The sequence below is a fragment of the Equus przewalskii genome, chromosome 9 (assembly GCF_037783145.1).
Source record: "Equus przewalskii isolate Varuska chromosome 9, EquPr2, whole genome shotgun sequence".
Lineage (NCBI taxonomy): Eukaryota > Metazoa > Chordata > Mammalia > Perissodactyla > Equidae > Equus > Equus przewalskii.
This window is the reverse complement of record NC_091839.1, coordinates 17,278,857-17,350,945: the sequence shown is the minus strand read 5'-3', so window position 1 is coordinate 17,350,945 and position 72,089 is coordinate 17,278,857. Positions and strand designations below refer to the sequence as shown.

At 43.8% G+C, this 72,089-nt stretch overlaps 2 protein-coding genes across 2 annotated transcripts; both read right to left on the bottom strand.

The window, feature by feature from the left end:
• Positions 1-18,330: 18,330 nt before the first annotated feature.
• Positions 18,331-35,928, bottom strand: LOC103567536 (sulfotransferase 2A1-like). The gene is made up of 6 exons (XM_008544222.2): positions 35,642-35,928; positions 34,236-34,444; positions 32,516-32,642; positions 25,313-25,407; positions 23,679-23,853; positions 18,331-18,754 (listed from the first exon to the last, which is right to left on the bottom strand). Exons 1-6 carry the CDS (start codon positions 35,775-35,777, stop codon positions 18,642-18,644), a joined length of 855 nt encoding a protein of 284 aa, XP_008542444.1. The 5' UTR covers positions 35,778-35,928; the 3' UTR covers positions 18,331-18,641.
• A 24,757-nt stretch (positions 35,929-60,685) lies between these two features.
• SELENOW (selenoprotein W) lies at positions 60,686-68,277 on the bottom strand. The gene is made up of 6 exons (XM_008544221.2): positions 65,511-68,277; positions 63,991-64,015; positions 63,844-63,897; positions 63,593-63,667; positions 63,387-63,485; positions 60,686-61,081 (listed from the first exon to the last, which is right to left on the bottom strand). The coding sequence occupies exons 1-5, from the start codon at positions 65,729-65,731 to the stop codon at positions 63,405-63,407; spliced, it is 456 nt and encodes a 151-aa protein (XP_008542443.2). The 5' UTR covers positions 65,732-68,277; the 3' UTR covers positions 60,686-61,081; positions 63,387-63,404.
• Positions 68,278-72,089: the final 3,812 nt, after the last annotated feature.

Below are 72,089 nucleotides of genomic sequence, written 5' to 3'. Positions count from 1 at the left end.
TGTCCTGGTCCCATTTAGCAAATCCTCTTAGGCAGGCCAGCCTCAGCAGAGCAGAGACAGAATTAGATCGGATTTGGGAGGGGGTCACTTAAGTGACAGGCTGTGGAGGGGAGTGCTGGGGGAGGGAGGACACAGACAGCCGGGATATAATGAAAGCCCCTCCTGCGTATCTGGTAGGGATGGACACACACACAAAACACGGGAACACCACTGCAGTAAAACAGTGACACTGTGGGGAGGGCAGAGGGGAGTCTGATTTTCCCTCCATCCCAGGAGAGGGAGCTGAGGTGGAGGAGTCCCTCTGGGCATCCTGGGGACATCCTCGAGGTAAGAGTCAGGGTCAGATCCTGGTCAGGGGGAGGGGGGAACCTGGGGACCTCCAGGCACCAAAGGGCCACCAGTGAACGGAAACAGATTAATTTGCTAACTGAATGGAGACAGGGTTTGCATTTGCCTGACTGTCTGAATAGAAAGGGATCTGTTAAGTAGCACAGGATTCCTCCCTCCTCATCTCCTCAATTCCATCTCACCTCTTACCCAGGCAGTGCCAGCACCCCCACCTCCTACTGAATCAGGAATCTTTACCATCGCCTAGGAAGCCCTGCCCCACCTCTGCCCACAATCCCAGGCTGTGTCCTGAGCATCCCCAGTGGCAGCATCTGGACTTCTGCTCAGCTCAGGAAGGAGGGAGGTGGTGACACGCCGAGGGGCAGGTCTTGGAACTTCCCCATGTCTGTGTCCCCCAGGGTAGCGCCAGAGCGAGACTTTCTCTTTATTTTGCCTGTAACAAAACAAACGAAAACTGTTGCACCATCAATCATATAGCTACAGTCAGCACTGGTGATCTCTTCGGCCCCATGGTGATCCGTCTTTGGTGGTTTCCACAGTGATCCCTGTGGGTCCATTGGTACCCATGGCATCACAGTAAAGATAAGAATCCACTATGTGTTTTGCTCTGGAGAAGGTGAAGCTCTTAGACTCAGACACAGCACATGCAGGAAAAGGACTCAGGGTGTATGTGAAGAGAGTTCACTGTTTTACCTTCAACAAATGGGTAAAGCTCAGGCTTAATTCTGTCCTGGGTGCTCTGGGACGCAGATGGAGGTGGTGAGGGTGGAAGTGTCTTTGCCTTGTGAGGATTGGAGAGAGGGGAGAAGGAAGACCAACAGAAGTCTGGGGAGACCTGGACTGAGGGGCCATTTGCCAGAAGAAACAGATGGGGTCCCTGAATCAACAGGTCAAGAGGAAACCCATTCTGAGATATCCAGGGAACAGAATGGGATATATTTGGGCTCAGAGGCAGGATGTTTCCTTGTCCGAGAGGAAAAAAGTATATAACAAAAGGCACAAAGAAAGCAACCGTTGTCCAGGGGTCTGGAGGAATAGGCAGGGGGGTGGTCAGTTTCTAGTGTTAGTTTCTATGCAGCTCCATTTCTAGGATGAAAACACAAGTATTGGAGAAAATAGAAGAGATAACCCATGTTTGCAGCAGTGAGAAACTGAGTCTCTGAGTGGCGCAGAGGATGGAGCACGGTTTGAGTCAGAATCATCGCCTGAGACCCAGGTGTGCTGGCTCCCCCATCAGGCTGGAGGGAAGGCGGGCATGTGACACCTCACCTGTCTTAACATGAAGTCTGTTCACAAGACACCTCCATCCAACCAGACAAGTTGCCTCGTTCCCCCAAACTCCAAATCTGCCAGGACCTGTCAGGTGCCTGCAGGGTGCTCACCCCAGGGAGGCCTCTGGGTTTCCACACCCTGCTTCATCCCAGATCCCCGGTTTGTGATTCAGCACATCTGAGTGGGGGCTGAAACTTTGCATTTCTCAGTTTCTAAGTGATGCTGATGCTTCTGGTCTGGGAACCACACTTTGAGAACCACAGCTCTAAATCACGGTTCTCAAACTTTGCCGCCCATTACAGCCCCTGGCAGTTTTAACATCCCTACTCACCAGACCAGTTAAGCAGCATCTGTAGGCATGGGACCCAGCCACCAGTATGTCCTAAAGCTCCAAGGAGATTCCAAAGTGCAAACCCTGAGAACTGCTCTATGTCACATCTCTGCTGAGAGGTAGAAGGACTCAGAGAGGCAACAGATACTGTCATTATTAAGAGCATACCAAGCTTTTATTTCACTAAAAGAAAATTCAAAATTGCTCTATCTGATTGTCCCTTTTGCAGAAATCTGTCTAAATAAAGTGAAATAAAAATGCTTTTCATGGTCACTGTTGTTTTTGTTTCCTTTTGTGTGTGTGTGTGAAGAAGACTGGCCCTGAGCTCACATCCGTGCCCATCTTCCTCCACTTTATATGTGGGACGCCTACCACAGCATGGCGTGCCAAGCCATGCGTAGGTCCATACCTGGGATCCGAACCTGCGAACCCTGAGCTGCCAAAGCGGAACATGCAAACTTAACCTCTGCGCCACCGGGCAAGCCCATCATTATTGTTTCTATACTAATTGAATACAGTATCTGCCAGCAATTTTGCTTGTAAAAAAAAAAATTATTTTTTTAGTTGACTCTTTACCTGAAATTCCTCTAAATAAAATGCCTAACACGAAATAACTCTTAAAAGTGCAGTTTTTCAATTGTTGCTACAGCAAACAGCGTGCTTGGAGACACAGTTGGGTCAGATCAAAGGTGTGGTTCATTTCGGGGGCACCTGTGAGCCTGGGAGAGACAGGGCTCCACATACCTGTTGTGACGCATCTCGGCCACCAGGGGGCACCAACACAGCTCCGCTCCAGAGCTGCGGCCCCTGGGTGGGTGGGAGAGATGCTCCAGCTTCAGAGGGAGAAAAGCTGGAAAAGGACACAGGAAACATTATATTTGTTTGCATTAGTATAATTTAAGGCTAAAAGCAAACAGCTACAAAATGCTGATTTTGCCAGGATTTGGAACCATGGCTGGTGGGAATTTAAGTAGAAACAACCCCTTTGGAAAACAGTTGGCAGAAGCTACTAAATCCTAAGAGACACACATCTTACGCTCCGGCAATTCCAGTCCTGGGTGTTTACACAACAGAAATGTTCCCCAAGAGACACACAGAAAGACACACTCACTGCATCTAGGATTATAAGCCCAGGCTAGAAACTTCCCAAACGCCCGTCAACAACATCATGGATAAAGTAAGTTTTGGCGCATTTGCCCAATGAAATGCTGAACGTGAGTACAGAGCTCATGAGCATAATGATGAGTAAAGGACTCCAGACTCGAAAATGTCGCTGCGACTTGATTTATAAGGAGGACAGAACTTTGTAAGAAAGGGCCTGTTTTCCAGAGTGATTGACCATTTTGCGTTTCAACCAGCGCTGTGGTCTGAATGTTTGTGTTTCTCCAAAATCCTACACTGAAACCTAAAGCCCGAGGGGACGGCATTAGGAGGGGGGGCCTTTGGGAGGTGAGTAGGTCCTGAGAGCGAGGTGAAGCCCTCATGGATGGGATTAGTGCCCTGATATGAGACACCCCAGAGAGCTAGCACCCACCTCCCACCCTGTTCAGATACAAGCAGACGTCTGCCGCCCAGAAGAGGGACCTCACTCAACCACAGGACCCAACCACGGGACCTGATCTCAGACTTCCCGCTTCTAGAATGGTGAGAAATAAGTTTCTGTGGTTTATAAGCCGCCCTGTCTATGGTGTTTTCTTATAGCAGCCGGGACAGACTGAGACACCTGCAGTGCGTAAGAGATTCACCTGTTTCCATCCCTGCCAGCACTAGGTCACGTGAGTATTTTTTCTTTAAGCCATTCTGATAGGTATGTACTGGTGTCTTATTGTGGCTTTAACTTTTTGTTTCTTTAGGAGCTAATGATGCTAAACATCTTCTCATGTGCTTATTGGCTATCTTTATATTCTCTTTGATGGAGTGTTGGTTCAAATATTTTGCTGATTAAAAAAAAATTGGTTGATGACCCAGCTGTCCCACTACTGAATATTTATCCAGAGAACTTGAAATCAACAATTCAAAGAGACTTACACACCCCTTTGTTCATTGCAGCATTATTCACACTAGCCAAGACATAAGCAAACCAAGTGTCCATCGACTGATAACTGGATAAAGATGTGGTATATATATACAATGGAATACTACTCAGCCATTAAAAAGATAGAATCATACCATTCACAATAATATGGATGGACCTTAAGGATATGATCTTAAGGGAAATTAGCCAGACAGAGAAAGACAAACACCATATGATTTCACTCATATGTGGAAGATAAATAAACACACCAATAAAGAGAATAGTGTAGTGGTTACCACGCGGAAGGGGTTTGAGGGCTGGGCACAAAGGGTGAAAGAGTGCACTTATACAGTGACTGACAAATGATAATATACAACTGAAATTTCACAATATTGTAAACTATCATAACCTCAATTGAAAAAAGGCATCAGAAAAGAAAATTGGTTTTTTGGGGGGCTTGCCTAGTGGCACAGTGGTTAAGTTTGTGCACTCCACTTTGGCAGCCCGGGGTTCATGGGATCAGATCCCAGGCACAAACCTGTATACTGCTCATCAAGCCACGCTGTGGCAGCGTCCCACATACAAAATAGAAGAAGATGAGCACAGATGTTAGCTCAGGGCCAATCTTCTTCACCAAAAAAAAAAAAAAAAGATTGTTTCTTTACTGCTGAGTTTTGAGAGTTCTTTATATATTCTGATATCTACTGGAACAAGGCCTTGTCAGATATGTTATTTACAAATCTTTTCCCCCGTCTGTAGTCTATCTTTTCATTCTCTTAATGGGATTTTGCAGAGCAAAACTTTAAATGTATTTTATGGGTCATGCTGTTGATGTCATGTCTAAGAACTCGTAGCCTGACCCCAGGTCATGAAGATTTTCTTTTATGTTTTTTTTCTCAGAGTTTTATAGTTTTCTGTTTTATATTTAGATTTGTGATCCATTTTGAATTAATGTTTGTATAAGGTGTGAGGTTGAGTTCCAAGTTCATTTGTAACATCCCCATTTATTGACAGGAATATCCTTTCACCATTTAATTGGTTTTGCACCTTTGCTCAGAATCAATTGATCATATGTGTGTGGGTTTATTTCTGGGTTCTCTAGGCTCTTCTATCATCTTTGTGCCACATTGTATTGATTTCCGTAGCTTCGTAGGAAGTCTTTAATGCAGAGAATATAATTCCTCCCATTCATTCTTCTTTTTCAAAATTGTCTGAGCTATTTTAGCTCCTTTGCTGTTCCATACAAATTTTACTGTCAGAATGTCCACCTCCACAAGAAGTAATCTTGGGACTTTGATTGTGGTTGGGTGGACTCTTCAGCTGAATTTGGGGAGAACTGACATCTTTACTACGCTGAGTCTTCCAAACCACAAATATAGTAGTTTTTTCATACGTTTTGACCTTCTTCGTCTTCTTTTGCCAGCATGTCGTGGTTATCAGCATACACATCCTGACCATATTTTCTTTATGCCTAAGTTTTTTTTATGAGGTCCTATAATAAATGACATTCTGAAATTTCGGTCTCCGATTGTACTTTGCTAATACCATGAAATACAGTTAATATTTATGTATCGATCTTATATCCCGCAATCTTGTTAAATTCACTTGCTGGCTCTGGGAGTTCAGGTTATTGTTTTGGTTTTGGTTTTGGTTTTGTTGTAGATCCTATGATGTCTGGAAATAGAGACAGTCGTAGTTCTACTTTTCAACTGTGTGACTTTTCTGTCCTCGTCCTGCCTTACTGCATTGACTCCGACTGACAGGATGTGGGTGAACAGGGGTGGGGATGGTGAGCGTCCTCGCCTGGATTCCAGTCCTGGGGAGGGTGCATTCAGCCTGTCACTGTGAAGGAGGATGTTAGTCGTAGGTGTTTCTAGATGCCCTTGTTAGGGACAGGAAGTTCCCTCTATTCTTAGTTTGCTGAAAGTTTTTATCAAGAATGTACGTTACATTTTGTTCAATGATTTTTGTGCATCAGTTGATATGTTTATGTGATTTTTTCTACTTTAGTTTTTTATTTTTTTCTTTTTTTAATTTTTTTAATTTCTATAGCAGTAACATTGGATTATAACATTATATAACTTTCAGATCTACATCATAATATATTTCGAATTCTGCATAGATTACATCATGTTCACCACCCAAAGACTAATCATAATCCATCACCACACATGTGAGCCTAATCATCCCTTTCGCCCTCCCCCCGCATGGTAACCACCAATCCAATCTCTGTCTTTCTGTGTTTGTTTGTCATTGTTTTTATCTTCTGCTTATGAGTGAGATCATATGGTATTTGACTTTATCCCTCTGGCTTATTTCACTCAGCATAATACCCTCAAGGTCCATCCAAGTTGTCACAAATGGCCAGATTTCATTTCTTATGGCTGAGTAGTATTCCATTGTGTACAAATACCACATCTTCTTTATCCATTCGTCCCTTGATGGGCACCCAGGTTGCTTCCAAGTCTTGGCTACTGCGAATAATGCTGCGATGAACATAGGGGTGCATGTATCTTTATGCATTTGTGTTTTCAAGTTCTTGACTTCTCTACCTTAGTCTGCTGGTATGGTGGATTACACTGATTGTTGAACCAGGCTTGCATTCTTGGGAGAAATCCCGATTAGTTATGACTTACTATTCTTGTATATATTGCTGGATCCAGTTTTCTAATATTTTGTTGAGAATTTCTGCATTTGTGTTTATAAAGAATATTGGTCTCTAGTTTTGTTTTTCTGTAGTGTCTTCTGTTATTAGTGTCAGGATAATGCTGGTCTCAGAAAATGAGCTGAGAGGTGTTTACTCCTCTTCTCTGTTTCTGGAACAAAATGTGTGGAATTGGTCTTATTTTTCCTTAAGGACTTGGTGGAATTCACTGATAAAATCATCCAGACCTGGAGATTTCTTTTTCAAAAGGTATTAAACTATGAATCCAGTGTCTTTATTAGTTACAGGACTATTCAGATTATCTCTCTCATCCTGGGTGACTTTTGGTAGTCTGCGTTTTTCAAGGAATTCATCCGTTTAATATAAGTTGTTGAATTTACGTGCATAGTTGTTCGTTGCACTCCTTCATTATATTTTAAATGTTTATGGAATCTAGTCTTCTCTCCTCTTACATTCCTAATGTTGATAATTGTGTCTTTTCTCTCTCTCTCAATAAATCTTGATAGAGTTTTATCAAGTTTATTTTTTTTCAAAGTACCAGCTTTTGTTTCATTGATTTCTCTGTTTCTTTCTGTTTTCTGTTTTATCGACTTCTGCTCTTATCTTTATTATTTCTTTCCTTCTCCTTGCTTTGGGTTTGCTTTGCCCTTCTTTTTCTGCCTTTTTTTTTTTTTTTAAAGATTGGCACCTGAGCTAACAGCTGTTGCCAATCTTCTTTTTTTTTTTTTTTTTTTTGCTTTTTCTCCCCAAATTCCCCCAGTACATAGTTGTATATTTTTCTTTTAGTTGTGGGTCCTTCTAGTTGTGACATCTGGGACGCCGCCTCAGCATGGCTTGATGAGCGGTGCCATGTCTGCACCCAGGATCCGAACCGGCGAAACCCTGGGTCACTGAAGCAGAAGGCACGAACTTAACCACTCGGCCACCTCTACCTTCTTGAGGTAGAAGTTCAGATCACTGATATGAGATTTTTCTCTCTTTTCTGAAAAAACAGGAAATCTCTACTTATTTTTAATTACTTAATTAATTTTCTTTTGCGGTAAGAACACTTAACATGAGATCTACGCTCTTAAGTTTTTAAATGCACGGTACAGTATTGTTAACTATCATAGGCACCATATTGTACAGCAAATCTCTAGAACTTAGTTATCTGTTATAACCTAAACTTTGTACCCGTTGAACAGCAACTCCCCATTTCCCGCTCCCCCTGCTACCTGGCAACCGCCATTCTACTCTATCAGTTTGACTATTTTAGATGCCTTGTGTAAGTGGAATCAGTATTCGTCCTCTGTGGCTGGCATATTTCACTTAGCGTGGTTTCCTCCAGGTGCATCCATGTTGTTGCAAATGGCATAATATCCACCTTCTTTAAGGCTCAGTAATATTCCATTGTTTGTTTAGACCACAATTTCTTTATCCACTCATTTTGGATAGACATTTCAGTTGTTTCCATGTCTTGGCTATTGAGAATAATGCCACATTGAACACAGGAGCACAGACATCTCTCTGAGATCCTGATTTCACTTCTTTTGGGTAAATACCCAGGAGTGGGAAAGCTGGATCATATAGTAGTTCTATTTTTAATTTTTTGAGGAAACTCCATGCTGTTTTCCATAGTGGATGCACCAAATTACGTTCCCACTAACAGTACACAAACGTTCCAATTTCTCCACATCTTTGCAAACGTTTGTTACATTTTAAGGTTTGTTTTGATAATAGGCATCCTAACAGGTGTGAGGAGATGGCTCACTGTGGTTTGGGTTTGTATCTCCCTGATGATTAGTGATGCTGAGCACCTTTTCAGGTACGTGTTGGACATTTGTACGTCTTCTTTGGAAAAATGTCTGTTCAGATCCTCTGCACGTTTTTTAATGGGATTGTTTGGTTTTGTTCTTGTTGTTGTTATTGAGTTGTATTTGTTCTCTATATATTATATATATTAACCCCTTATCAGATATATGGTTTGCAAATATTTTCTCCCATTCCAGAGGTTGCCTTTCATTTTGTGGATGGTTTCCTTTGCTGTGCGGAAGCTTTTTAGTTTGGTGTAATCCTACCTGTTTATTTTTGCTCTTCTGGCCTTTGTTTTTGGTGTCAAATCCAAGAAATCATTGCCAAGACCGACGTGAAATATGTTTTCCTCTATGTTTTCTTCTAGAGTTTTCTGGTTTCAGGTCTTATTTTCAAGTAGTCAGGCCATTTTGAGTTAATTTTTATATATGATGTAAGAGAGGAGTCCAGTTTCATTCTTTTGCATGCGGCTGTCCAGCTTTCCCAACACCATTTATTGAAGAGACTGTCCTTTCCCCATCGCCTTCTTTGTTGTAACTTATTTGACCATATATGCATGGGTTTATTTCTGGGCTCTGTATTCTGTTGCACTGATCTGTGTGTCCTTTTTTATGCTGATACCATACTGTTGTGATTACTATAGCTTTTTTTTTTTAAGATTGGCCCTGAGCTAACATCTGTTTCCAATCTTTTTTTTTTAATTCTCCCCAAAGCCCCCCAGTACATAGCTGCATATTCTAGTTGTAGGTCCTTCTAGTTCTGCTATGTGGGACGCCACCTCAGCATGGCTTGATAAGCAGTGCTAGGTCTGCACCCAGGATGCAAACCAGCGAAACCCTGGGCCACCAAAGCAGAGTGTATGAACTTAACCACTCAGCCACAGGGCCAGCCTCCTATAGTTTTTCAATAAAGTTGAAATCAGAAAGTGTGATACCTTCAGTTTTGTTCTTCTTTCTCAAGATTGCTTTGGCTATTTAGAGCTTTTGAGGTTCCATACAAATTTTAGAATTGTTTTTCCTATTTCTGTGAAAAATATCATTGCAATTTTGTTATGGGTTGCTTTGGGCTGTATGAACATTTTAACAATGTTAATTCTTCCAATTCATAAGCATGGAATATCTTTCTATTTATTTGCGTCTTCAATCTTTCATCAATGTCTTGCAGCTTTCAGTATACAGATCTCTCTCCTCCTTGGTTAAATTAGTTTCTGGGTATTTTATTCTTTTTGATGCAGTTATAAATGAGATTGTTTCCTCAATTTTTCTTTCTAACAGTTCATTGTTAGTGGATAGAAATTCAACTGATTTCTGTATGTTGATTTTGTATCCTGCATCTTTACTGAATTTGTTGATTAGTTCTAACAGTTTTTTAGCGGAGTCTTTAGGGTTTCCTGTATGTGATATCACATCATTTTCAAATAGAGACAGTTTTACGTCTTCCTTTTCAGTTTGGATGCCTCTTATTTCTTTTTCCTGTCCGATTTCCATGGCTAGGACTTTCAATACTATGTTGAATAAAAGTGGTGAGGGTGGGCATCCTTGTCTTGCTGCTGATCTTAGAGGAAATGCTTTCGGCTTTTCACTGTTGAATATGATCTTAGCTGCAAGTTTTTCATATATGGCCTTTCTTGTATTGAGATACATTCTATCTATACCCAGTTTCTTGAGAGTTCTTATGATGAATTAATGCTGAATTTTGTCAGGTGCTTTTTCTGCATCTATTCAGATGATCATATGATTTTTACCCTTCATTTTGTTAATGTGATGTATCACATTGACTGATTTGTGGGTGTCGAACCATCCTTGTATTCCTGGAATAAATCACACTTGATCATGGTTTATGATCCTTTTAATGCACTGTTGAATTTTCTTTGCTAATATTTTGTTGAGGATTTTTGCATCTATGTTCATCCAGGATACTGGCCTGTAATTTTCTTTTCTTGAGGTGTCGTTGTCGGGTTTTGGCATCAGGATAATGCTGACCTCATAAAATAAGTTTGAAAGTGTTTGCTAGTCTCCAAATTTTTGGAAGAGTTTGAAGACGATTGGTATTAATTCTTCTTTAAATGTTTGGCAGAACTCACCAGTGATGCCATCTGGTTTTGGACTTTTGTGTGTTGGGAGGTTTTTGGTTACTGATTTCGTCTCTTTACTAGTCTGTTCAAATTATTGATTTCTTCATGATTCAGCCTTGGTGGGCTGTATGTTTCTAGGGATTCCCCATTTCTTCTAGGTTGTCCCATTTGGTGGCATTTCATGTTCATAGTAGTCTCTTTGATCCTTTGTATTTCTGTGGTATCAGTGGAAATGTCTCTTCTTCCATTTCTAACTTTATTGATTTGAGCCTTCCCTTTTTTTTCTCGGTGAGTCCAGCTAAAGGTTTGTCTATTGTGTTTCTCTATTTGAAAAACCAGCTTTTAGTTTCATTAATCTTTTCTAATGTCTTTTTAGTCTCTATTTCATCCACTCTGATCTTTGTTATTGCCTTCCTTCTATTAACTTTCTGCTTATTTTGTTCTCCTTTTTCTACGTCTTTGAGGCGTGAAGTTAGGTTGTTTATTTGAGATCGCTCTTGTTTCTTAATGTAGCCATTTATAGCTATAAACTCCCGTCTTAGGATTGCTTTTTCTGCACCCCATAAGTTTTGGTATGTTGGCTTCTCACTTTTATTTGTCTTTAGATATTTTTTTATTTCTCTTTCCATTTCTTCTCTGACCCACTGGTTGTTCAGTAGCATGTGGTTTAATCTCCAATATTGGTAAATTTTCTAATTTTGTTCCTGTAATTGATTCCTAGTGTCACATCACTGTGTTTGGAAAAGATGGTTGGTATGACTTAAATCTTCTTAAATTTATTAAAACTTGTTTTCTTGCAAATGGAAACCAAAAGAAAGCAGAGATAGTTCTGCTTATATTAGACAAGACAGATTTTAAGGCAGACATAGTAAGAACCAGAGAAGATCATTATATGGTGATGGTGGGGTCAATCCAACAGGAGGATATAACATTTGTAAATATTTCTGCTCCCAACATAGGAGCACCTAAATATGTCAAGCAAATATTGACAGACCCAAAGGGAGAAATAGACAGCACTACAATAATAATAGGAGACTTCAGTACCATACTTTCAACAAGGGATAGATCAACCAGACGGAAAATCAACACAGAAATGTGGAACTTACACTACATATTAGGCCAAATGGACTTAACAGACATTGACAGAATACTGCCCCCAAAAGCAACAGAATACACACTCTTCTCAAGTGCACGTGGAACCTTCTCCAAGATAGCTCAGAGTTTAGGCCAAGTAGTGATTTAAATAGGGAAAAACTGGTAGGAGAGAAACCCAAATTCATCCACAGGAGAATTGGTAACTAAATTATAAGTCTCAATACTAATACTGAACTAGTTGTATAATCCACACAGATGAACCCAAATGTAAAATACTGACTGAAAATGTAAGCTGATGAATGCATTACACAGGAGGCTGTTTATCTAAGTTTTAAATGCCTCCATAAATACCATATATTGGGTTGTTTCTTTTTTTTTTTCAATTATTTTATTGATGTCACATTGGTTTATAGCATTGTGTCATTTCAGGTGCACATTATTATATGTCAGTTTCTGTATGGACTACATCATGCTCACCTCCAATAGTCTAGCTTTCATCCATCACCATACGTATGTGCGTCTTTACCTCTTTCACCCTCCCCCTCAACCCTCTTCCCCTCTGGTAACACTAATCTGTTCACTTTATCCATGTGTTCGTTTATCTCCCACATATGAGTGAAATCATATGATCTTTGGCTTTGTCTGTCTGGCTTATTTCACTTAACATAATACCCTCAAGGTCCATCCTTGTTGTTGCAAATAGGTGGTTTTGTCTTTTTTTTTTTAGCTGGGTGGTATTCCATTGTGTGTTTATACCACATCGACATCCAGTCATCAGTCGATGGGCACTTGGGTTGCTTCCACATCTTGGCTATTGTGAATAATGCTGCAATGAGCATAGGGGAGCATAAGTCTCTTTGTACTGTTGATCTCATGTTCTTTGGGTAAATACCCAGTAGTGGGATAGCTGGATCATATGGCATTTCTACTTTTAATTATTTGAGGAATCTCCACACTGTTTTCCATAGTGGCTGCACCAGTTTGCATTCCCACCAGCAGTGTATGAGGGCTCCCTTTTCTCCACATTCTCTCCAACATTTGTATTTTTTGTCTTGTTAGTTATAGCCATTCTGACATGTGTGACATATATCTCATTGTAGCTTTTACTTACATTTCCCCAGTGATTAGTGATGTTGAACTTCTTTTCATTTGCCTGTTGGCCATCTGTGTATCTTCTTTAGAAAATTATTCATCTCCTCTGACCATTTTTTGATTGGGTTGTTTGATTTTTGTTGTTGAGTTGTATGAGTTCTTTATATATTTTGGAAATAAACCCCTTGTCAGATGTATGATTTCAAATATTTTCTCCCAGTTGGTGGGTTGATTTTTTGTTTTGTTCCTAATTTCCTTTGGCTTGTAGAAGCCTTTTGGTCTGATGTAGTCCCATTTGTTTATTTTTTCTTTTGTTTCCCTTGCCTGAGCAGATATGGTATTTGAAAAGATACCACTAAGACTGATGTCAAAGAGTATACTGCCTATATTTTCTTCTAGGAGTTTTATGGTCTCAGGTCTTACATTCAAGTCTTTAATCCATTTTGAGTGAACTTTTGTGTATGGTGTAAGATAATGGTCTACTTTCATTCTTTGCATGTGGCTGTCCAGTTTCCCATACCGTTTGTTGAAGAGACTTTCCTTTTTCCATTACATGTTCTTGGCTCCTTTGTCGAAGATTATCTGGCCATGGATGTGCGGTTTTATTTCTTGGCTTTCAATTCTGTTCCATTGATCTGTGTGTCTATTTTTTACACCAGTACCATGCTGTTTTGATTACTGTAGCTTTAAAGAATATTTTGAAGTCAGGGATTGTAATGCCTTCAGCTTAGTTCTTTTATGCTCAGGATTACTTTGACTATTTAAGGTCTTTCATTGTTCCATATAAATTTTAGGATTCTTTGTTCTATTTCCATGAAGAATGTCATTGGGATTCTGATTGGGATTGCAATGAATCTGTAGATTGCTTTAGGTACTATGGACGTTTTAACTATGTTTATTGTTCCAATCCATGCGCATAGGATATCTTTCCATTTCTTTATGTCATCTTTGATTTCTTTCCATAATGTCTTATAGTTTTCAGTGTACAGGTCTTTCGCCTCCTTGGTTAAATTTTTTCCTTGATATTTTATTCTTTTTGTTGCAATAGTAAATGGGATTGTATTCTTGAGTTATCTTTCTGCTAGTTTGTTATTAGTGTATAGAAATGCAAATGATTTTGTAACTTTATTTTGTACCCTGCCACTTTCCTGTAGTTGTCGATTATTTCTAATCATTTTCTGGTGGATTCTTTAAGGTTTTCTACATACAGAATCAAGTCATCCACAAACGGTACAAGTTTCACTTCTTCTCTTCCAATTTGGATATCTTTTATTTCTTGTCTTTGCCTAATTGCTCAAGCCAAAACCTCCAGTACAATGCTGAATGGGAGTGGTGAGAGTGGGCACCCTTGTCTGGTTCCTGTCCTCAGAGGGATGGCTTTCAGTTTTTCACCATTGAGTATGATATTGGCTGTGGGTTTGTCATATATGGCCTTTATTATGTTGAGATACTTTCCTTCTATACCCATTTTATTGAGAGTTTTTATGATAAATCAATGTTGGATCTTGTCAAATGCCTTCTTTGCATCTGTTGAGATGATCATATGGTTTTTATTCCTCATTTTGTTAATGTGGTATCTCACATTGATTGATGTGTGATGTTGAGCCATCCCTGGTATAAATCCCATTTGATTATGGTGTATGATCCTTTTAATGTATTGCTGTATTCAGTTTGCCAATATTTTGTTGAGGGTTTTTGCATCTAAGTTCATCAGCGATATTGGCCTGTAATTTCCTTCTTTGTGTTGTCCTTGTCTGGCTTTGGTATAATGTTGACCTCATAGCATAAATTAGGAAGCATTCTGTCTTCTTCAATTTTGTGGAATAGTTTGTGAAGGATAGGTATTACATCTTCTTTGAATGTTTGGTAGAATTCTCCAGAGGAGCAATCTGGTCCTGGGCATTTGTTTTGGGGAGGTTTTTGATGACTGTTTCAATCTCTATATTTGTGACTGGTCTATTCAGATTTTCTATTTCTTCTTGATTCAGTTTTGGAAGGTTGTATGAGTCTAAGAATTTATCCATTTCTTCTAGATTTTCCAGGTTATTAGCATATAGTTTTTCATAGTTTTTCATTCTCTTGTAATCCTTTGTATTTCTGTGGTGTCCAGTGTAATTTCTCCTCTTTCATTTCTAATTTTACTTATTTGAGCCTTCTCTCTTTTTCTTAGTGAGTCTGGCTAGGAGTTTATCAGTTTTGTTTATCTTCTCAAAGAACCAGCTCTCAGTTTCATTGACCTTTCTACTGTTCTTTTGGCTTCGATTTCATTTATTTCTGCTTTAATTTTTATTATTTCCCTTTCTGCTGACTTTGGACTTTGTTGTTCTTTTTCTAGTTCTGTTAGGTGTAGTTCAAGATTACTTATTTGAGATTTTTCTTGTTTGTTGGGGTGGGCCTGTATTGCTATAAATTTCCCTCTTAGAACAACTGATGCTGCATCCCATAAGAGTTGGTATGTTGTATTTTCATCTTCATTTGTCTCTAGATTTTTTTATTTCTCCTCTGATTTCTTCATTGATCCAATGGTTGTTCAGTAGTGTATTGTTTAGTCTCCATATTTGTGGCTTTCTCAGCCTTTTTTCTTGTAGTCGATTTCTATTTTCATAGCATTGTGGTTGGAAAAGATGCTTGGTATCATTTCAATCTTCTTAAATGTATTGAGTTTTGCCTTGTTTCCCAACATATGGTCTATCTTTGAGAATGTTCCACGTGCACTTGAGTAGAGTGTGTATTCTGCTGTTTTTGGATGGAATGTTCTATATCTATTAAGTCCATCTGGTCTAGTGTTTCATTTAAGGCCATTATTTCTTTGTTGACTTTCTGTCTGGATGATCCATCCATTGATGTAAGTGGGGTGTTGAAGTCCCCTACTATTATTGTGTGGCTGTCAATTTTGCCCTTTAGGTTTGCTAGTAGTTGCTTTATATGCTTTGTTGCTGCTATGTGAGGTGCATATATATTCATAAGTGTTATGTCCTCTTGGTATAATGTCTTTTGTATCATTACATACTGCTCCTCCTTGTCTCTCATTGCCTTTTTTATCTTGAAGTCTGCTTTGTCTGATATAAGTTTGGCAACTGCTCCTTTCTTTTGCTTGCCATTTGCTTTTTAGTATCATCTTCCATCCCTTCACTCTGAGCCTGTGTTTGTCTTTAGAGCTGAAATGTGTTTCCTGGAGGCAACATATTGTTGGGTCTTGTTTTTTAATCCATCCAGCCACTCTGTGTCTTTTGATTGGTGAATTCAATCAATTTACATTGAGTTATTATTGATATATGAGGCCTTATACTGCCATTTTATCTCTTTTTTTCCAGTTTTTCTATATTTCCATTGTTTGTTTTCCCTTGTATTTCTGACTACCATCCGTTTGGTGGTTTTCTCAGTTTTCTCTTTCTTTATGATTTGTGGCTCTATTCTGATTCATTGTTTATTGGTTACCAAGAATTTTGTATAAAAGATCTCAGAGACAAGACAGTCCATTTACTGATAGCCTCTTACCTCCATTAGCCTAAGCACGTTCTATCTCTTTCCTCTTTCCGTCTGAGTTCTTCTTGTCACCAATTCTTCTTTTATGTGTTGTGAGTTTGTGACTAAATTGAAGTGTTTATAGTTATTTTTGATGCTTTCATTCCCTTTATCTGTTATGTTATAATTGTTTGCTAACCTGTTCTGATAGACAGCTACAATTTTCTGATTTTGTCTATTTGTCTCCTTGCTCAAAACTTTGTAAATCTTTACCTTTTGCTTCAGTAGGGGGGAATTCCTTCATCATTTCTTGTAGGGGAGGTCTAGTGGTGATGAACTCCTTCAGCTTTTGTTTGTGTGGGAAAGCTTTTATTTCTCCATTGTATCTGAAGGATAGTTTCACTGGATAGGGTATTCTTGGCTGAAATTTTTGTCTTTCACTATTTTGGATATATTGTTCCATTCTCTCTAGCCTGTCAGGTTTCTGCTGAGAAATCCACTGAAAGCCTGATAGGGGTTCCTTTGTAGGGTATTTTCTATTGCCTTGCTGCCCTTAATAATATTTTTTCTTTGTTATTGGCTTGCCAGTTTTAATATTATATACCTTGGAGAAGGTCTTTTTGCATTGATGTAATTAGGAATTCTATGGCTTCATGTACTTGTAAGTCCAGGTACTTCCCCAGGTTTGGGAAGTTCTCAGCTATCATTTCTTTGAACAAGCTCTCTGCTTCTTTCTCATTCTCTTCTCCCTCTGGAATATCTTTAATTCTTATAATGCTTTTCCTAATTGTCAGATATTTCTCAAAGAATTACTTCATTTTTTAAAAAATTGTAGTTTTCTCTCGTCCTCTACCTGAAGCATTTCCATATTTCTGTCCTCTAATTCACTAATTCTGTCCTCCATAACATGAGCTCTACTTTTTATTGTTTCTAGATTATTTTTATCTCATTAATTGTGTTATTCATAACCAGAATTTCTGTTTGGTTTTTTTTTTTAAGAGGTTCAATAAAGGTTGGTGAAGAATCCCTTCTGCTCATTAATTTTATTCCTGAAATCATTGAACTGTCTTTCTGAGTTTTCTTGTAACCCATTGAGTTTCTTTATGACAACTATTTTGAATTCCTGTCATTTAGATTGTAAATTTCTGTGACTTCAGGATTGGTTTCTGGAGACTTGTCATCTCCCTTCTTCTCTGAAGTGTTACTGTCATTCTTCATGGTGTTTGATGAATTGATCCTTTGCCAGGACACATGTGGTAGTATCTTGTCACAGATTCCACCTGCCATGGCTGAGGGGGAGCAAGAGTTGTGTTTTCTGATCCCACCCCCTCTTCTTGAAGTTGTGTGGTTAAAGCTACTCTGTGTTTGCCTGGGCTGTCTGCAGCTGATCTGCAGGTTGTGCTCACGTGGGCAGGGCCTCTGTGCTGGGCAGGGGACCAGCTGAACTGCTGGATGTTAGGCAGGAGGGGCACCTACTCAGGGGTGTTCTGAGTGGGCAGGGCACCTTCTCAACTGTGCTGCACTGGGGGGAGAGGAACCTATGGGGGGAATGAGCTTCCACTCAGTGGGTCCCGTGGGCTTCTTGTTCCATGGGTGGGGGTGCCTTCTCAGTGGGGAAGGTGCTTTGTCTCCTGTGCTGTGCTCAGCTGGCAGGCATCTTCATGGGGGCTGAGTTGCCACCACTCAGTGTAGAGCATTCTCATCAGGGGGGCCACTGTGGCATAGTGTGTGCTCCCTCAGGCCAGGTTGCCACTCTGAAAGTCTTCCCACAGCCAGGCGGCCCCTGCATCCTCTTACACTCACACTAGCTGCCGTGTGAGGATCAGCAACCTGACTCACTGCCATCAGGGAGGAGGAGGGGTGCACTCACCTGCTTCCACTGCCCCCTGGGGATTCAGTCCACCCACCTTTAGATGTGTAGCTACATGGATCTCTCAGACATCCTGTTGTGCTCTGCATGGAATCCTCTTCTGGCTAATGAATTCCACTGAATTGTAACTTAAAGGGGAGAGACTAAGGGAACAACTCACTCTACCTGATGCTGATATCACTCCACCATATATTGTCTATGATCAAACACCACATAGTAAGAGAATAATACTAAGTTGGGAATTATATACCTGAAGATCAGAATCATAATAAATTGTGAAGGTACAGGAAATGGAAAGAAAAGGAGCCTGAACTGCTTCTTAATTTTATATCTCATTTTTATTTAAAAAGTCTGACATAATTTTGGGTACTACTTATAATATTTCTGCAGCATACTGTTTGTATGAAACATTACAAATATTTTTTTAAAAGCTGGGATGCCACAAAGTGAATTAGGGGTTCCCTGGTAATTTTTAGCAATCAAGTCCTCAAAGATGCAAAGATTTGATCATTTGAGGCATCAGGATGAAATACGGGTTTTCTGCAATTACTCCCATTCATGCATATGTACAAGGATAGGAAAACAAATATTAATATTCATATAAGATCCAGAAGTTTTTGAAAATTATTCCCATGGGAACAGCTCTTGAGGAAGATCTGCCATCTTCTCCTGGAATATCTTATCAAAGGCTTCAGCTTGGGTCACTGTGAAGTAATTTTTCCAGTCCCCAGAAATGCCTGAAACATGAAATAGAGACTCAGATCGGATCTGGGGGTAGGTCTCAAGAGCCTGACACTTCTCCTCCTGGATGTACTCATTCTGTCCACTTGACATGGAAAATCTAGCTCATAGAGCACAATGGCCAATGGCTCATTTGTGGACCTTTATACTGCCTGTTGATCATACCCATTTACACTTCCACCTGCCTGGAAATGATTTACTATATTCTCCTCCCTCCCAACCCATCCTATATACAATTCATCAGCAAAACTGCAGCTATATCTTCTGATACATCCAGAATCTGACCACTTCTCACCACTTCTATTTCTACCCCCTTGGCCCAAGCCAACATCATGTCTCGCCCGGATTATTGTAGTATATTTCTAACTAGTTTCTCTGTATTTGATCTTTCTCCATTATAAGTTATTCTTAGCATGGCAGCCATCTTGGTTCCTTGAGAAGCTAAGCCAGATCCTGTCTCTTCCTCCTCATTTCTCCAAAGACTTCTGGTTTCTCTCAGGGCAAGTGCTCATAGGTTCAATATGGCTTTGGGTGACTTGGTCTTGTGATTTCTCTGACTCCGTCTCCTATGACCATCCACGTGCTCACTCTGCTGCATCACACTGAGTCTTCTGATTCTCCTTCAAACCCTCCCTCCTCAGGCTATGTGTATTCCTTGTTCCTTCTTCCTGGAATGCTCTTCTCTCAGAGACATCCATATCTTGTTCATTTGCTTGTTTTTTTGGTTTTTTTTTTTGATGTCTTTACTCCAATGCAACGTCTCAGTGAGGTTCTCTCCCACCACTCAATTTAAAACTGTAAACCCCCTCCTTGCTGTATTTTGCTTCATAACACTTATTACGTATGATATGCTATATGTATTTTCTTTGTGTGTGTGGCATCTACAATATATGCAACTTTTAGAAAGTCACAAATTTCTCTTTTAAAATCGCCAAGGAGTTAGTGTTTCAAAAAGTCATAGACACATAGTATGTACTCAAGTGCTTATTGAAAGGATGACTAAAAGAACGAGGAAGATACTATTATTATCTCCATTTTACAGATGAGGAAAAAAGACTTGGAGAGGTTACACAGAAAGTGATGGATGTGGATTTGAAGCCAAAGATTTTGACACCAGAAGCCACGCTCTTAATTATATGACTGTATTATTATCTTTATATCGTATAAATTAATACTTACATATCATATTAATATATTAACTAAATACATCAATTAAATGAATATATAGCAGAATGATATATAATTATATATAAATTAATATATATAAATGTAAATTATATACTCAACTTATATGCATAGAAGTACTATAACAGAATGTCTAATAAAAAACTGGTGCCCTAGAAACATCCGCTGTTACTCTCATGCTCATTGTTGTTATTAGAACAATTTCTAGTATTGATTTCCTAGGCTCCTGTATCATCCATAACACCCCTGACTTTCACGAAGCCAGAAAGTGATCTCAAGGCACCAAAGTCTCTGTAAATTCAATATGGCGGCCCCTGATTAAACATCAGTCCAGAAGAGAGGATGCAACATGTCTATGGAGGGGCCTCAAGTTCAAAATTGTATCTGTTTTCAAAATTCTACAAATCCTTCCGATGTAAATTTCTGTTTATGTCTCTCCTTAGTCTTTTTCTCTCAAAAATCTCCCCAAACTCTTGTGTATTAGTTTGCTAGGGCTGCTGTTAACAAGTACCACAGACTGAATGACTTCACAATGGAAATGTAGTTTCTCATAGTTCTAGAAGGCAGAAGTCAGAGGTCAAGGCGTTGACAGAGTTGGTTCCTTCTGAGTCCACAAGGAAAGATCTGTTCCAGGCTTCTCCCCTTGGCTTATAAATGACCATCTTCTCCCTGTGTCTTCGTATTTGTCTTCCCTATGTACGCATCTATGTCCAAATGTAGTCTTCTTATAAGGACACCAGTCAAATTGGACTTCATCCCACTCTAATATTCTCACTTTAACTTAATTACCTTTGTAAGACCCTATCTCCAAATATGGTCACACTCTGAGGTACTGGATGTTAAGGCTTGAACATACGGATTTTGTGGGAGGACAAAATTCAGTCCATAACATCTTGGGTATGAAGACACTTTTTAAAAAATTCTGTGAAGCACTATTATATAATAATGGCTGAATGATATCAAGTTTTAGATAAACTTCATTAGAGCTTCAGGTCATAGGATGTTTACCGTTCTAGTGTTAACAGCTATACCTCAATGATTTTGATGTTCTAATCTGTACTATGTTTCAAAATATCATAATAGGTGGGCAATGTGTCACCAGCTCATTGATTATTATACTTCAAACCAAGTTTCTTTAATAAATTAATATATTATGTTTTTAATCATTCTTCTTTCTGTTTATTCAGCAAAAGTCATAGAATATCTAACCCATGCCAGGCACTATCTTTTAGCACAAAAATAATCAAGGATAATAATAATCATAATTCATTAGAGAAAAATATTGCTTTTCTCTGAAAAATCAGATGGGTCACCGGTAATGGAAGCTTCAACAGCCAGGATTCTCCTGAGTGCAGCTGGTATGTGTAGACCCCGAGGGGCAATAAAAAGTATTTTTCTCATGTCCTGAGCAGAAAAGGGCCCCAAACATCATGAAAGAAGGTCTAAGAGAAAAGCCCTTGACCAAGAACAGGCAACATTTGATATAGCTTTTCAGTATCATTTATATAATTGATTATCTAATTATAATTGATATAATTAATTTTAAAATTTATCTGGGACCTCTATGTACCTCTCGATGAAAGAAAGGACACAGATCAGACATGGGATAGAGAAGCAGGATATTATTCCTTTTCATCACTTTCTTTCTTTCATCCACCTATCCGTTCCTGGTATACTCTGTCCTAGAATATTGAAGTCACAGAGCATGGTAGTTATGAGCTTAGTCTCTAGCATCAGAGACCCAGTTTTCCAAGTGTCTTACTAGCTGCATCAGGTATCACACTTTTCTGAGGAAAATAATGCCCCCATGAGATTGTTGTGGTGATTTAATTACAAACTGCATATGGAGTCAGATCATCAGCTCGTCAATAATAATCACAGGCATTAGCTATTATTATCATTATTATATCTATCCCTCTCAAATCTCTATAACATATAATAAATTCCCTGAGTTACTGGAAAATATTGAAATCCAATATGGTTGCCTTCTGGAGGAGTCATCCTAGACAAGAAGAAATAGTGGGTGTACTCAATGAATTATGCACCAAATTTGATTGTGTCTACTCTATTTTGTCTCTGGCAAAAATCTGGGTTGTTAGCTCCCATTGCCTTTCTCTCTTATGCAATCATCTTTTGTCCTTTTAGCCATTTCTCACAAGCACTGTACATAACTATAACATTTTAAGCTCTGCCAAAAGCTGATGTATAAAAGGAAACCTAAGAATGGACAATCTATCTAAGCTAGGTGTTCTCTTTACTTATAGCTTAGTAAAGTGTCAAAGGCTGGGATTGCTAGAGATCTTTTTTTTCTAGAGAACAGTTATTTATTTTCTCCGTCTGGAGGCTAGAAGTCCAGGATCCAGGTGTCAGCAATGCTGGTTTCTCCTGGAGGCTTCCCTACTTGGTGTGAACATGGCCATTGTCAATGATCTTCTCTTCATGTGTGCACTTGCCTATGTCCAAATTTCCTCTTCTTATAAGGACACCATTCATATGGATTAGGTCCCACCTTAAAAGTCTCATTTTGACTTAATTACATCTTTAAACACCTTATCTCCAAATACGCTTATATTTGAAGGTAGTAGGTTAGGAATGCAATATATGAATTTTGGGGAGACATAATTGAGCCTATAATGTTCATCCTTTTGGCCTCCTCTCCCCCAATTCATGTCCTTCTCACATGCAAAATACATTCACCCCTTCCCAACTGCCAAGAAGTGTAAACCCATTCCAACATCAACTCTAAGTCCAAAAATCAGCTAAATATCATGTAAATTGGGCATGGGTGACACTCGAGGTGAGATTCATCCTGAGGCAAGACTCCTCTCCAGCTGCGACCTGTGGAACCAGACAAGTTAGCTGCTTCCAAAATACAATGGTAGGAAAGGCATAGGATAGACATGCCCGTTTCAATAGGGAGAAAGAAGAAAGGGATCGTGAGTATCAAGCAAATCCAAAACCTAATAAGGCAAATTCCATGAGATTTTAAGGAGTTCTGAGCTCCTGGTCTACCTAGTTGGTGGCCCCTGCCTTCTCTGTCCTGGATGGCAGGTACCAGCTCCTGCGGTCTTTTGAATCATTTAATTTCTTCCTTCCATGGCTCGCCATCCTGGATCTATTTAAACTAAATGAAGCTCCTTCTCCATGCAGTAGACACTCTTCATTCATCTTGAGTCCAAGGATATAGACATGATTAATGTTTCATCACAGGGGGACTTAGAATGTCTGATAGCAAGACAACCTCTCAGCTAAGTGAAAAGTCTCTCCTCTCTCCTTTTCTCAGTTGAGTCATTCTTTACACATTTGTTTGTTCAGAATAGTTCTCTGTGCTAAATCACCAGTAGGGTAGCACCGACATGACCATCTCCTGTCTTGTCCTCATTTCCCAGGTCAAGCTGAACTGGAAAGTTGGCAGGAGTAGTGAATTAACCTGGTCAGTGTTTTTAGAATGAATATGCCTCGTGTCAAATTCTGCGAAGAGAGAATCTTAATGACCTCGCATAAGTTAGATGACCATCGGAGGCCTAATCAACTTCCTCTAAAGGCCTGCAGCCCACATCAGTGCTATGAAAAGAGACTTCTTGATAAGGACGCCCAAGAAGTTCTCTGGGTGATGAGCAATGAGAGTTGAAAAACTCAAACACTCCCTAGTCCCAATTATTGGCGCCCTACTGTTATCATCATGATGCCCTCTAAATATTCTGATACATTTTGAAGGCAGAGCTTGTCTTTTACCTTTTCTCAGAAGTATTCCATTCTTACTGAGACATTGATCTTGCAGGAGGGAATAATTGGACATCTTGTTTTCTTTCATGACCTGGAAGGAGCTATTCTTGAGGACAGAGTTCAGTTCTTCTGGTTCTAATTTCTTGCCTAGGAACTGGCAGATCTCTATGATGCTTCTTGTGTCCTAGAAGAAGAAAAAACAAGAAAGAGGACATGAAAGGGAAAGAACATAGGAAAGGAGGTGAAAAGGAAGAAACAATGTGAGGAGAAGGAGGAGAGGAGGGAGGAAGAGAGAAACAAAGTGAGAAGCAAGAAGTGATTGGCTGGATGTGACTAGAGGGAAGAAAGGAAAAGGTAAAGAGGAAGGAGCACAAAGGATGTCAAAGATGCAGGATCCACATGGATTTCCCAGTATAGTTGATCTCAAGATGCCTTAATGCTAAATCAGAGCCTGGGTTCTAAAGAGATTTTTAGGAAGACTTCTAGACAATTATGATCAGGACTAACTGAGTAGAGATTCAGGGAGAACTTGACAAGATTGAGGGGATTTTGATTTCGCATCCTGGCTGTGCCATTAAATAATACCATTTTACATATCTAACATTTGAATAACACACAGAGTTTCATAATATCGTCTTATATATCATCTCAGTAATTAGTACTTGGCATATGATCCTGGGAAGGCATTATAAGAAAATGGATTTCATAACCACAAAGACTTTACTTTGAATTATACACCTTCCTCTTGGAGCTATACTGCTTTAAAATGTCTCTTTATCCCATGAGCCCTCATTAGGACCTAGCCAGAAAACACACAACTATAGAAATTACTACAATAAATGTTCATACTGCAGCTTGAAAGCATAATTCCTGGAAAGTGTAGCAGCATGTACCTGAGGTAGGTAAACTCGTTACAGAAGGCTTCTTGGTAAAAATGAAACTCATGTGGAAGTCACAGAAGATTGGACAGAAGTAGCCAGAGGAAGATGATGGGGAGTAATGTTTCTCAGAAGCAAAAGCCTCCGTTTACATTATTTTCTCTTTTCTCCAGGATACCACTAATGGGCCAAGTTCTTCTTCCAATGGTTTAATTATCCTTACTGGTTTTGAGTATCCTCTGACAACTTTTCCTGCCCATACTGTTCAGTCTAGTACCTGGCTTGTCAGAATAATTACACAGACTGGTGTCATGACTTCATTTTTCTTCTATCAGTCAGTCTGGGATGTCAGACAGTTGGACTCTCTTCTGGGTCCAGACTTGTTTCTACCCAGTTCCCTCTTCTCCCTCAGTCCCCTCCCACCACTAGGTTTTCACCAGCATCATGTGTCCTACCCTTAGAAATTTTAGAACCATGGCCAGTGTGAGCATAAGCGATTGTAGTCTGTCTCAGTGCATGAAAAAGACCTTTAGATGTTGCAGGATGAAACAAAGATGAACACACGAAGAAAGAGAGCATGGAGCTTGGGCAGTGTCAACCAGAATTAGAGCAATGAAGACAGGGAGCTGTTCTCACTCCTAATGACTCTTCACAGGGATAAACTTTGACTGAGAAGGTGGAATAGAAACACAGAGGAATGGAGGGAAGTTAGAGGAGTGGAGATGGTGGTGAGAGGTGTGTGGTAACCATAAGGGCCACAGTTACCCGTTTCAGCTCTTCATAACTCAGTATCAGGAAGTTCTCCTTCCCTCTCATGGACATCCAGCCATGAGTGTGGTCAAACCAGGATCCATATGGCACTGCATATTGGGGAGGCAGACAGAGGGGACAGATTACAAAGTCTGTGAGCACCAGGATCCATCTATTATCTTCACTCTTGTGGGCACCATTCATAGCCCAATGTCTGGCATGTTTGTGAATGTCCTAACTATTTGCTGAATGAATGAGAGTAAAGATGGAAAACTATTATCCAACATCATGCATTTACTCTGTAGTAAGCCTTTCTCATTTGGAGGAGGCTCTGTGCCAGTTTTCAAGGGTCTCTAAGGAGATCTTGTCTAGAGAGCCATGTGGCCTGAGGAATGGTATTCTTCCTGCCCCTAACCTGTTCAGTGTTTAGAATTTTTGGTTGATAGGTCATTCTGCCCTTGAACACATTTTTCTGTCTCCTGCCCTTCATTGTTACTATTGTAATTATTGTTCCTTTGGAAATTATCTGTCTTTCCTCTGGTTTAAGAGTTTTTTCCTTTTTGCACTACAGCTTTCCTAGCGACTAAATGAAGATTTATCTGTAATAATTCTTTGTGAGGCTAGGTGTGGTTCTTTAAACTGAGATTTCATCAATGAAGGAAATTCTCAGGCTTGTTCCCTTGAAAATTGCCTTTCTCTATATTTTAGATTGTCTTCTTGGGAGGTAAATCTTCTCACGCCATCCTCCATACCTTAGCTATTTTATACTTTTGAATGGCTGTCTACCATACCCAAGGGCTTCTTAACTCCAAAGTGTAGTGGGAAATTAATTATAAACTGAGAATTCTACTTGGTTAAATGATCATTCAAGAATGAGCAAAAAAAAATTGAGCCAGCCCTGATGGCCAAGTGGTTAAAGTTCAGAGCACTCTGCTTCAGCAGCCTGGGTTCAGTTCCCTGGTGTGGAACCACACCACTCATCTTTCTGGAGCCATGCTGTGGCAGCGTCCTACAAAGGAAAACTAGAAGGACTTACCACTAGACTATACAACTATGTTCTAGGGCTTTGGCGAGGGGAAAAAAAGAGAGAGGAAGATTGGCAACAGATGTTCGCTCAGGGTGAATCTTTCCCAGTGAAAAAGAGCAAAAGAGTGTCTGGCTTCAAACCCTGGCTCTGCCATTTACCAGGTGGGGGGACCATGGGCAAGTTAATTTTTTTTTAAAAAAAGAATGAGCATAAAATAAAGACATTTTCAGGCAACATACTGAGGGAATTTACTACTTTTGTTATGGGAGAACTAGTTTAAGTTATTCTTTATGAATAAATAACGTGAATCCGGGAGGAAGGAAAACCAATTGTCAAATAAGAAATCGAAAGGGAAATTTAAAAGATGTAAAACAAACAAAAATGGAAGCACGACATATCAAAAATTATGGGATGCAACAGAGCAATTCTAAGAGGGAAGATTATAGCTATAAATGCCTACATTAAGAAAAAGAAAGATCTCAAATCAACAACCTAACTTTATATCTCAAAAATCTAAAAAGAGAAGAACAAATTAAGCCAAGAATTATCAGAAGAGGAAACAGCAAAGACAAGAGGAGGAAAAAAATAATATACAGACAAGAAACAATAGAACAGATTAATGAAAGTAAGAGCTGGTTTTAAAAAAATAAACAAAATTGACAAGCCTTTAGCTAGACTAATCAGAAAAGAACAGTGCAGACTCAAATAAATAAAAGAAATGAAAGAAGAGACATTATAACTGATGCCACAGAAATACTAAGGATCATAAGAGACTACTATGAACAATTACACACCAACAAATTGGATAACCCAGAAGTAATGGATAAATTTCTAGAACCATACAACCTGCAAAGACTGAATCATGAAGAAATAGAAAATCGGCATAGTTCAATAAGAGGTAATGAGAATGAATCTGTAATCAAAAATCTCTCAACAAAGAAAAATCCAGGACCAGATGGTTTCCTGGTAAATTCTAGCAAATCAGAAATGGAGAATTAATGCCACACCTTCTCAAACTTCAAAAAAATTGAAGAGAAGGGAACACTCCCAAACTCATTTATGAGGTCAGCATTACTCTGATACAAAAGCCAGATAAGGACACTATAAGAAGAGAAAACTACAGATCAACATTCCTGATGAATATAGATGAGAATAAAAATCCTCAACAAAATATTAGCAACCTAGGTTCAAGAGCACATTAAAAGGATGTTACTCTATGGGACGCAAGGATGCTTCAACATGTGCAAATCATTATAATGATACAGCACATTAGCAGAATGAAGGATAAAAATCATATGATCATTTCATTAGATGCAGAAAAAGCATTTGACAAAATCAACATTCTCGTGATAAAAACTCTCAAGAAACTAGGTAAAAAAGGAATGTTCTTCATCGTAATAAAGGTCACATATGACAAACCCACAGCTAACATCATACTCAATGGTGAAAAGACTTTCCTTAGGTAAGAAAAAAAAAGAGGCATCCAAATCAGAAAGGAAGAAGTAATATTATCTCTATTTGCAAATGACATGATCTGATATATAGAAAATCCTAAAGAGTCTACAAAAAAACTGGTAGAACTAATAAATGAATTTAATAAAGTTACAGAATGCAAAATCAACTTAAAGAAATTGTGTTTATATTCACTAACAATGAACTATCTGAAAGAAAAATTAAGAAAGCAATCCTGTTTACAATAGCATCAAAAAATAATAAAAATACTTAGGAATAAATTTAACCAAGGAGGTGAAAGCCAGTACACTGAAAATTCTAAGACACTGATGAAAGAGATTGAGAGGACACAAATAAATGGAAAGATATCTTGTGTTCTTGGATTCAAAATAGCAATATTGTGAAAATGTCCATACTACCCAAAAGCCAGTGCAATCCTTATCAAAATTCCAATGTCATCTTTCACAGAAGTAGAATAAAAATCCTGAAATTTGTGTGAAACCACAAAAGACCCCAAGTAGAAAAAGCAATCCTGAGAAAGAACAGCAGAAGGCATCGCAATTCCTGATTTCAAGTGTTACTGCAAAGCTATAGTAATCAACACAGCATTGTACTGGCATAAAAACAGGCACACAGGCCAGCAGAATAGAATAGAGAGTCCAGACATAAACCCACACATATGTGGTCAACTAATTTTTGACAAGGGCACCAAGAACACATAATGGGGAAAGGATAGTCTCTTCAATAAATGGTGTCGGGAAAACCGGATATCCACATGAAAAAGAATGAAACTGAACCCCTATTTTACACCACTCACAAAAATTAACTTGAAATGGATCAGAGACTGAAATGTAAGATCTGAAACCATAAAACTCCTACAAGAAAACATGGGGAAAGATCCTTGACATTGGATTGGCAATGATTCGTTGGATAAGATCTCAAAAGCACAGGCAACAAAAGCTAAAATAAACAAGTGGGAATTTATAAAATAAAAAGCTTCTGCACAGTGGTGGAAAAAACCAGTAATTTGAAAAGGCAATGTACACAATGGGAAAGAATATTTGCAAACCGTATATCTGATAAGGGATAAATATCCAAAATATAAAGAACACATACAATTCAATAGCAAAAAGGCAAATAATCCAGTTTAAAAATGGGCAATGCACCTGAATAGATGTTTTTCCAAAGAAGATATTAAAATGGCCAGTAGGTATATGAAAAGGTGCTAAACATCACTAATCATCAGGGAAATGCAAATCAAAGCCACAATAAAATATCACATCACACCTGTTAAGATGGCTAATATCAAAAAGAGCAGCCATAACATGTGTTAGTGAGGACGTTGGAAATAATAACTTAGAACTTCCCACCTGGGGAAGGAACTGGGTATATACAGAGTCAGAGAGAAGAAAATAACTTATTAAGGAACTCTCATTAGGCTATCAGTGGATTTCTCAGCAGAAATTCGACAGTCTAGGAGAAAGTAGAATGATACGTTCAAAATATTAAAAGACAGAAACTATCAGTCAAGAATATCTAGCAAAGCTATCCTTCAGATATCATGGAGAAACAAGAGCTTTCTCAAACAAAAGCCGAGGGAGGTCATCATCACTAGACCTGCCTTGCAAGAAATGTTGAAAGGAGCTCTCCTGCCTGAAACAAAAAGGCAAAGGTTTACAAAGCTTTGAACAAGGGGATAAAAAGACAGAATCAGAAAATTGCAACTCTATATCAGAAAAGGTTAGTAAACAATTATAACACAAAAGCTAAAGGGAAAGAAAGCATCAAAAATAACTATAACGACTTCAATTTGGCACCAAACTCACAATACAATAAAGGGTGATTTATGACAACAAAATTTGGAAGAGGAAGAGGAAAGAGATAGAACCTGCATCAGCTAATGGAGATAAGACGCAATCAGCAGAAAGTGGACTATCTTATCTACGAGATCATTTATGCAAACCTCAGGTAGCCACAAAACAAAACATCAGAGTGGAGTCACAAATCAAGAAATAAAGAGAAAACTGGGAAAAACATCACAGAAAACCACCAAACTGAAATGACAGACATAAATACAAGGGAAAAGAAATAATGGAAATATAGAACAGTCAGAAAACAAAAGATGAAATGTATTATTAAGCCCTCATATATCAATAATTACTCTAAATATAAATGGATTGAATTCACCAATTGAAAGACACAGACTGGCTGGATGGATCAAAAACAAGACCCAACAATGTGCTGCCTCCAGGAGACCCATCTCAGCTCTAAAGACAAACGTAGGCTCAGAGTGAAAGGAGGAAAGACGACGCTCCAAGCAATTGGCAACCAAAAGAAAGCAGGTGTAGCCATACCTACATCAGACAAAACAGACTTCAAGCCAAAAAAGATAAGAGACAAAGATGGACATTACACAATAATAAAAGGAACATTCCACCAAGAAGACTTAACACTTATTAATATATATGCACCAAATATAGGAACACCAAAGTATATAAAGCAAATATTAACAGATCTAAAGGGAGAACTTGACAGCAACGCAATAATAGTAAGGGACTTTAACACCTCATTTATGTCAATCTAGACAGAAGGTCAACAAGGAAACAGTTGCCTTAAATGAAACACTAGACCAGATTGACATAATAGATATATAGAGAAAATTCCATCCAAAATCAGCAGAATACACATTCTTCTTAAGTGCACATGGAATATCCTCAAAGATAGACCATATGTTGGGAACTAAACAAGCCTCAATAAATTTGAGAAGATTGAAATCATATCAAGCATCTTTTCCAACCACAATGGTATCAACTGGAAATCAACTACAAGAAAATCTCTGGAAAAGTCACAAAAATGTCAAGACTAAACAATATACCACTGAACAACTATTGGATCAATGAGGAAATCCAAAAAGAAATCAAAAAATACCTGGAGACAAATGAAAATGAAAACACAACATACCAAAATCTATGGGATGCAGCAAAAGCAGTACTAAGGGAGAAGCTTATAGCAATATCGGCCTACCTCAAGAAACAAGAAAAATCTCAAATAAACAATCTACAACTACACATAAAAGAACTAGAAAAAGAAGAACAAACAAAGCCTAAAGTCAGTAGAAGGAAGGAAATAATAAAAATTACAGCAGAAATAAATGAAACAGACTTAAAAAAATAGAAAGGATCAATGAGACTAACAGCTGGTTCTTCAAAAAGATAAACAAAATTGACAAAGTCTTAGCCATATTCACTAAGAAAAAGAGAGAAGATTCAAATAAATAAAACTAGAAATGAAAGAGGAGAAATTACAATCAATACCACAGAAATACAGAGGATTAAAAGAAAATACTATGCACAACTAGAAGGACCTGCAACTAAGATATACAACTATGTACCAGGGGGATTTGGGGAGATAAAGCAGAAAAAAAAAAAAAAGAGAGAGAATACTGTGAAAAGCTATATGCCAACAAATTGGATAACCTAGAAGAAATAGATAAATTCTTAGATTCATACAACCTCCAAAAAATGAATCAAGAAGAAACAGAGAATCTGAATAGACCAATCACAAGTAAAGAGATTGAAACAGTAATCAAAAACCTCCCAAAAAACGAAAGTTTAGGACCAGATGGCTTCTTTTGTGGCAAATAAATATTCATTATTTAACAAAGGTATATTAGCTGCTACTATGTGGCAAGACCATTCTAGGACGTGGGACCAACAATGAACAATTCAAAGAGCTTATATTTAAGTGGGGAGATGCATGCAATAAAAAAATAAATAGAAAACATACTCGTTGGTGATGAGTACTCAGGGAAGGAAAAGATAAGACTATAGAGATAGAGAAGGACGCTATTCTATATAGTAGTGAAAGGGAAGACTTCCCTGAATACAGAGACATTTTAGCAGAGACCAGAATGAAGATATTGGTCAAGGTCATCGGACTTGGATAATAAATAGATAAAAGAAAGTGGTGAGGGGCATGAGGAAGTGGGAGGGGAAACAGATGACACTTTTTGAGACATCAGAGTCATGCTAACCTTGCGTGAGGTGTGGTTCTAGTAACTGAATGAGATCAACTTGCAGTGGGAGCAGTTTGGGACATGCGGGAAATGTGTTCAATCTTGAACATACTGAATTAGTGATGCCTGTGGCGTTCTCCAGTGAAGATGCCCATGGCCTGATAGAGAAACACATCTGAATCTGGGGAGACATATCATAGCTGAGATATGGGACTCATCATATAGTTTTGAGAAAAATGACAACGTTTCAAGCATCAGGGAAAGTCTAGAAATTCTGCATAATTAAAAGTATAGAGATCCTAGGGTAATGCATACATTTTTGAGACAGGTATGGCAAGAATATTAAGAGAGTTTTAGAAAGATGCATCTAAAAAATGGTGAGAAGTCGGGATTGTGTTGTCCAGGAAGCCAATGAAAGGCTGACTTGCAGAAAGCCATGAATTATCAAAGTAGAGAAGAATACAAGTGTTCTGTGTTAGAATTAGAAAGGCCCTGGAGACTCAGAACATGGCTAGCATGGTTGATGACGGGGCAAGCTGAAAGGCTGGCTAGGGTTCTGCTGCTGTGCAGGAGAGGATGTGGACTTTGAAAATTTGAGATCCGGTGGTGATGGAGCCTTATAATCCCAGGATGGTGAGATGTAGAGATCTCAGGTTGGGTGTAAGATGGGGTCTGATAAAGGCCTCTGGCAATCCCCCAGCTTCCATATTTTCCATTCACTCACGATTTCCTTTGATGAACCATTCAAAATATTCTTCCAATGACTCAAATTTCTCAGCAAAAGATGAAACCCCATAGAAAAAATAACCAGACATGAGAACATCTCTGGGATTTCTGATGAGATAAATCACCTGAAAGAGAAAAATGGAATAACAAAAAATTAATACAGCCATTTCCCATCCTTCTTGATCTTCATAAAAATGGAGAAAAACCAATTCTTAAAAAATGCCTAAGTATCAATGCATTTGTTAACAAGTTGGTTATTGCATTCATTAACCAAATATATATTTTTAATTTCCTATGAACCAGACACTGGAGTCATACTAAGAACATAACAGTGGAAAAGGAAAGCATTGCCACTTCCCTCTTGGATATCATAGTCTACTCAGAATGGGAAGCAACCTGAAGGTTTTAAAAGGTGAATGCTATTATATTCCTGTAGCATGGTTTAAAGCTTACTACTAGGAGACGGATTAATCAACTGTGCTATATTCATAGATACGCAGTGGATGTTTGTAACACTGAAGTCTATTTCTATGAAGTTCAAGAAAAAGCAAAACTAATCTATAGAGTTAGAAGTCAGGGGAGTGGTCACCTCTGGGGATGAGCATTGACTGGGGAGGCATATGAAGGAGCTTCCTGGGGGAATGGAAATGCTCTAAATCTGGATCTGGAAGGTACCTAATTAGCAGACGTTTGGTCCATAAGACATGGATTCATGCCAAAAGGTCCTTGATATTTGGTTGCATCCAAAGTGTCTGTGGAGACATCGGATCATACGCCTGATATTTTGTCCTGTCAAAAGTCACTTGGCACAGACCAAAAGTGCTCATGAATGTTTTGGACAGGACCAAATGTCAAGGACCTTTTGGCATAAACCAAATGTCCTGTGGACCAAATGGCTCCCATATGATTTAGACAAGACCAAATGTCCTGCAAGGAGTTACCCAAGTTGTGTACATATAAAAAGATCAATAAGCTAAACTCAAGACTAGTGTGCACATACAGGTACACACATGCAAAGAAGACTTTGCCTTTGAAATCTGATCTATACTAACTCCCACGATCTAATTTAAGCATATAACATTTTTAAAAATCATAACCAAGGAGCACCTTCCAGGACAGTATGTTTCTAAAAACAGTCTGAGATATGCTAGCTCCTGGGTGTCCGTGGTCCCTCCTGGGCACCATCTGTCAGCACCATGAGAGGTTCCTGTGGCTGCTGAGCTCCATAGTCAGTTATATGTAGGAAGACAGAGTGGTCAGAAAAACCAGACACGATGCCAGCACAATCTCCCTGGATTTAGGCATTGATTTATGAATGGGCTGCTTCCCACCTGGGCAACTCGATGTCTGGTGCTTCTACCCAAGTGGTGGAAGCCATTTACTTAATGAAGATTGGCTGATCATTTTTAGATCCATAGAGTGGGGTTATCTTGGATACAACACAGTTATAAATTCTGGTCGGGTGTAAAACGTGGTTTTCTAAGATTCTGGCATTATCATTTCACTTTGCCTCTGGTTTAAATCTGGGTGGTATAACCTGTGTGGGGGTCTATACCCTTGTACTCAAGTATGGACCCTGGAACACCCAATGCAGGATCTCAGGCCCACCCCAGATCTACTGGATGAGGCTGCCTTTCAACCGGATCTCCAGGGGATTCCCAGGCACATTAGAGTTTGGAAAGCATTCATCAAACTTATCTTGACCATTGAGCACTGACCTTGGCCTTGGAATTGAAGAGAGACTTGGGGATGAGCTGGATGGGGAGGTGGGTGCTGATGAGGCGGGGGCCTTCCTTATCCTTTAGTGCATTATACCCACACTCAGCTTCTACCCAGGGCGAGCGTTCCCAAATGGGCACAGATTGGATCCGCTTGGGATCGCCCTTGGAGTAAACCAGGCAGACAATTTCAATCAACCAGTTTGTTCCTGGATAAAGAAGGAAAAATGATGGTCACTCATTTTAATCTGACTTTTTTTTTTAAAAATTGTGATAAAACATACACAACATAAAGTGCACCATCTTAACCATTTTCAAGTGCACAGTTCAGCAGTGTGAAGTAAATTCGCATTGTTGTGCAACAATCTTGAAGAACTGAAACTCTGTCCCCACTCAGCAACAAGTCTCCATTTTCCCCTCCTTCCAGTCCCTGGCTGCCATCATTCCACTCTGTGTTTCAATGAGCTCGATTACTCTAGACACCTCATCTAAGTGAGATCACATGACATGTGTCCTTCTGTGATGGGCTTACTTCACTCAGCATAATGTCCTCAAAGTTCACCCCATGCTGTGTCATGTGCCAGATCTTCGTTGGTTTTTAATGCTGAAAAATACCCCATTATGTGTTTATACTACATTTTGTCTATCCTATTATCTGTCAATGGACTTTGAGTTGTTTCCACCTTTTAGCTTTTTGCTTAAATCCTTTTAAGTTGCTCCCCTTGCCCTTGGCTTTTCACCAGGAGGACACTTCTAATGTCTTCAGCCTCAGGCCTTTCCCAGTTTGCAGTCCCCCAACCATCTCCCCTCATAGAAATATGATCCACATCCTCTCAGACCCTTGAATCTGCCGGGTTCTTTTCAGTAGGTTCTCATTCATTCTTTCATCTCAATTTAGATGCTATTTCTGCTACGGTTTTTTTCTGTCTGTGATAGCTGTGTTTATTCATCCCTCCCCAGTTTTACTGAGGTATAACTGGCAAAGAAAAATTGATTTAAGCTGTACAATGTGATGATTTGAATAAGCGTACATTGTGAAATGATGAACACGATCAAGCTAATTAACATATCCATCATCCCACATAATTACCCTTTTTTGTTCCTGTTTCTTCTATGAGGACTCCACTGGTCATCCTACTCCTCTCCTCCATATGAACAGCTGACTCTACTCTAGGAGTCATTCCTGTCGGTTCCCCTGATACCTGAGGTTACCCCTCTGGACGCTCATCTTACTGTGTAACTGCCTGGCTGAAGCCTTTTCTCTGATTATTAATGGCATCAGGGCACAGCTCTACTCCCACACAGCATCGCACATTGTCTGGCGTATAGAAAGCACTCCATTCGTCTACTGAGTGAATGAGGGACACGGCCACAGCCTGTCTCAATATCTGATCCCACTTCCTTACCTGATTTGGGGTAAGTCAGTATTAAGACATCTTCATCCTTAAACACAAAACTCTCCCGCACTTCTCTCAGGACTTCAGGTGTGAAACCCTTGGTAGGGAAAGGCACCCCTTCAAACCACACATACCCGTCTGACATTGTGATGAGCTCTTTGTTCCTCGTGTTAGAGTTTCAGCTGCAGCTGCTGCTGGAGATTATGGCAGCTGCTGGGAGACCAGCTTTTATCCTAAAGATAAAGCAATCATTAATGTCTTCCAGTTTGTTGATGAAGTTCCTGCTGATAAAGAAAATTAGATCTTGATAGATGGTCCCAAGGCTGATGATATTGAGTAACTATGAAGTCATTCAGAGAACATTCTGGGGTAATCTGACTGAAAAGGAGCCAGGAATTCAATAACAAGCCCAAGCATGTAGAAATGTGAGCAAATTTAAAAAATAGTTTTCATAAGCTTCATGTTTTGAGAACAGTTTTAGATGTATATACAGATTGCAAAGACAGTAGAGAGAGTTTCCATAGTCCCTACTTCATTCAGATTTCCTTGGTTCTTCCCTAATGTCTTTTGTCTGTTCCAGGATCCTATCCAGATGCCACATCACATTGTCTCCTCAGGCTCCTCTTGGCTGTGACGTTTTCTCTGACTTTCCTTATTTTTGATGATCTTGACAGTTTTGAGGAGCACTGGTAAGGTATTTTGGCAAAGTCTCTCTTTTGGAGTTTGCTGGGGTTTTTCTCATGATCACACTGGGCTTATGGATTTGGGGGAGGAAGTTCACAGAGGTTAAACACCATTTTCATCACAACACTTTGGGGGAATTTACAGTCCTCGTGACTATCACCATTGACGTTGACCTTGATCACCTGGCTGAGGTTTCATTTGTCAAATTTCCCTACTATCCATTACTCTCCCCACATTCTATGTGGGAAAATTTTAAACATGAACTCTGGGCCTGAATGTCTTCATGCGTGCACGTTGTATAAACTCCACCTGAGGGGTATTCTACGAAACAATTTTCCCTTTCTATTCAAATTGTCAAATTGTGATGAAAAACAAAGAAAAGCTGAGGCTATGTTCCAGGTAAAAGGAACAGGTAAACTAAATCCTGGATTGGATCCCGGACCACAAAAAATGCTGTCCTTATAAGACTGTGGTAAAAGAAAGAGATAAGAAGGAGGCCAAGGTCGACCTGACGTTTCCCATGACCCAACTCAAGGCTGAACTGTGGGCAGAAACAGAAAAGTACATTTTGACCTTGACTGTTACCAGATGGCCAGAGAACAATGCAGTAGTTTTTCTCTGGTTAGGACATTTCGGAAGTCCCAGGGAAAAGATACGCCGTAGCTGGAAAGGGCAACCAAACAGAATGGGACTCAGCCTTAACCTTGCAAACTCGGCACTTTTTGCCTTTAAAACACAGACACTCAAGACAAAGGAGGTGCTCAACTACCAACGTGTGGGCTGAGGTGGAGCTCCCCAGTTTGCAAACCTTTTAATACTCTCTTTTCTTTACAACTTACCTTTGCCTCGTAAAGCTGCTCATTCCAGTTATCATGTCTGGTGACGAGGATGGGATGTGAAGTGGCTGCCTGGTCTCCTCCCGGGGGAGGGGGACGGGAGAGGGCCTTCCCTTGATCGTCCTCCTGAGGCCATGGGCGATGTCGGGGAGCCGTCAGGCGGCTCTGGGTTGTGCCCTCATGCAGCGTCCAGTCGACCCCCAGACAGGCAGAGCATCGGGGGACCCTTCGAGGATACGAAGCAATGGAACGCGCAGGAGAACTTCCTCCTACTATGGAAAGATTTACTATAACTTCTTATTTTTCAAACCATGGTCATAGACCATTGATAAATTATGATTAAGATTTATTTAAATAGAAAATATACGTGGCATCTACATTTATCATCATAGATAAATGGATAATACATCTTCAATTTTATCTTATTTAAATTTAAATATACAAATTTATCATAAAATTTATATATTTAAATAAAAGAAAAGAATTTCCTAAAAGACAAAATAGAATGCGTGTCTGGCATATACTAAAAATAGAAAATATGTGTTCATTTATTAAACTTTTATTTCAGTTACTTGTATGATTTTTCATATGTAGGTATATGCTGGACCATGATATACAGTATATTTCTTGCTATCGAATGACCCAATGTGTCTGAAAGCCGTTACTCTTATACCACAGGAAACAGAACAACGGAAGAGTCTATGCAGCCAGATGGAGAAAACAAGACAAGGACAAACGTCCTTTCCGTTCTGTACACACACGACGATAACTCCTCAAGGCCAAATGTAGTCACCCTCTGACAGGCTCAAACTCTGCTGTCTTGTCTTTTCAGATTTACAGCCAGAGAACAACCTTTATTTAAAAAGAATGTCCCCCAATTCTTATCACTACTTGCAAGAGTGGGAATTCTGACGATGGCTTCCCAGATATTTATAGCTCTGCCATCCGTTTAGAAGTTGTTGTCCCACCTTTCAAATCTTAATCTGCCTACTCAACTTAGAGCAACCCCTTAAGCAATAATATGGGGATCTTCTAGCCTCTGTCTGTTCTACCATTCCCCGTTTGGCAGAGCAATGTCAGGCTAAACCTCCAGACACAAGTGAATCTCCCACTGCAATTTCCAAAAAGCATATGGTTTATTTTAACTATATTATGTAAAAGGAGTTTATATTCATTTATTGTGATGAATAGGCAATGAGACTATCCTCTAAGAGTAAAACCTGTAGTTATTCTGTAATAACTGCCTTGCATCATTTCTTTTCTAGATAAACTTTGTAAGTTTTTGATTGAGAAAATGACTGTGTAAGAAAAGTAGACAATCGAATATATGTTTTCAGTAAAGAAGGTATAAAGAATGGAAATATTGCTGTTTATTTCGTTAAGAAAGGTAAATTTGCCCTCAAGGACTAGGCAAGAAAAAAAAGAAAGAAGGCATGGGACAAATTCTAAATGTAAAAAGCAAGTGACAAAAGGTTTGTGGAAGTAAAACCCTGAGGAAAGAGTTATGCATGGTCAAGTGGGCTAAGATTAAAATGCATTCAATTAAATAAATGAGTTTCAATATCAAGGGTAAGCTGGTGCAAAATTAGAATTTGGCTTTCTCTCTCTTGAAAGGATGATCTTCTTGAACTTTTGGTCTGCTCTTCACAAAGAGATTATCGAGGGTTTTTCTTTCCCTTTGAGTAAGTCTACCTGGGTGACAGAAAGTCTATGTTTTGTTAAAATAATTTCCAATGTTCAAAGAGGCTGAGGTCTCTCTATTAGGGGTTTTTTTTTTTTAACTGTTTAACTCTGTCCGTCTTTAACATTATCTGTTGTCACCTTGGTAAAATGGATAACTAAACATTATTTCCTATTTGACCAAGTGTTTTAAAACCTTTTGATATTTTGAAAAACCTTTCCCAGGGTTCAAATTCTTGGTAAAATCTTTTGACTTAAAAAGAACTTTGGGATTTCCAGTGGGCTCTGGGACTTCTCAAAGAGTTTTTTCTCTTTTTCTATGAAGAGGGAGATAGTAAATGAATTAAACTTACTTGGTATGTTAAATTACATTATGTTATGTCATAAATATATGTTATAAGAGTTCCAGAGGAGCCAGCCCCGTGACCGAGTGGTTAAGTTCACATGCTCCGCTTCAGCAGCCCAGAGTTTCACTGGTTCAGATCCTGGGCGCGGACATGGTACCACTCAATAGGCCATGCTGAGGCAGTGTTCCACATGCCACAACTAGAAGGACCCACAACTAAAAAACATATATAACTATGTACTGGTGGGATTTGGGGAGAAAAAGCAGAAAAAAAAAGAAGATTGGCAACAGTTGCTAGCTCAGGTGCCAACCTAAAAAAAGAAAAGAGTTCCAGAAATTATGTGAAATTCCTGGAACTCTAATATGTCCTTGCATAAAATGTTGTCTGCATCAAAATTGAGGCTCACACTGAATATCAGGAAAGCTCCTTATCTGACTTTCATGCAAAGGCAGCAACAACAAAATCTATAAAGGTTATGAGACATGTGGATGAAATCCATTCTGCTTCTCCTGCAAAAAAAAAAAAAAAAAATGACCCCTCATTGCCAGACTTTTGCCATCCTGATGTCCTTGTAACACGGCAACAGTCTGCTCCTGGATCAGAGAAATTAAGATGAGTAAACAGTGGCTGTAAATTAAACAAATAGTCAGGGCTATGGGAAACCCAAGATAGCTGCTTGGTTCTTGCCCGCTCCCTGGCAAACCCCATGTTTTCATTTTTACGTTCTTCACCCACCATAGTGCATTAAGAAAAACTATTTCTGGGGCTGGCCCGGTGGCGCAGCGGTTAAGTTCGCCTTCCACTTCTCAGCGGCCCAGGGTTCGCCGGTTCGGATCCCGGGTGCGGACATGACACCGCTTGGCAAGCCATGCTGTGGTAGGCGTCCCACATATAAAGTAGAGGAAGATGGGCACAGATGTTAGCTCAGGGCCAGTCTTCCTCAGCAAACAGAGGAGGACTGGCAGTAGTTAGCTCAGGGCTAATCTTCCTCAAAAAAAAAACTATTTCTGTCCTCAGAGGCCTCAGAACTCCTCCCTCTGGGTCCTTGGGCACCTTCAGCTGTATTTCATTCAAATGCTACTTCGTATGCATTATCATTATGTTCCTCTTATTGTATATATATGTAATATATGTTTTCCCAATGGGTTAAAGTCTTCCCTTGCCACAAAGCTTATAATCTCACAATTGCAGAGAAATTATTAGAAAAATGTGTTTCCCACTTGGAGTATATCTTCCACAGTCTCCAGTGATCAAGGTATCCACTTCACTGGAAAAATCATAAAACCTTAACAAAAACCTTTCAAGCTTCTTGGACTTTTAAACTTTTAAACTCCTTCATTCCAATCATCCTCAATCATCAGGAAAAGTTTAAAAAAACTAGTAGGAAAACTGGATTCAAGCAAAAGAAATATTAAAGCACATGGGGCTACACGAAATGAGGAAGAGGCTCTACTGTTTTGTTTTTCCAGATTTAAAGAAATCTTTTCTCTCAAGCTAACTAGGACTTATAGCCAATTGTAAGTAAAATCAAAGCATTCATCTTTTTCTCCTTACCCGATCCCTCCAGAATTGGGAAACTTTTGACAAATGGGTATTCTTATCTTGATAGCAGTACAGTTGTTTGCATAAGTTCAATAAGAATCTGTTTTTATAGTAAGACACAACTGGAAACATTGGTTATATTACCAAGGCTTTGACTGGAATGTCACATTTGAAAGAAACATGCTTAGACTCAAATATGACCAAACATCTTTAAGGAACAAGGATTGACTTTAAGCAACAAAGAAAAGCCACTTGGAAATTGACCTGGTACGCTGCTTACAGGGTTCCCAGCAAGCTTACCAGGTGAGTAAATACGGTCACTTCCCTGGCAGGTACAAGAACCTCAGGATATTTTGGGGACCTGAAAAAGAGAGGAATTCACCCAAACCTGTAGGTATTACAGGTGGAGTCTAATGACAAGTCTTTAGCTTGGCTTTCCTTGCCTCAAGAGGCTTTCAAGGTTCAATCTGAGGTTCCCTATAAAAAGCTCCAGCAAAGCATTTTTAAAAGAACCCATATGATCCGTTGCTATTCTGACTCTACTTATGTAAATAATTGGGCCAAGTTTATTAAAAATAAGCTTATTTTGCAAACCAATGAGTCTTAATTATGTTACCTTTGGTAAAAATGAGGGTGATTTTAGACAGAAAAATATGTTTCGGTAAAAACTATAATACACATTTGTGGATAACGGAATTCTAGTCTGTTAATTGTCTTTGAGGTTTTTGTTTTCTATCTGTGAACTGGACTTTACCCTGAATTCTTCTAGTTTGCTCAAATATCTGGTACAGCTCTCCAAACCAACGTTTTCAATTTTTTCCATCCTTTTCATTTAAAATCATTGAGAACTGAAACTACCCTTTTGTCCGAAGGCCCTGAAACCTGAAGCTGGAGAGTTTGGTATAAATTTAAGAGAGATCACCACAATAGCCTATGTTTGGACAATATTCATGCCTGTTGCTGTATAAGCCACTCAAAAGGTTGACCTGAACGTCTGATGACATCATCAGAGACATTTCAAACTGTAAAAGATTATTTGACCCTGACACCTAGAAATCTTATTGATTGGCCATCCCCTGGGCTCTGGAATTAACTTATAGTTTGCTCCAACCATTATCCTTGTTTTTCTTTTTGTTTCATCAGATTCCACTCGAGGTTCCAGGCCCTAACCTTGATTGGTTTACAAGCCTCTTCCCCTGGATTCCTCAAGGACTGAGGCCCATTTTGGAGGGGATTCTAAAATTTTGGCTGTCTACTTTGCTAATATGTGAGGTCAGCTATGTAATTATAAAATGTGGACTTGTGTTGTCCCAAAGCCAATGATCAGAGTGCTAAAATATTAGTCATGCAAAGCTTTCCTCATTCTGTCCACCTGGTACCCAAAAGTGTTTTAAAATAAAAGTAGAACAGGATCATTCCTCTGACCCTGATCTTCACTCTTTCAGAGCCAGAAGTAGCTAAAGATGCCTTTGCCCCATTCCCTGAGGTTGAAAAATGATCACAAGACTGTGGGATTGAAACCGAGAATGAAGGAGTTAAAAATTTCCCTGGATTAGGGTGAAATCGTGCCTCATACCCACAAGGTTGACGTGAGAAACAAAGTACCCAAAGTTTCTGAGCGTGTTTTGCAGAATAACAGGAGGACAGCTAATAAGAGAGCAGCTTGCTGGCAGCTCCCCCCTCACCTGACTAAACACTGCACAATGATGTCTGGATGCCACCCCACCACTGGCAACCCACATGATGCTGGTTCGAGCCACCACCTATGTTCAGCCCATGCCATACTCTGGTGTCACCTATGTGGGACTGGATGGGACCCAAACAGCCAAGGGGGCACTTGGGCATTGAGGGAACTAAATACTCCCCAAATTGATCAAAGGCGTCACCCTGATGAACCTCTAATCAAGAGGGGAAAATGATCAAAGAAAGAGATAAGAACGAGGCCAACATGATGATTACAATGACCACGTCAAGGCTGAAGCTTGGCAGAAACAGAAAATAACATTTTAACCTTGACTGTTGCCAGATGGCCACAGAACCATGCACTGGTTTTCCCCTGGTTAGGACATTTAGGAAGCCCTGGGCACAAGATATAGTGTCACTGGAAAATGCAACCAAGCAGAACTGGACTCAGCTTAGGCATGCAAACTCTGCAATTTTTGCCTTTAAAAACCAGCCACCCCAAGACCAACGGGGGGGTGGGGTCACCTATCAACTTGCATGTTGAAATGTAATTCCCTGGTTTGCAAACCTTTTAATAAAGCCTCTCTTTTCTTTAAAACTCATCTTTGCCCCTTAAAGCTGCTCATTTCAGTTAACAATTGGGACAAATGGCCACATTCGAATATGCACTGTGGCTTAGATAATAATATGCATCAATGCTAAATTCTCCAATTTCTATAATTTTACTGTGGTTATATAGGAAATATCTTGGTTCTTGGGAACTGTACACTGAATAGTCTCTCTTGTGCTTTAAACTCACAAAGACGTGGCATTGAATGCATATTAAACTATAACGGGACTACAGGATCCAGCTCTCCTTTGCATTTAATCATTAACACACTGAGAATTTATTAAATAATTTCAGGTTTCAGGGACTGGGCTGGGAGAATTCTTACATCCACCACATGGAGAATCCAGAACAGCAATTGTTCTTTCATTGGCCCCGCCCTTCTCTTTCCCAGTGAAGGACCCTAAGGGCCACAGCTTCACATGTTCACGCAACAAGCAAAAGGGAGGGAGCCCCCCAAATGTATGGAATCCTGATTCGAGGAGAACTTAGAGAAACATCTAGGTTTCTGCCATGCCCCTTGGGCTTCAGTCAAATCACATTAAGACCGTCTAGTGAAGTATCTAAAACCCAGATTGCAAAGCAACATGTTGAGGCTGTACCCTCCTCCTGGTCCCCTCTGTGTCCTCCTCCCTCTGTCGTCCTGGTGACGTGTGGTTGAAGAACCTCGGGAAAGGCTCTAGGCTGCAGCGACTACCCAACCGAGAGGCATGGGAGCCGATGCTGTGCCCACGGGCTCTGGAGCCCCAGCCCGGCCCCTGCGAGCCCCCCGCCCCCCAAGGGCCCAGGCTTCTACAGCCCCCCTCCGCCCAGCCCCGATCTTCCCGCCAGCAGAGCCCAGCATCTGCAGCCCTGGCCAGGTCTGGTGGGCTTCTGTGCTGGGTACTCAGGACGTGGTCCCTGCTGCTCCAGCCCCAGCCCCAGGCCCAGCCTGGCCTCATGACCCCTACACCTCCGACTTCTCACCAGACCCTGTTGCAATCCCTGATTTCACCGCACTCCTCTCACCCCATCACCCCTGTGAGGGACCCACCCCCTCCTCCATGTCTGGGTACTAAAAGGAGAAAGACTCTGCAGGTGAGACCAACTTGGGCCCTGGAAGGTTACAGGATTTATGGAAGATTCTGTCCCTGAAAAGTCCTGCAGATCCCACGGGGCCATAGGGGACCAAGGTGTTGTCAGTCTGCACGTGGTGCCCACATGGATGTGGGAATCAGTGGTGGGTTGGTGTTCGCAGCTGGTAATGAAACCAAGAACTAAGGAGTTAAAAATCTTCTCTGGAGCTAAAACTTTGAGATCAGCTTTGCCAACTGCAGCTGTGCACATTCAACACAATCAACTGTTGTTCAAAACTAACCAGGTCTTTCTGTCCCTCCTCAGTATATACATGAGCTGTCTTTCCCAGGAAGTCAAGGTCCAGACGTCAAGATTCAGCCCCACAAGGCCAAATGCAGGCTGAAGATGAAAACTAACCAGAAAAGTCCAGACAATCAAGGAAAAAGAAATTCAGTCTTGGCCAGCACCAAGGCACAGTGAGCTCTTCCCTTAGTCTCTCCTCACTAAGATACAACAAAAAGGACATTCATCAACCAACAGAGGACATTCACACAACACAAAATATGGCTGAGAGACCCATGCAGCCATACGTCTGAAGGTGGAGGTGCTGGAGCCCCCGGAGGAAGTGGAAGGAGGTAAGGGAATCTCCTCTCCCTTCCGAACAGCCATGACCCAGGGCGCAGGACTGTGCATGGCTCTGAGAAAAGAGGGGGGAGAGGTGGCACTTCATGGGCACACCTTCACTCTCCAAGTTCCCTCACAGCCTGTGGGAAAGCCCCACACAAAGGAGGCTAAGCCGTTGCGGGGGTGTCTTCATCAAGCCAACACCCCAGGAGAGCAGACAGCAAGGGCAGAGCGAGGACACACCCAGGATCGTGCACATGAAAGATAGCGCCCCTCCCCCCACCAGGCGCTCCAGTTCAGCTGGTCGGCCAGAGCACCCATGCACATGTTAGAAAAGCACAAGATGTGAACGAGTGAGCTGGCAATCATAGATGGTCCCTGTCAGCATAGATCCCAAAGGACAAGCACAGATGCCAGGGATCTCGGCAGGCTCAGAATACACAGCTCCTGACTCCTATCCCTCCCACCCCAGTGGCAGCGGGTGGAATCTGTGAGCAGATACTATTACTATGTGAAGGCACAAATCCATGCCATCAAAGAGTGTGAAGAAATATATTAATACTCCAGACCAGAAGGAAAATGATGAGCATCCAGAAGTAAATCCTGAAGGCACAGAAATTTACAATCTAAATGACAGAGAATTCAACATAGCTATCACAAAAACACTCAACAAATTACAAGAAAATACAGATAGAAAGTTCAACGAAATCAGGAACACAATTAATGAACAGATGGAATTCTTCACAAAAGAGATTGAAACTATAAATAAAAACCAATCAGAAATGTTGGAGATGAAAAACACAATGGTTGAGATTTTTAAAAATCTGGCCGCCCTGAATAAAAGAGCTGATGTTATGGAGGAAGGAATTAGCAATCTGGAGCATAGAAATATAGAAACACTTCAATGGAGGTGAGAGAACTAAGACTAAAAGGAAATGAAGAAATTCTCTGAGAAATATCTGACTCAATTAGGACATGCAGCATAAGGATTATAGGTATTCCAGATGGAGAAGAGAAAGAGGATACAGCAGAAAGCTTGTTCAAAGAAATAATAGCTGAGAACTTCCCAAACCTGGGGAAGAGGCTGGAAATACAAGTAAGAAGATAATATATCTCCTAATTATATCAATGTAAGAAGACCTTCTCCAAGGCATATAGTAGTAAAACTGGCAAAATTCAATGACAAAGAAAACACATTAAGGCAGGCAAGACAGAAGAAAATAACCTAGAAAGGAACCCCCATCAGGCTTTCAGCAGACTTCTCAGCAGAAAACTTACAGGCTAGGAGAGAGTGGAATAAAATACTCAAAATACTGAAAGACAAAGACTTTCAGCCAAGAATACTCTATCCAGCAAAATTATCCTTCAGATATGATGGAGAAGGAAAAACCTTCCCAGATAAACAAAAGCTAAGGGAATTCCTAGTCACAAGACCCCTCTACAAGAAATGATGAATGAGGCCCTCATACCTGAGAAAAAGAAAGGGCTTATAAAGCCTTGAGCAAGGAAATAAATAGACAGACAAAATCGGAAAACTGCAGCTCTCTTTCAGAACAGGTTAAGAATTATCATAGTAAAGATAAATGGAAGGAAAACATCACAAATAACCATGATCTTGTCATTTTAACCACAAACTAACAACACAGGATGGAATAAGTTGTGACAACAATAACTTAGAAGGGGAAGAGGAAAAGGATGGACTCAGCTTAGACTAAGGAAATAAAAGGCTATCAGAAAATCTACTATTTCATCTATGAGATTTTTTATACAAACCTCATGGTAACCACTAAACAAATAATCAGAACAGAGACACAAACAATAAATAAAGAGGAAACTGAGAGAGGAATCACAGACAACTACCAAACTGAATTGGTAGTCTGAAATACACAGGATGAGTAACAAGGGAAATACAGAACAACCGTAAAATGAATGATAAAATGGCAGCATTAGGCCCTCATATATCAATAATCACTGTGAATGTAAATGCATTGAATTATCCAATCAAAAGACACAGAGTGGTGGAATGGGTTACAAAACAAGACCCAAGGGGGCCAGCCCAGTGGTGTGATGGTTGAGTTTGCAAGCTCCGCTTCAGTGGCCTGGGGTTTGCAGGTTCGGATCCCAGGCACAGAACTAGCACCATTTGTCAGACCATGCTGTGGTGGCATCCCACATAAAACAGAGGAAGACTGGCACAGATGTCAGCGCAGTGACAATCTTCCTCGAGCAAAAAGAGGAAGATGACAACAGATGTTAGCTCAGGGCCAATCTTCCTCAAAAAAAAAATAGATAAATAAAATAAAATTGTTTTTAAAAAAACAAGCCTCAACAATAGGCTGCCTCCAGGAAGCACATCTCAGCTCCAAAGACAAACACAGGCTCAGAGTAAAGGGATGGAAGATGATACTCCAAGCTAATGGCAAAGAAAGGAAATCAGATGTTGCCATACTTTTATCAGACGAAGTAGACTTCAAGATAAAACAGGTAATGAGAGACAAAGAGGGGCAGTACATATTGATAAAAGGGACATTCCACCAGGAGGACATATCACTTATAAATATCTATGCACACAACGCAGGAGCACCAAAGTACATAAAGCAACTACTAACAAACTTAAAAGGAGATACTAACAATAACAATAAGAGTAGGGGACCCAGCACCCCACTCACATCAATGGATAGATCATCCGGACAGAAAGTCAACAAGAAAATAGTGGAATTAAATGAAAACCTAGACCATATGGACTTCATATATAAGTCCTAATATACGAGAACACTCCAGCTAAAAACAGCAGAATACACGTTCTTCTCAGTGCACATGGAACATTCTCAAGGATAGACCATATGTTGGGAAAGAAGGTAAGTCTCAATAAATTTAAGAAGATTGAAATCATATCAATCATCTTTTCCAACCATAATGCTATGAAACTAGAAATAAACTACAAGACAACAGCTGGGAAAGTCACAAATATGTGGAGACTAAACAACATGCTAGTGAACTACCAATGGATCATTGAAAAAATTAAACAAGAAATGAGAAAATATCTGGAGACAAATGAAAATGAAAATACACCATATCAACTCATATGGAATGCAGCAAAAGCAGTCCTAAGAGGGAAATTCATAGCAATACAGGCCCACCTTAGCAAAGAAGATAAATCTCAAATAAATAATTTTAAACTACACCTAACAGAATTAGAAAAAGAAGAAGAAACAAAGCCCAAAGTCACCAGAAGGAGGGAAATAACAAAAATTAGAGCAGAAATGAATGAAATTGAAACCAAAACAACAGTAGAAAGGGTCACTGAAACTAAGAGCTGGTTCTTGGAGAAGATAAACAAAATTGACAAACCCTTAGCCAGACTCACTAAGAAAAAAGAGAGAATGCTCAAATAAATAAAACTAGAAATGAAAGAGGAGAAATTACAGTGGACACCACAGAAATACAAAAGATTATAAGAAAATACCATGAAAAATATATGCCAATGATGGGATAACCTAGAAGAAATGGATAAATTCTTAGACTCATCCGACCTCCCAAAACTGAATCAGGAAGAAATAGAGAATCTGAATACCAATCACAAGTAAAGAGATTGAAACAGTAATCAAACACCTCCCAAATATTAAAAGCCCAGGACCAGATTGCCTCTCTGGACAATTCAACCAAACATTCAAAGAAGACTTAATACCTACCCTTCTCAAACTATTCCAAAAAGTTGAAGAAGATGGAACACTTCCTAACACATTTTATAAGGCCAACCTTAACCTGATCCCAAAGCCAGACAAGGACAACACAGAGAAGGAAAATTACAGGTCAATATTGCTGATGAACACAGATGCAAAAATCCTTCACAAAATATTGGCAAACTGAATACAGCAATACATTAAAAAGATCGTACACTATGATCAAGTGGGATTTATACCAGGGACACAGGGATGGTTCAACATCCACAAATCAATCAATGTGACACACCACATTACCAAAATGAGGGGGGAAAACCATGTGATCATCTCAATAGATGCAGAGAAAACACTTGACAAGATCCAACAGCCATTTATGATTTTAAAAAACTCTCAATAAAATGGGTATAGAAGGAAAGTACCTCAACTTAATAAAGGCCATATATGACAAACCCACAGCCAACATCATACTCAATGGGGAAAAACTGAGTGCCATCCCTCTGAGAACAGGAATGAGACAAGGGTGTCCACTCTCACCACTCTTACTCAACATAATACTGGAGGTTTTGGCCAGAGCAATTAGGCAAGAAAAAGAAATAAAAGGAATCCAAATAGGCAATGAAGAAGTGAAATTCTCGCTGTTTGCAGATGACATGATTTTATGTAAAAAAAACCCTAAAGAACCCATCAGAAAACGATTAGAAATAATCAACAACTACAGCAAAGCTGCAGGGTACAAAATCAACTTACAAAAATCAGTTGCATTTCTATACTCTTATAACAAACCATCAGAAAGATAACTCAAGAATATAATCCCATTTACTATTGCAACAAAAAGAATAAAATATCTAGGAATAAATTTAACCAAGGAGGTGAAAGACCTACACAATGAAAACTATAAGACATTGAAAGAAATCTATGATGACATAAAGGAATGGAATGATAGTCCATGCTCATGGATTGGAAGAAGAAACATAGTTAAAATGTCCATACTACCCAAAGCAACCTATAGATTCAACGCCATCCCAATCAGAATCCCAATGACATTCTTCACAGAAATAGAACAAAGAATCCTAAAATTCATATGGGACGACAAAAGACCTCGAATAGCTAAAGCAATCCTGAGAAAAAAGAATAAAGCTGGAGGCATCACAAGCCCTGACTTCAAAATATACTACAAAGCTACAGTAATCAAAACAGCATGGTACTGGCATAAAAACAGACACACAAATCAATGGAACAGAATTGAAAGCCCAGAAATAAAACCACACATCTATGGACAGCTAGTCTTTGAAAATGGAGCCAAGAACATACAGTGGAGAAAGGAACATCTCTTCAACAAATGGTTTGGGAAAACTGGACAGCCACATGCAAAAGAATGAAAGAAGACCATTCTCTTTCACGTACACAAAAGTTGACTCAAAATAGGTCAAAGATTCGAAGGTAAGACCCAAAACCACAAAATATTCCTAGCAGAAAATATAGGCAAGACACTCTTTGACATCAGTCTTAGAAGGATATTTTTGAACACCATGTCCACTCAGGCAAGGGAAATGAAAGAAAAAATAAACAAGTGGGACTACATCAGACTAAAGAGCTTCTGCAAGGCAAAGGAAACAAGAAACAAAATGAAAAGACAATCCACCAAGTGGGAGAAAATATTTGCAAATCATATAACCGATAAGGGGTTAATCTCCATAATATATAAGGAACTCACACAACTCAACAACAAAAAACAAACAACCCAATCAAAAAGTGGGCAAAGAATACAAATAGACATTTTTCCAAAGAAGATTTACAGATGGCCAACAGGCACATGAGAAGATGTTCCACATCACTTATTATGAGGGAAACGCAAATCAAAACCACACTAAGATCCCACCTTATACCCGTTAGAATGGCTATAATCACTAAGACAAAACAAGAAACGTTGGAGAAGATGTGGAGAAAAGGAACGCCAATACACTGCCGGTGGGATTGCAAACAGATGCAGCCACTATGGAAAACAGTATGGAGATCTCTCAAAAAACTAAAAATAGAAATACCCTATGACCCAGCTATCTCACTACTAGGTATTTACCCAAAGACCTTGAAATCAACCATTCAAAGTGACTTGTGCACCCCTATGTTCACTGCAGTACTATTCACAACAGCCAAGATGTGGAAGCAACCCAAGTGCCCATCAACTGATGATTGGATAAAGAAGATGTGGTATATATATACAATGGAATACTACTCAGCCATAAAAAAGGATAAAATCGTCCCATTCACAACAACATGGATGGACCCTGAGGGTATTATGCTAAGCAACATAAATCAGACAGAAAGATAAACACCACATGATTTCACTCATATGTGGAAGATAAACACTTGGACAAAGAGAACAGATTAGTGGTTACCAGAAGGGAGGGGAATTGGAGGGTGGGCATAAGGAGTAAAGGGGTGCATATGTATGGTGATTGATAAATAATAATGTGCAAGTGAAATTTCACAATGTTATAAACTATTATGACCTCAATAAAAATTTTTTAAATAAAAAATAAATTCAGTCTTCAAGGCCAAACACAGGCTAGTGGGAAGGCGCCAAAGAGCGAGGCCACATGTTCTCACTCCCCCACCTGCGACCCCAGCACACGCTCCCCTCCCCTACCTACACCTCAGTACATGCTCCCCTCCCCCACCTGCAGCCCCAGATAAAAACCCTTACCTTTTTCCCTTTGAGGAGGTAGAGTTCTAACTCTCATCTCCTCATCTGGCTGCCTTTCCATAATAAATCTCTTTCCTTGCCACCAGCCTGGCATTTCAGGGTTTTTTTCCTTTATTGGCCCTACTGTGCGATGGGTAAATGAATGTTTCTGTTGAATAACAGTTACTCTCTGCAGCACCGATGCACCTCCATTTATCCAACCTGGGGAGCCAGCTATTTGCTGTTCACGTTGTGGTCATCAGGGGTCGGCTGTCAAGGGTCCTGCTGCTCTGAATGTCCCCGCCCCATTACTTAGGGTGCACACAGGTATCTCTGTGGGATCCAATGTCCAGCAGTGGAATTCTTGCTGGGGGCGGGGGGAGGTTGATTTGGTGGAAGCTGCTGGAGAGCTTTCTAAAGGGCCTCGACCAGCCTTGTTCACCCAGCGCTCCTGCTGATCTGTGTGCTTGCCAACATTTAGGATTGTGAGACCTTTTTTTTTTTTTGAGGAAGAGTAGCCCTGAGCTAACATCTGCCGCCAATCCTCCTCTTTTTGCTGAGGAAGACTGGCCCTGAGCTAACGTCCATGCCCATCTTCCTCTACTTTATATGTGGGACGCCCACCACAGCATGGCTTGCCAAGCGGTGCCATGTCCATACCCAGGATCTGAACCTGCGAACCCCAGGCCGCCAAAGTGGAATGTGCACACAACCGCTGCGCCACCGGGCCGGCTCTGTAAGACCTTTTACCATTTGTGGATCTGCTGACTCGTGGCTTCCCTGTGGTTTTAATATTCATTTCCCTAGCAATCAAGAAGTTAAGCCCTTCTCACATGTTAATCGGATATTAGAAAAACTCATAACGTGTGCATTTTCCTTACCCACTTTTCTTAATTTATTTAAATTTATTCTTATATTCCTCTTGGCAATTAGTGTGTTGCAAACATTTTTCCTATGTGTATTTTATTTGTAAGTAGAATTTCTTGATTTTAATGTTATGTATTTCAGTGCTTCTCATTATCTATGGGCCAGTTTTTTTTTCCTTTTTCCTTTCCATGAGTGGCCACTGATATGCTGCAAAGCAAAATAAAATTATTAATACAAATTCAGAATGGCTTTCACAAGATAAGCCCCATTTTCAAGTTGACATAAAAGTTTATAAAAGCTGACGTTTGGTGTGTCCACTTACCTTGTCACGAACTAGAAACAGTTTACAAATCGCATCATTTTGAGCTTCCCAGTCTACTGCTTTGAATATAACTGAGGTTTTTTGTAGGTTTTTTTGTTTTTTTTTTAATTTTCCTCTCTAGAGTTAATGCTCTTTCGTTTCTCTTTCTTGTTTAAGAAATCTTTCCTTATCACATGGCCATAAAGATATTCTGTTTTGTTCTCTAAAGTCTTTATAGTTTTATCTTTTGTATTTAGGTCTTTCATACATCTAGACTTGATTGTGGATGGCGTGAGGTAGGGATTCAGGTGTTTTTTTTCTCATGGATTTTCAATTGTCAATTTATGGAGAGGCTGGTAATTTGTCATAAATCAAGGTTCTGCTCAAGTACGGCTTAGCATCTACAAAGTCTATATTTTGGGTCCGTGTTCACCATATCCTTGGACCACTTCCATGCTCCCTCCATCTCCCGTCTCCAGTTTCTCTACCTCCCCCTTGTGGCCGTCCTGGCCCTGGTGTCCCCACAGCGGGTTCTCTGACCCTGTCCTGGTCCCATTTAGCAAATGCTCCAATCCTCTTAGGCCAGGCCAGTCTCAGCAGAATATAAGGAGAATTAGCAGGGATTTGCAGGGACATGTGACAGGCTGTGGGAGCGGGGGCTGCACAACTGCCAGGATATCATGAGACCCCTCCCACTTATCGGAGAGATGCTGGCAGGAATGTATGCAAAATAACACTCGAGACCCCACAAGGAGACTGAGGGGTAGAAAAGGAGAGAGACCAAGGAGCAGAGAGAGGGGACACAAAGGGACAGAAAGAAGGGGACACATTGGGGCAGAGAGGGAAGAGATGGAGGGGCAGAAAGAAGGGGAAACTGAGGCACCAGAATTTCTTGTTCTCCAAACCAGAACAGGCAGGGTCCCCCCAGCATGTGTCACTCCTCATGGGACAGCAGCTGTCCTATATGCTCTAATATCTTTACAAAAGGTCCTTTAAGGCCAACAGCCTAATCCGTTGCCTACAGGAGGTCACATCAAACATCAGAGCGTTCAGGTGCCTTTCTGAGAAGACTGCAAATTTTCTGCTCAGCAAAAGACACCTTTAATAAAAATGAATAAAGGAGCCACCACCTTGGAAAACACATTCACAGCGCATATATAGGGCAAAGAACTCATAGCCAGGAACTATTTTTAAAGTCCTACAAATCGGCAATGAAAAGACAAACAGCCTGACTTTTAAAAATGGGCAAACATCTCCACATGCGTGAGTGTGGATTACATGGACTGTGCCGTTTACACGCTCAGCACGGAGCCCGCTTTACAAGAGACACTGAGGAAATGGGTGGTCTTACTATTCTGCCATCTAGATGACCGTCCACCCCCTTATCTTCTCCCAGCTGTCTGCACTGTGTAGACCCACGCTGCCCTTTCCCTCTGTGCCTCTGGCCTCCCTCCCTCCCTCCCCTCAGTCCCTGGGCTTCTCCCCAGCAGACGTCCCTGGCCTTGACACCTTGACCTAGGCTGGCTCACCACCTGCCCCACCCTCTTAGCCGGACCAGCATCTGCAGAACCTCGGCCGGGGCAGAGCAGAACTGAAGGGGACGTGGGACATCTTGGAGAATGATGGCAAAGCCTCTCTCAAGCCCCTGCTCACACCTTCTCACGCCTCCTTGGTGACTGTGAGGCCGGTCACAGCCGTGGGTGCTGCCAGTGTCTCCGGGACCCCGTCCCCCACATGAGCCGCGGGCCGATGTTCTCAGGAAGAGAAGGGGAAGCTGCAGAATCTCTCCCCCAACCCCCCACCCCGACTATCTGCAATGACTCGGTCATAGGACAGAACGCAGCGATGTTCACAGATGTGCTTGAATGCATTCGTGTTGTTAACCAAAACTTTAAGTATATTTATTTCCGAACTCATTAAGACGCGAACATTAAATATATACACTCTTCGATGTCCATCATACCTCAATAAAGTGGTTTAAAAAAAAGAAAGAGGGGGGAGCCGACCCAGTGGTGCAGTGGTTAAGTTTGCACATTCTGCTTCTCAGCGGCCCGGGGTTCACTGGTTCGGATCCCAGATGTGGACATGGCACCACTTGTCAGGCCATGCTGTGGCAGGCATCCGACATATAAAGTAGAGGAAGATGGGCACGGATGTTAGCTCAGGGCCAGTCTTCCTCAGCAAAAAAGAGGAGGATTGGCAGCAGTTAGCTCAGGGCTAATCTTCCTCAAAAAAAAAAAAAAGAAAGAAAGAAAGAAAAAGAAAATGTGTTATGAGCATAAGGATCAACAAATAGATCAATGGAACAAAAAAGAATACCCAGAAATAAGTCCTCGTATGTAATCAACTTGTTTTGAAAAACACATAAAGTCAACTCAATGGGTGGGGGCAATGACAAAGAGTTCTGAAGCAATTGGACAGGGGGAAAAATGAATCTTGATGTCCACCTTACTCCAAGGCAAAAACTAGAACCAGGAAACTTCTAGAAGCAGCCATTGAAGAATATTTTCACAACCTGAAGTGAGCAAAGATTTCTCAGACAGGGCACGAAAAGCACTAAACATAAAAAGAAAAAGTGATACACTGGACTTTGTCAAAATTAAAATTTTCCGCTCATCAAAAGACGCCATTAATAAAAATAATTTAAAAAGCCACAAACTTGGAGAACATAGTCACAGTGCATATATATGGCAAAGAACTCACATCCAGGGTATATTTTTTAAATCCTACAAGTCAGCAATAAAAGACAAACAGTCTGAGGGCCGGCCCTGTGGCTCAGTGGTTAAGTTTGCTCGTTCTGCTTCAGCGGCCTGGGGTTCGCCAGTTCGAATCCCGGGTGCGGACATGGCACTGCTTGGCAAGCCATGCTGTGGCAGGCGTCCCACATATAAAGTAGAGGAAGATGGGCACGGATGTTAGCTCAGGGCCAGTCTTCCTCAGCAAAAAGAGGAGGATTGGCAGCAGATGTTAGCTTAGGGCTAATCTTCCTCAAAAAAAAAAAAAAAAAGACAAACAGTCTGACTTTTACAAATGGTCAAAAAGACTTGAAGAGACCTCACAAAGGAAGATATGCAAAAGGCCAATAGGCACATAACCTCATTAATCATCAGGGAAATGCATATTAAAACCAGAGTGAATACCAATTCAGGAATGGCTAAAATCGGAAAGGCTGCTAACCCCAAGTGTTGACGAGGATGTGGAGCGACAGAGCTCTCACGAACTGCTGGCGAGTGGAAATGGCATAACTTTCGTTAACTTTGGAAAAACCAGTTTCTTATAAAGTTAAACGTGAACTTACCATTTGACCCAGAAATTCTTCTACTGGTATTTACACCAGGGAAATGAAAAGAACACGTGGCCACAAAAAGACTTAAACAAGAGCATTCACAGCGGCTTTATTCATAATAGACAAAGATGGAAACAGCCCAGGCGAATGGATAAACGCATTGTGGTGCATCTGCACAGTGGGGTGCACTCAGCACAGAAAGAAACAAATACAGAGAATACACGATAATATGGCAGAATCTCAAAATCCTTACATTGCGTAATAGAAGCCAGACACGAGAGCCTGTAGATGGTGTGATTTCATTTACATGAAATTCTGGAAGAGGTGAAACTAATCTTTTGTTGCAGAAAACAGCTCAGGGGTTGCCAACCGGGGGGATGGAGAGGAAAAGGCCGCAAAGGTGCCCCAGGGAACTTTTTGGGGTGACGGGTGCTGACATCATGGTTGTACCCATTTGTCAAGTCAATTACACTAAGTGCCTAAGAGCTGTCTGTGCATTTTATTTATTGTCAATTAAACATCAATTAAAAAGTTTAAGGGAGGATTTTTTAGAACTGTCTAGATTTTTAATAGGAAGGATTTGTTGGTGAGGAGGAGGAATTTGGGGAGGATTAAGTGAGTCCAATTATGAAAATCTTAGCCAAGCCTCAGCAGAGTAATTGGTCAACAAATGGTACCCGCCATTGCGATGGGTCGTAACAGCATCCGGTAAGGAATTTTCCTGGCCCCTTTCTCTGCCTCCACTTCTCTCGGCCCCTCTACCACCCTGCCCGTCCCTTCCCTGTCTTCTTGTTCGGGTACCCAGTCCCCAGCTGTCTCTCACCTCCTGCCAGGTTCCCATCTTCTTCTTCATCCGCCTCCTGACCCTCTCCCTTCTCTGCCTCCTCCTACATCCTGGACTCTCATCTCTCGTTCTTTGGATCCCTCTCCCCCTGAGCCTCCGCAGTATAGAGTAATTCAGAGCTGGACCAGATCCCCAGCACCAGGTGTCCGCTGTGTGACCTGGGGCAGGACGCTACACCTCTCTGAGCCTCAGCAGTCTCCGCTGTAAAGTGGGGATGGAAACACAGAACCGGCTGCACATAGTGACTTCCTTCCAAAGAGGACAGCACGGAAAGGAAGAGAAACCGGTACCTCTGTAGCAGAGACACTTGACAAACGCTACTTCCTCCAGGTGACCAAGTGCACGTCCTTGATGACGTGATGAAAATGGCACTTTTGCCCTCTGTGGTCTTCCCCCAGAAACGCTGTAACCCCAGTTGAATCAGGAGATAAGTTCCGATGGGGGGAATCCTACAAAATGGATGAACTAAACATGGACGAAACTTGAAAACATCGGGCCAAGTGAAAGACGCCACACGAGACCACACACTGTGGATTCCGTTTCTGTGAAATACCCCGAAGACGCAAATCCATAGACAGAAAGTGGATTCGTGGTTACGAGGGGCTGGGGGAGGGGAGGACAGGGAGTGACTGCTTCGTGGATTCCGGGTTTCTTTTCAGAGTGAGGAAACGTTCTAGAACTGGACGGTGGTGATAGTTGCATAACAATGAGAATGTATTAAATGTTGCTGAATTGATGGTACACTTTAAGATGGTTCAAATGGTACAAATTTAAGTCAGGTGTATTTTACCTCAATTTTTTAAAATGGCAGGAGGACAAGCACAAAAGGAGGGAGTACTCGCAGGGTGCCTTCCTCCTTCTTCCTGCTTTGAACACAGATGTGATGCCTGGAGCTGCAGTGGCCCTCTTGCCACCACGAGGCAAAAACCAAGCAGACAAAAACCCAACAAGCTGAAGAAAGGAGAGAATGGAAAGATGGAAAAATTCTAAAAGATTGATTATGTTGTTGAGCTGACCACCACTCTCAAGACTTCTTGGCAATAAATGTCTTTGAAGTTTAAAATTAAAAAAAAAAAAATGTGGCAGGAGCTGCCTGTCATGAGATGCTACAAAGTGGAGTCATTGAGGGGTTGGGCTGAGGGGAGAGGAGGACTCAGTCTTGTCCCTGGATGGAGAGAAGGGAGGAATGGCAGGGAGGCATAAAAAGCAGTTGAGTCCAGAAGGAAAGATGTCCGGATGCTACAGAGGCATCGAGGACAAACCTCTCATTTCGCACATGACCCCGGCCGTGCCCGATCCCGGCCTGGGGTTGCCTTGATCCCCCACCTCCATCTCCCTCGCCTCCTCCCTTCACCAAATCTTCACCCAGAGAGGTGAGGTCACCTGTCTGAGGTCCCACAGCCAGCAAGTAGTGAAGCGGGGGTAGGTTACAGACTAAACGGTAGGGGTCCAAAGAGAGACGATGTATTTTTTCCCCTCTTCCTTTTTTCTTTGAAAAGTGTCATGTCACCAAACCAAAGCCGGTGATTCACCTGATTGTACTAAATCTCCACCACCGGAAGGGATTCCATTGGGATGCGCTGGGATCCCATATTGATCCTGGTGACCGGGGGAGATGCAGTTCTCACAGTCGGCCACGTGGTGTCGCTATTGGAAAAGAATTCACCGCGTCCCCGGTCCGCGCTGCAGGTGAAGCTCTTGCTCAGGTCTCTTTCCTTGAAGGTGTGAACTGTCTTGATTAAGCCCAATCGGGTCACGGCACTTTCTCTTTCTCCTCGGTGCATAAGGCAGAATTAAAACCAAAAGGCCGTGGTGGATATTTCCAGCGCTCACCATTTTTTCCAGCTCTCCTCTGCTTCCCGACTGAGGGAAGACTGTAGTCCCCAGCCTGGTCCCTCGAGCCATGCTGAGGCAGCGTCTCACACAGAACTAGAAGGACCTAGATACACAACTATGCACTGGGGCTTTGGGGGAGGGGGGAAAAAAAGAGGAAAATTGGCAACAGATGTTAGCTAAGGGCCAATCTTCCTCACCAAAAAAAAAAAAAAAAAAAAAAACGCTGAAAGTTTTTCTGGTTCTCAGTCACTTTTCCTCTTACCTTCGCCCACTGACCAGCCTCTTCCAGCCGTGGTTTCATAGCTGTCTCAACTAAGAAGCCCAAAGACTGGGACTTTTGCATCCAAATGCTTCCCCATAGCATCTAGTGGATTCCTCACACACTCACGCCACCCAATGGTGGGGCCCAGACTATCAGAGTGGGGAACTGGGGCGTCACTAGGGCTGGTCCATTGGCTCCAATCTTTCCCGGAGTTTTTCTAGCAGGATTGGTAGAGGTCCCAGTTTGTTAGCCCACAACGAGGGTAAGAGGTGTCCCAGCAAAGATAATGTCATCCTCCTGTTTGGGGGGCCTTTTATAAATATTCTGGTGCATTTTGTACAAGTGACATTTTATGTTTTAGTGATTTCAATCAACTTTTTCAGGACAAGTAGATGCATGTAAGTTATAAATGGCCCTCCGTGAAAGCACTTCTGAAAGATCTCTTTCTCATTTATTAATGCCTACCAGGACCGGCCCGTCATAAAATGGGTCAGAAAGGTAGCTTCCTAAACCCCACTGATTCACCCACATCAGCACGGCCCACATCATGCAGAATAAGTCAGGATAGTGAAACGTCAAAGTGGAGTTCTCAAAAAATAAATGGGCTGGTTTTTTGGTACCGAGCAGGACAGAGGTGGCCAGCCCCCCGTAGCTCTCGTGGTCTTGTCACAGGAAATATTACTAAGTGGGCCCGTGAGGCTTCTAGTCCCTTCCCAGTGTCCCCCCGCAGGCAGAAACATGAGCCTCGTGCGGCGCGGGCTCAGGACCGGTGCTCTGTGACTCTGCCTCATTCGATTGGCCACGCGGTCACACCCGAAGTGAGGAGGTGAGGGGTGCTGCTCACCTCCAGTGGGTGGACTGAAAAGGGGGGACGGCATAGACGGGTGAAGGGGTGAAACACTGGGGCTAAAAACGCAATCCACCACACCACCCTTCCAGCCCCTTCCTCCATCAGCCTCAGGGTTTTTTCGTGAACACAGGAATCAGGGACCACTTCACCCTGCAGGCCCACAGCAGCGACGGGCACGGGAAGCTCCAGGCGCTGTCTGGAGACCACCTGGGCCCCGGCCCGCTGAGCACTAGAAATTCAACCCTGAGTGACAGTTACAGCTCTGTCTACATTAATAATGTTAATATAGGGGCCGGCCCGGGGTTCGCCGGTTTGGATCCCAGGTGCGGACACGGCACCACTTGGCACGCCATGCTGTGGCAGGCATCCCACATATAAAGTAGAGGAAGATGGGCACGGATGTGAGCTCAGGGCCAGTCTTCCTCAGCAAAAAGAGGAGAATTGGCAGCAGTTAACTCAGGGCTAATCTTCCTCATAAAAAATTAATAAAAATTAAAAATGTTTATATCTAACATATAGCCAGTGGAACGACCCTTGTTAAAACTGCCTTCCAGATCTGTTACAAATGAGGAAACCGGAAGAATTCAAGAAAATCTTCAGCAGGACAAGACTTGGGTCAGAGACCCGAGGTCAGACCACCCAGGCCCTGCCGCTGACCCCATTAAAGGTCCCCACGCCTCACCCCTCCCATGAGGCTTTGCAACACCTCCCACCAAAGATGGGGACGACGTTAGCCCAGCCCACGACCCCTCGACTTTGGGTTCACCGTGTGACCAGCTTTTACAGCCGATGGAACGTGAGGGGTGACGTGCGCAAAGGCTTGAAAAGCGCTCTATGGTGCTTCTGTCGCCTTGAGAACCGTGTGCTTCTCAACTGAGCCTGGTGGTCCTGGGGGGGCTCATGCGACAAGAGCGCTGGGAAGCCCAGGGAGCTGTGTGGCTCACCCCCCCTCCAGCCTGGGACCCATCATGGCACCACGTCTGCCCCGTTTCGCTGGGGAGATGACAGCCCACCTGCATGCAGGGGGAGGGGTGTAGAGCCAGCCCTCCATGGGGGTGGTGTCCTTCTGGGCTCAATGATGTGCCCCCCTCAAGTTCCTATGTGGAACCCCTGGCCCCCAGGAATCAGAATGTGACTGTCCCTGAAGATAAGGCCGCCCAGTGTCGGTGAACGTGGGGCCAGGGCAAGACTCATCTGAACAAAAGAGCTGGAGTCCATCTCCCCTGCGTGTTTGCCCGTCTTCGGAAGCTCAGAGCTGCCATAAACACTCATTTATTAGCAAGCGCGCAGCATGCGGGGCACCAGACCTTGTGGCTCATTTCCTGGACTGGGGACCCACGAGGTTGTTCCAGGGGAAAGGGACGCACGCAGACACAGGCGCGTTTTGTTCAAGTCACCTGATGTTTACTGAATCACAAACCGTTGCAAACGTTCTGAATTCTGAGACCCACTCATCCGGGTCCCTCTCTCAGCTCCCCCTTGAGAAGGGGGCCTGGAGCGGGACCATCCCACACACCAGACGGAGGACAGGGACACCCGGGGGAGGCAGGGGACGGGGAAGGGTCGGGGAGAGGAAGGAGCAGGACCAGTGTGCAAAGCCAGACTCCCGGGGACAGGCGCACACACTCACACACACACACAGGCAAAGCCCAGGGGCGTCAATCTCTGCCCCGCTCGGCGTCCGCGAGAACCTCAGGGAAGGACCAGGCGTCCTGGGGACATTTCAGCCCTTCCTGTCATGAAGCAGGTGCCGAGGGGGCCGGGCCAAGGCCGCTGGACTGCAGAGACAAGAGGTGGGAGAGGGGTCAGCTTGGATGGAGAGAGGCTGGGAGGGCTCCTGTGATAAAGAAAGGGATCAGAGCGAGCAGGGGAAATGCCGTCCCGGGGAGAAACTGAGGCACAAGGAAAATAGGGCACCTGTGCAGGAGAAGTGTAACCAAGCAAGGCGGGTGGGCTAAGGCTTGGTTCCCTGTCCAGTCTGTCGTGAGAAACTCTGATGAGAAAAACGAGGCAGACCGAGGGCTGATGGGCAGCCACCAGCAGATCTTACAGAGAGCCTGACGCATCTGGCCCACGGGGAACTGACCCCCACAGAAGCCGACGACAGGTGAAACTGGTTTCTCTGATGCCCCGGTCAGCCCACTCCAGCTCAGAGCGCCCCACACAGACCTCTCTGCTGGTCACCAAACGGTGAGCACCTACTGTGCATAAGAGGACGGAGCCTGCCCGGACCCAGGGTGCCCTTGCCCAGCTCCTGGAGTAACCCTAAGCCCTGGGCATGGCCTGCCTGCTAAGAGCGTCTCGGTCCACCTGGGGCCACCCCCACACCGGATACTCTGTGCTAACAGTGTGACTGACAGTGGGGCCTTGGGCCACGTGGCCGCCGCTCTTATCTCCAGGGAGGTCAGCCACGCCTCTGTGACGAGCCCCACTGAAAACCCGAGACAGCAGCTTCCCAGGCTGGCGACACTCTGTTCACGTGTTCACACATCACTGCTGGGAGAATTAAGCACCTGTCTGCACAACTCCGTGGGGAGACACAACCGGGAGGGGGCGCCTGGTCTCCAGGCCGCAGCCCCAGCTGCCTCCTCCCTTTGCGGACTCTGACCTCTGCCCTTTCGCTGCGATAAACCGTACCCACGGGGAGAACAGCTTCGCTGAGTCCTGAGGGTCCTCCCAGCAAATCACTGAGCCGGGGGGCAGGGGGGTTTGGGGGCCTCCTGAAGTTGCACTCACAAAACACACATGCCCCCTCCTTTCTCTTATATAAATCTCATTTTTGCTTGTGATGGATGAAATGGTCCCCGGACGGCTCTCTCTGGAACCCAAGTAAGGCTCGTGCTCAATTAAGGAGATGCTTCTGTGCTACCGACAGTTTCAAAGTGGCCAACGGTGGGGCTGACAGAGGGCACATGCTTTGGTTTAGTCTTCAAGAATTCGGAGCCAGGGGCTGGCCTGGTGGCGCAGCGGTTAAGTTCGCACGTTCCACTTCGGCGGCCCGGGGTTCGCCAGTTTGGATCTCAGGTGCAGACCTATGTACTGCTTGGCATGCCATGCTGTGGCAGACATCCCACATATAAAGTAGAGGAAGATGGGCATGGATGTTAGCTCAGGGCCAGTCTTCCTCAGCAAAAAGAGGAGGATTGGCAGCAGTTAGCTCAGGGCCAATCTTCCTCACAAAAAATAAATAAATAAATAAAATTGCAGAGCCAGCCGTGACGGCCTAGCGCTTAAAGTTTGGGGCTCATGGCTTCAGCGGCCCGGTTTGCTTCTCATCTCGGAACCACACCACCCGTCTATCAGTTGCCACGCTGTGGCGGCGGCTCCCACAGAAGAACCAGAACGATTCACAGCGAACATGTACAACTACGTACGGGGGCTTTGCGGAACCAAAAAAAATACTAACAATTCAAATCGCAGCGGGGTGGCAGCCCATGCCCCTTGCAGCACAGTCCGCCTTTTATTCAGCTCTTGCAGCTCTGAGATTATGCAATTCTTGATTTCGTTTTTTTTTTAATTCGGGAAGACTCACTTCGTTTCAGATCGGCACGTGAGGCAAGGCATTTGTATTTTTGTCCTGCGTTACTTCAAATTTGCAAGTCCAAATTCACCCTGCAGGTGACCTCGCTCTGCTCTCATAAAGGACCCAAAGAAATGGAACTTGAGTTTTAAAGCGTCTGAGAACCAGCTTTTGGGTGCAAAGCACGCTGGGGACAGGTACCCGGGTCCACGGTTCACTGGAATGGGGTGCTCAGTTCTGGACCCCGTGGGGGCTGGGAACGGACACTCACGATCAGAGGGCAGAAAGCGCTTCCGGGTTCTCCAGGTCAGGACCTAGCACTTGGTCTGCACCGGGCTGGTAACCGGTGCCCATTTCTAGAAAAGGGTGGGTTTGGCTCATTGGCTTGAAAATTGGAACTCAGGCTCAGAAGGGGCTGACGATCCTCAGAGTCATATGGAAACTGCTACTTGTTCTGGAATGTGATGGGCTGGAAACTACTTAGGTTCTCAGTACATTGGGAACCAGGAGTCACCTGCAGGAACCAGGGAGGGTCCCGTGTTTAAGAGTGGGGGCCCCCTCACCTCTGCCTTCCGGGCACGTCAGCCCTGAGCCAAGGCAGCCTTGATGGCGGCCACCAGCTTCAGGAACTTGACCTCCGTGTCCACGTAGCCATCGCCTCCCTGGGGACAGGAGGAAGAAGGAAGTGGTGAGCCGGCACCAAGACACCAGTGCCAGCCCCAAGCCCTCTCCAGCTCCAGGACGAGGCGGGATGGACAGACAGACATACCTTCTTGGAGTGAACCAACTTCCCTGCCACCATCACTTCAAAGAAGCCGGTGACCTGGGGGGTCCCCTCGCCACACTGTGGGGAGAGAGAGATACTGAAGGGGCTCAGATGCCCTCTTGGGGACACCGCCCCCACCCAGGGAATGGAGAACATGAGGGAAGGGTGAGGCTGACCCAAACCACCACCCCCTGCCATCCGGGGCTGAGGGATGCACGAGGCGACCCATTCCTTCCCCCGTCCCCAAGACTCACGATGTCCAGGCGTCCGGGGAACTCATCTTCCAGCTTCTTCTTGAGGGCAAGATACTGAAAGGGGTGGAGATCACCACAGGGGTCAACAGGGGCCTCCCGGGCTAGCCCTCCTCCTCCGACACCCCCCGGGGCAGCCTCTGCGCTTACCTTGGGCTTGTAGCCTCAAGCGCCACTGGTGGGAGAGAGTCCAAGAGAGTGGAGACAGGTGGCATCCGGGGAGAGGAGGGGAGAGACCAGGCGGGGGGTGTAGGGGGGCCCGGAAGAGATCAAGAGGGGCACACACGACAAAACCGAGGGGAGAAATACGCGAGAGAGAGAGAGAGGAGAGAACCGACACACAGATGGTTGGGGAGCCGCACAGAGATGGGGAGACAGGAACCCAGGAAGGAGGCAGACACCGGCACAGAGCAAGGGAGACGAGATGGTGAGGGGGCGCACGCAGACAACGGGGGGCGACAAGGAGAGCCCACGAGCATGAGACAGGTGGGGGAAGGAGAGACAGAGGGAAACAGACACTGGGTTAGGACAAGAACTGCAGGAATGGCAGCCTCACCCACTCCCCGGGGCCCACCCACCCGCACCCGCACCCGCAGGGGCAGACTCGCAGGGGCAGACTCCGAGGGAAACCATTGCTCCCGGACTCCCAAGGCCTCTTGGTCCAGAGGATGGAGTCCAAACACCTCCCCAACCCCCACGCGGGGCTATTTCGGGATGGAGTCTGGCGCCCGGGCCTGGGGGGGCCACCCAATGTCACTCCACCTTCTGCTTTCGCCCCGGGGGCACTGCCCGACACCACAGACAGCAGACCCGGGGTCGAGTCACCCCTGCCACCTGCAGTGTGGACCTCAAGCTCCTGACGCGCCCCCGCCCCACCCTGGGCCTCAGATTCCTCATCCGGTGGGTGGAGCAAAAATTACCCTCCCTGGAAGGGTTTCTGGGAGGAGAAATTCCCCGAACGTGTATTTATCAGGCGCCAACAGGCCAGCAGAGCCCCGGGTGCCAGAGGAACCGAGCGGTCAGCAAAACAGAAAAAAAAAAAAAAAATTCCCTGCTTTGTTGCAGCTTTGACCCCAGCCGGGGAATTAATTCGATCAAACACGTTTAGTAGCGACACACAGCACTCCATTCGCGGTAACTATTAAGATCTCTCTCTCTCCCTCTACAGATGGGGAAACTGAGGCCAAAAAGGGAGGATGGCTAGTCGCTAGGGGCACCCATTGTATTCGCCCAAGTCCTTTCCAAAACACACGCCGGAACGTTCTCGAACGTCCTCGCCTCGCTGTCCCCACCCCGTGACTGTTCACGATCCTGGGGGAGGGGAAACCTAAGGGCCCACAGAGGGCCCTCTCTCATCACCAAACCGACCCCCATCCGCCGCCCAAACGGAGCACCGGAGTCGGGGGTCCCAAATGGACACCCATGTGTCTCAGATCTCCTTTTTCCAGTAATCGGAGACTTCTGGGGTGTCACAAACTGGGGAGGGGGGTCCCCGGCCTCTACTCTTCGCCCCTCCTCACGCCACCCCAGCCACAGGGGATCGCCTTCCCCGTGGAGGGACGCCCACGGGTCCTGCCCCGGACACCCCGGCGCCCAGCTCCGTGGGGACGGAGGGTGGGGACGGTCCGGGCGCGGGGCGGGGGGCGGGGGTCTCCGGCCGTGGTGCTCACCAATAAACGACTCGGACGGCGAGCGCCATGGTTCGGGATCGCGACGACGCCCACAGCGCGGACGACGACCGACCTCCGGCGGGGACGCGCGAGGTCTGCGCCCGGGGCGAACGTCCGCGCAAAGTCCATTCCTGGGCATCCGGGGCGCGAACCAACGTCGGGGGTGGGATGGAGGAGAGAAAGGCCCACAGCGGGGGAAGAGGGGCCCTGCGGCCCGCCATCTGAGCCCATCATGCAAACCGCCGTCCTCTGCCCCAGTGGGTCCGGGGAGCCCCCCGGCGGAGGGAGTCCCCGGGGGAAGCCCCTGCGCGCCCCCGCCCGGATCCCCCTCCGGGCACGAATGGTATGGCCTCGTGGGGCGGGGCTCAGGGCCCGCGGTTCCAGGGTGGAAACGGAATTGCAGGCGTCGGGGGTGGGTTTACAGCGGGGCCGGGAGGGGGCGACCCTGAGCCCCTCTCCTCCCCGGAGAGTGCGGGAGGGGCGCGTTGGAAAGGATGCGGAGTGCGCACGGGCTGGTGCATGGAGCTGAGGTCGCCGGTAGCGCTCCAGGGACCCCAGCTGCCTTCTTAAGGCCTGGCAGCTGGATCCGGGCGCCGCCTGATCGCCTTTGCGGTCCCTCCTTTGCGCCTCCCAGAGAAGCGGTTCTTGGAAAGTGCTGGAAGCTGGCTGCTGAGTCAGGGGCTTAGGGCCGCATGGCCTTCAGGGAATACACTGCGCCCCCCCCCCCCCCCCCCCGCTGCGGTAGTTCCCCGCATTTATTGATGAAAAAATAAACAAAGCCCCTTCTTTCGTGGGAGCGATTGGGTCGGTGGTGGCAAGGATATGAAGCGACGTGAAAATAGTGCTTCCCTGGGAGGCTGATGTGAGCGCGAAATGAGCTCGTACACGTGGAAAGAACGAGAACAGCGTCTGGCACAGCAGTCAGCTCAGTGAAGATGAACTCTGCCCGGAAGTTTCCCTTCCCCGGCCTCTGTCTTCACCTCCTTGGTCCTCACCTGCGGGATCCCTCAGCGCAGGTGGCGGACGAGGTTCAAGGCCCGCTCCACCTCTGTGGCTGGCTGTGTGGCTTCTGACCCCCAGGAGTCTCGGGAGGGTGTAATGAGCCTGTATGTAGAGCACTGAGGGGCTGGGGGCAGTCAATGCCCCATAAATAGAGGTCCCTTTCAGGGGTTTACAGAGCTCCCCCGAGCAAAAATCCAAACCTTAGCATCCTCTGCCCCAGCCTGGTCCCTCCCTGCTTGCCCGTTCTCTCGGTGCCCTTGCCGAACAATCTCATCACCGACCCCACCCACTTTCTACCTCTGGACCTTTGCACATGCTGTCTCGACGCTCTCCTGCTGCCTGATTCCTGCTCTTCCTCCAAGAATCAGCTCCAACGTATTGTAGGGAAAATTTTGTGCTTCGGTGGGAAACTCTGCCTTCTCCGTGTTGTATCTGTATTAGTTGGCTAGGGCCGTTGTCACAAAGCACCGTAAACTGAGTGGCTTAAACCGCAGAAATTTCTCTCACGGTTCTAGGGGCCAGAAATCCGAGATCAAGGAGTCAGCAGAGCTGGTTCCTTCCCGGGCTGCAGGAAAGAGTCCGTTCTGGGCGTCTCTCTCAGCTGCTGGTGGTTTGCTGGCCATCTTTGGCGTTCCTTGGCTCCTAAATGCATCACCTCGATCTCTGCCTTCATCTTCACACAGCACTCTCCCAGCGTGAGTGTCTGTGTGCAAATTTCCCCGTTTTATGAGGACACTAATCATGTTGGAACACGGCCCACCCTATTCCAGTAGGGTCCCCTCTCAGCTGATTTCATCTGCAACGACCCTATTTCCTAATGAGCCTGTCTTCTCAGATACTGGGGGTCAGGACTTGAACATATTAATTTGGGGTGGGACACAATTCAACCCAGAACACCATCATTCAGAATTATCCAATTCTATAGGATCCATCTTGCAACTCCGTAGATTGTAGGTAGGTGATGGCAACGCGAAATAATTCTTTTCTACAGACACACGAATGAATGCTGTCTGGAAGGGGGACCACTCTCTGCCCCCGTCTGCGTCTGTTCCGGCTGCTGAAACAAAACCCCACAGATTGGGTGCCTGTAAACAACAGAAATTCATGGCTCACAGTCCGGGAGGCTGGGAGTCCAAGATGGAGGTGCCAGCGTGGTCGGGTGAGGACCTCTCCTGGGTTCATAGCCGGCCCCTTCTCACTGTATCCTCCTGATGGAAGGGGCTGGAGTCTCTCTGAACCATCCTTTATAAGGCACTAATCCCCTTCTCGAAGACTCCATCCTCTAAACTTAAGCACCTCCCAGGGCCCCCCTGCTAATACCATCTCCTTTGGGGGCTAAGATTTCAACATCTGGATTTGGGGGGGCCACAACCATTCAGATGAGAGGAACCCTCCCAAATGTTTTGCCTCTGTTTCCTGTTCGTTCCAATATTCCTGACCCACGACTCTGTTCTTCGATTCTCCTGTGAGCTGACTGTAACCTTTCACCCAGGTTAAGTCAAATAACACGCGGTCACTTTTAGATCCGGATAAGTCACGATTTCCCCAAAATTATCTTGTAAGAATACCGTCCTCAAAGAAGGCCTCTCGAGCCACTCGGGTTGGGCCAGAGTCCCCTCGGGGCTCACCCATCGCTGTCCCGACCACTCAGGTTGTCAGAGGTCTGGTGCCCCGGCCGACGCCCCCAGCACCACGACCCCCAGCAGGTGGCCGGGCACAGGGCAGAAGCTCAGAGGATGTTGTGTTGATGAGGCTCAGAGCTGAGACCTTGCCAGGGCCTCGAGAGGGAGGACACCCCCCTTCTGCCACTGGGAACAAAGGGGTCTCTTGTCCAGAAGTGGGGGAGGCCGGAGGGATGAGCAATGACTCTCAGGCTGGGAATCCATCCCTTGCTCTCCCTCTCTCTCACACACACACACACACACACACACACACACAGAAGCATGGAAACACACAGCGCTCACCGTTATCTGGCTACGCAATTGCACGTCCACACAAACCACAACCCAGCCAGAGACGCAACACAACAGCGCACACCTCCGTTCTGCCATCAACAACACGAAAGCACACCAGGCTCTTCACGTACGACAGCCCAGCCCACACCCAACCAGTGTCACGACGACACAGCTGCAAACGCACAACACAGCACGGCAGCCACCTCTAGCTGGCCACATGGTGGGACACCCAGCTGCCCCCCCACCACACAACAACACAACACACACGTATCCAGCCGGAGGCACGACAGCGCACCCTGAGATCCAGCTCACGGGGACGCGCAAGGACATACCAAGCACGCACTTGGATACGGTCATGGGCGGGAACACACAGCGGCACAGCCACGCACACAGACACGAGCAGTCATGCCCACTGTGGCACACGTACACACTCGGCAGCGCACAACTCCACCCGCCCCCAAGAGACAAAGCCGCACAATAAGACGGTAACAACAGCACACCCCGTCATGCCAGGGATGAGGCACACAGCGAGACCATACGACCCCATTGCTGCAGTGGGAGGCAGACGTTGGCACACAACGGTGCAGCCACACACACACACACACACACACACAACAACAACAACATTAACTAACAGCCTAGCCCGGCCACACTCCCACACACACTCTGGCTTGGATGCATCTGGACATCACAGCACACGACACGCACAGAGCCGCACCACGCCACAGAGACACACCCGGACAGACACGCTGCAGCCCAGCTACACACACGCTGACTCTCCCACTCCCAGCCTCACAGTGGCCCATGGCCAGGCCCGGGGGACCTGCGGCGAACAGACAGGGGTGCCCGCCTCCCGGGGCCCACATTATAGCCGGGAAGTGGACACAGGCAACGGAAGTGAACAGGCATCCCATGAGGGCCTAGCGAGTGCTGGGACGAAAATGAGGCCAGGAGGGAGACGGGAGTGTGGAAATAGGGCAGGGAAGGCAGCTGTGTTATTAATAAAAGCAGCCAGCACCTACGTCGCACCTACTTTGGGCCCCAAGAGGCAGGAGCTGTGCTTGTCCCATTTTCCAGAGGGGTAAAGTGAGGCACTCGCTTGAGGTCATGCAACTTAGCACAGAGCACGAGCAACTTCTGAGAGGCCAGGAGGCCCAGCCTCTGCCTGGTCCCTGCCCCGGGGAAGATGCTGCCCAGGGCTCCGTGTCCAAGCTGGGGCCCCTGGGAGCAGCCAGGGCGACCCCTCCATGCTCTTCAATGTCTTCAACGCCTGGGTGCAGGTGAGGCCGGGGGGCCGCCCCAGCTGGCTATCATTCTGCTGGGATCAGGGCCTCCCTGAGGCTGTGGCTCCTCCTTGCGCCCCCACCCCACCCCAGGGAGGACCCTGAGCCCTCCGCAGACAGCCCAGGCCTGACTGGGGAGCAGCCCGTCTCCACATTCACGGGCCCAGTGTGTTCAGAGGCCCCAGCTTGAGGGGGCACCTGGAGCGTGTCCGGACCTGACCTTGTCACTCCCCTCCATGGTCCCCCAGTGCCCTCTAGACAAGGTCCAAACTCCTTAGTGTAGCATCTATTCCTGCCTGCCTTCCTTCATTCATTCAACAAACGTACCCTGAGGCCCTGATCTGTGCCATCACCAAATAAAGAAGACACAGAGTGGAGGAACCCGGGGTGGGGGAGTGGGGTGGAAGGAGCTCAGTGGGGGCTCCTGACCAGCCTGGGAGGGGGGCACGGAGGGCTTCCTGGAGGAGGGGATTTCTGAGTTGAGACATACCGGGGGACCCTGGCCCAGAGAGTGGAGGAGAAGCGTTGCGGGCAGTGGGAAGAGCAGTCCAAGGGGCTCTGTGACCCGCGCCCGCCTCTGGTCTCTGCAGATTTTCCACACACAGGCCAAGCAGGGCGCCGTGCTGCACCCCACCTGCGTCTTCGCCAGCAGCCCCAAGGTGCTGCACACTAGGGAGCCAGAGGCCAGGGGCGGCGAAGGGAGCCGAGGTGCGTGAGCCCAGGCGGGGGAGAGACCCCCACTGTGGATGTGATCTCGGGGCCTGTGCTGGCTGGGTCACCCCCTCGTCCTCCCCACACTCTGCCTTTGTTGCGGCTGCTGACTCAGGGCCTGCGGGAGGGGAGGTCCCGGGAGCCAGACCTCCCTGGGCGGCCGTGCAGAGCCTCACCCTCCCCCAGCGGGCTGGCCACTGGGCCCTGCGGACATCACAGGGCCCGAGCTTATGGCAGGTGGAGCAGCGCCCGTCAGGACCCTGCCCCTGAGCTCCAGGAGCTCTTTTCACAACCTTTCACAGCCAAAGCTGCAACGTACCTTCCTGCACAGATCTTTGCATGGCCATAAGCTTCCCTTCCTCCTGGGTAAACACCTGGGTGTGGAACGACTGGATCATAGGGTAAGTGTACAGTTAACTTTTTAAGAAAACACCAAACTGTTGTCCAGAGGGGTTGTACCACTTTACATTCCCACCAGGAGGGTAGGAGACTTCCAGTTGCCCCGTATCCTCGCCAGCACTTGGTGTGGTCAGTCTTTCTAATTTCGCCATTCTGATGGGCCTGGGGCAGTATCTCATTTTGATTTGGATTTCCCTAAAGATGAAGGAGGTTAGGCATCTTTTCATGCCCTTATTTGTCATCATATATCTTCTCTGATGACATGTCTATTTATTCAAATCTTTCACCCGTTTTTTATTGGGTTGTTTGCCTTATTATTAAGCTGTGATAAATAAGTGAACGGCCATAGGATATATTGGAGTATATGAGGAAGGCCTTTGATTTAAAAGTAATTCAGCCTCACCTTGTTTTCCCAAAAGGGCCTGAGGTGGCCTGTTGAGCATGCCTCGTACATCTGCTTTAAACATTTACAGCGTCCCAAAGACAAGAACGATGCCCGTAAAGATGGGGATGTGACTTCCCCCCATATCGGCGTTTCTTTAATCACAAGCGTCTCTTCCTGGAAACTAAGGATTAATTACTGACCTGCTGTGCTCGCCAGGTGACCACCGACCTGCTGTGCCAGCAAAGCATCTCACGACAGTAGCAAAAGAGATATTCCTGTCATAGGTGACATGTGCTCTTTGTTCCAAGACGGTATATACGTACTCTGAACACCCCGCCTCTTTGGCACCCTTCCTTCTTTGGACCTGGCTCAGAATAAACTCACCCCCATTTTGATTTATAGATTGACTATGGGTGATTTGCATCGACAGTTATAAGAGTTCCTTATATTTCTAGAGACAAGTCCTTTGTCAGATAAACGTTTTGCAAATATTTTCCCCGTCTGTGGCTTGCCTTTTCATTTTTGCAACAGTGTCTTACGGAGGTTTTATGGTTTTACCTGTTCCTTTGGATCTTACATTTGCTTTTCATTATGTTGCTTCTTATCTTCAAACCAATCACTGCCATATGCCCTCATTTTTTTTTTAAGGTATGCTTTTTGGTGAGGAAGATGGGCCCTGAGCTAACATCTGTTGCCAATCTTCCTCTTTTTTTTTTTCTCCCCAAAGCCCCACACATAGTTTTAGATCCTAGTTGTGGGTCCTTCTAGTTGTGGCATGTGGGACGCCGCCTCAGCGTGGCCTGATGAGCGATGCCGTGTCCACGCCCAGGATCCAAACCAGTGA

Excerpts from the sequence above, each read along its gene's own strand:
- LOC103567536 (XM_008544222.2), bottom strand. The coding sequence starts at position 35,777 with ATGTCAGACGGGTATGTGTGGTTTGAAGGGGTGCCTTTCCCTACCAAG. Across the intron at positions 32,643-34,235 it reads TCTTCAATTCCAAGGCCAAG|GTGATTTATCTCATCAGAAA; the intron begins GTCAGTGCTCAA and ends TTTCTCTTTCAG. Across the intron at positions 23,854-25,312 it reads GTTATGAAGAGCTGAAACGG|GACACAAGAAGCATCATAGA; the intron begins GTAACTGTGGCC and ends TTCTTCTTCTAG.